The 61,002-nt window shown below is 32.9% G+C and overlaps 1 protein-coding gene across 1 annotated transcript; it reads left to right on the plus strand.

Annotated features, from left to right (window-relative positions):
* Positions 1–22,584: 22,584 nt before the first annotated feature.
* Positions 22,585–58,638, plus strand: LOC134246841 (uncharacterized; the record flags this gene model as incomplete). The annotated part of the gene is made up of 41 exons (XM_062729187.1): positions 22,585–22,625; positions 22,721–22,770; positions 26,985–27,281; positions 27,548–27,672; positions 27,784–27,911; positions 28,038–28,262; positions 28,486–28,530; positions 28,679–28,765; positions 29,069–29,165; positions 29,377–29,483; positions 30,224–30,381; positions 30,689–30,835; positions 30,992–31,137; positions 31,337–31,569; positions 31,789–32,007; positions 32,215–32,302; positions 32,416–32,526; positions 33,720–33,797; positions 35,300–35,459; positions 36,490–36,647; positions 36,985–37,091; positions 37,276–37,375; positions 37,853–37,981; positions 38,276–38,428; positions 38,718–38,882; positions 41,823–41,919; positions 43,245–43,409; positions 44,106–44,186; positions 44,897–44,950; positions 47,514–47,525; positions 48,361–48,941; positions 49,108–49,304; positions 49,429–49,551; positions 49,679–49,829; positions 53,937–54,075; positions 54,397–54,610; positions 54,719–54,839; positions 55,007–55,204; positions 55,479–55,674; positions 56,289–56,384; positions 58,498–58,638. Coding segments are annotated over exons 2-41 (5,845 nt in total), but the record flags the coding sequence as incomplete, so codon positions are not given.
* Positions 58,639–61,002: the final 2,364 nt, after the last annotated feature.

A 61,002-nucleotide genomic window follows, 5' to 3' on the forward strand; every position in this document is an offset into this window, starting at 1 on the left:
TCTTAGCCTTTAATATTAAGATAGATTTATCAGTGGTTAATTGATGCCATGTGCAAGGTTTGTATAATGGGGCACTGGATATCAGATTTCTTCCCGAAGCTCTGTAGTGACCGGCCTTTTCCAGTTTAAGTTTGAATATTGGACAAGAGCACTTTGACCTAGCTGGTAGTGAGTTTAGATGGATGGACTATTCTTCAAGGAATATATAGGTTTTTAGTGTTTTTGAAGCTGACAAAACTGTATATTGATGGTCAAAGCAGAAATAGATAACTTATTTCTTGGAAGATGATTATTTTTGACTGTTTTCATGTTTCAAACATTTGCCCAATTGGGAATTTCAAACGTACGTTACAGCAGAAGAAATACAACACATTCATTTTCCATACACTGAAAGGACCCTATTCTTTTTGAGTGGTAAGTATAAATATGTACATAATTTTTATTAATTTCAGTAACAGAAAAATGTTGTTTCCCAGGATTGAGTGCCCATTAATCATACTGATGCAATAATCTATAAACCAATCTTGTTAATGAAAATTTGTCAGACTGATGGACTCTTTTGTAAATTCTTATTGATTAACATCAATTATAATAAATTTTTGTAAATATTTTCTTGCATTTCCTTTTATTTTTAGAGTACTCCTTGATTACATTGTCACATATGGACATGATTGAGCACAAAAATGAGCTCGGGAAGATATAAATTTTCAAAGATGGAGCAAGACTACCACAATTCAGATCAAATTGGGATTTTAATTGATAAAAATTTCCAAGAATTCTAAAACCAAATATGTGAAAAAAAAAAATGAACAAGTGACCTCTATTTTGTGACTGACTCTGCAACTAAGAAGATGGATTTTTAAAGTGCTTAATATTCCTTGCATATGGATATCAATTAAGGACCCACATAAATTTTTCATTTTTCAATTATGGAAAAATGTGTTAAAATGGATATTAAATGGTTAAACCAAAAACCATTTATTTTTCATTTTTCATCTCATTTGCATAAATGGTTTTGGAATGGTTAATTTGCATGTTACAGGGCCCCAAAAAATGGTGTTTGAATGGTGTTTGAATGGAGTTTGAATGGAGATAAAATGAAAAATGGTTTTTAAATGATCATCCTTTCTGTTGAGAATTCTTGAAAGATTTGACGAAATAAAATGGTTTCTGAATGGTCTTTAAATGGTCAGAAAAGAAATGGCTTTTAAATGGTATCTAAATGGATTTCATTTTGATAAGGGCTATTAAAACTAACGAAAATTGTAACATGTGGCAAACAAGAGGCCTCTTGGTAACATTTCTTTTTTAGTTATTTGTGTAAATCAACAGCTCATATACAGACTGCTGAGAAACAAGAAATTGTCGTTAGTACTTGCAATGTTCAAAATCAAAAGCATCACAACAAACTTAGGATGATCTTAGGACAAGCTTTATGTTGTCCTAAAGTTATAGGAAAAACTTAGGCAAGATCCTAAATCTAGGAAAGCTTCAAGAAACTGACTTTAGACTAGGACATTTCGGAAATCCTAAGACGCTCTTAGGACACACTGTAGTCCTAAGATAGCTTTGTGAATTAACATGCCTGCTGAATTGTACAGTTAATGGAAATAAATAACATTTTACAAAAAGTATAATAATTTATCAAGAATACTAGTTTGGTTAGGTGTAATAAGGGTTAAAAAATAATTGACCTTGACAATCGAATAGATTTCTTCATTGTATATTAATACATGAAGGAGGCAATAAATTAGTATTTTATTCATATAGTGTTAATTTTGATCGGGATCAGTTTGATTTTGATGGGGTTAGGTCCAAATCTTTAAAAAATTAATTTCTCTAAAATTTTGCATTTTCATTTCAATTTCTTTTTAAAATATGATTGACAAACATGTTCTCAATTGTGAATAGTGTTGTGGTGTTTTTAAACATAGGTTTAGAAAATATTCACAAATAATATGTGTTTTTTATTTTCATAAATATTAATTTTTTTTATAAAAAGTCTATTTTAAGCCTTTCTTTTACATGTATACCTGTATAATATTTTTTTTTAATTTTCTTTGAAAAATGCAAAAAAATTCATGTAAAATAACTAAAATGCATGTACTTTGATATTCACTGCAAATATAAACTGTAGCAGACAGACCGACAGACATGTAATCTATATATAGCTACCCTTATTACTTTTATCACACACCTACTATAAATTTCACTTGATCAACATACAAAGGTGTTAGGTTAATTAAATAAACCTTCTTTGACTTCCTGGCATCAAAGGATGACACCTGAGTAGTCTATTGTTTAAATTGCTTATTTGATAAGTTCTGCCTATGGCTATTTTCACATTGAGTAATTCCTTACAATTAGTTAATAATATATAGTTGAGAATAGAGAGAGTTAAGAGGGATCTAGAGTGACAGAGCTAGTGAGCTGATGTGTTAAGAACCATGTAGGAAATGAGACTAAGAAACCTTTAAGATTTTATTTCTATTTAGGCCAACTTTATCTAAATTTTAGTTAGGACTTGGACTTGCATCTCTATGTGTTTATGTTGTTGGAATTCATTATTACCTTAATAAACTGTCATTGTTACCCTACAAGTTTGGACTTATGTGTTTCCTAACATTCCCCAAACCCTTGAGCTAAATTCCCCAAATGAACTGCACCGCCAAATTATGTCTAAGACAGACCAGCGTGCGGTCACATACATGTGAATGTACATGTGACTAAGAAGGGCAAGGGGGTGGGGCATTACCTGTACCTATTATGTACATTCTCCCACAGTTACCAGTTAAGCTCTGTCAACATCTGATCAGTTCAGTCAGCAGTTATTGTCAAATAATATACATACGTATCATGCAGTGCAGTGCAAAGGTGTTAGTATAAGAATCTGAATTTTAAAACTATATATCAATTACCATTACAATAAGGAGAAGGCAAATGTTTTCAATTTACATGTACATGTACGTCTATATAGAGTAGATAATAATACAAAACAGACAGACAGACGAACGTATAAACAGACATCCAAATCGCTATAGCTTTATTTAAGCGGGGGATATAAAATTCTTAACTATATACTGGTTAGGTAAAAAAAGTGCTGTATGGTAGACTTTCTTACTGCAATCACTGGTGGAATAATTCCGATTGAATCATCACAGAGTCAATGCATGCATACAGAAGTCACAATATAAAATCACAGTTCACCTTGTTGATCACTATTGTACTTATAGGCTTAAGTCAGCCAGCACAAAACTCTCACTGTTGACAGTTAAAACATAGTGTTAGCTCTCACAAGGAGGAAAGTAGAGGTTGACCATCATTCATCAGCTAACTGCTTCATCCTGTGTAGGCACTATCCGTCATTAACAACCAAGTTGAACCAACTAGAGGGCCAAATGTAGTAATGGTCTTATGTGAAGAAAATATCACACATGCATAATCATGGGTCCAAATTATTCATTTAATATTGCAGTGTTGATATGGCCTTTAGACAGGATTCAGATGTAGCTAGTGGCCACAACAGCCCTATAATAGGAATAAACAAGTATTAAGCATAAACGAGATGACTGTTTGTGAAACAACTGATGCTCTCACTTGATGGTAGATAATAGTGAGGGTTCATGTTTCTCAGATGCAAGTCAAACTCCAAAGGTCAAGGTCAAAAGATTAAGAACCCTCTCTACACTGCACACTAAAGAGTTCTGATTCTATGGTATTTTTTTGCAGTTAGAGTGATCTGCCCTTAGATCTAAATTCTTAAAATTAGAAATTCACAGTTTATTACACAGTTTTAAATCAATTCAGGTATTCTTAACATTTTAAAAGGCCGAGATAAATTAATTGAACATGTTATTTACATGTATTTTCTCTTTGGAAGTAAACAACAGTGATTTTTATTCACTGATACTGTGTTGTGTTTGAGTATTTTTCCTGGGGGTAAATGCCACCCCGTACGAAATTTAAGTCACGTATTTTTAAAAAAATCCAGGCGTATTTTAATCTAAAAATCCTTGTGGAAATCTCTATTGAAATGAATATATAAAACCAGGCGTATAATGTAAAATACAGGCGTACATGAGGCGTAATCCTCCCGTATTTTTGGCCGAAATATGCAAATGAGTACGCCTGGAAATTCAAAATACGTCTGGAAATTTTAAAAATAGAATTACGCCTAGATTTCAAGCATACCCTTAAAAATACGCCTGCAAAATAAATACGCCCGTATAAAAGAATACGCCCGTGCAAAAAAATACGCCTGTACAAAAAATACGCCTGCTTTAAATAGATTTGAATTAAATATTAATTATAAATACAGCAATGGGAGCTACAACTATAGCATGAATATAAATGTACAATCAACTTTAGTACAAAGATTTTTGACTAGACATATGCTAAAAAAGATTAGACAAATTAAGCTAAGCATACATCACTTTTATTTTCTTAATATTTTTCAGTGAGATAAAATGTGAATGAGATTCATTAGTAAAGGATTGTCATTAAAATTTAAAAAATCATAATCTTACATTTACTTTTTCAAAGCACAGTTACATGTTAGAAATTAACCGTTTCACAGCATTTTAACATCCAAGGCTGAGTTTTATAGTAAACAGTTGAAACATTCCAATAATCACAGTGAATCACAGTTTTGAGAATCATGCCGAGTACTCCTGCCATTCTTTTTACTCCTAAATTGGCATAAAAGATGCAAATCACGAGCAATTCTGTCATTCACGTTTCACATCACATTTCCCAATCACATTTTCATAGATTGAAATATTCACAAAAAGAAGTTTGAATGCTTTATAACTGGCATTGCAAACGGTCATCTTCTTCCTGATGCAATCTTCCAATGGCTACAGTTCACTGGCATTATTGCATTTATGGAGAGCTATGCTGCTGGTCAACTCTTAATATTGCAAGATCTTTTCTCCTCCTCTTATGACCATTTCATCATTTAATCAATTTTCCAACTGTGATAAGGATTTAGATGTAAATCATATTCTGGAAAAAGAATAATTTATGTAATTCAAAATACTACTGACCCAATTTTCAATCATTAACATCTGGCTCTGCAAATCAAAAGCAAATGCAGCTGTCTTTTATTTTCATAGATAAAAAGTTTCAATGTTAAGCTATGTTTTCAAAATATTTACCTCTTCTACACCATCTGTGCTTTGTTGTGGCTTTCTCTAATCTCATTGTTCTTGGCATGACCTGCCTGGTGGTTTAAAATTGGCGCAAATACTTGGATGCAGATGCTGTTATTTACAACCCCCTAGTTAGCTAAACTCTTTTATGATTTCTGGAAGATCTACTCAGTACAATTTGTAATTTTGAAGAAAAATGCTGTTTTGTTTACAGCTAGAACATAAAAATAAAATTCCATCAATGTATAAACAAGGTGTATTCATTATATGAATTAAAAAGATACTAGGGTGGGAAATAGAACTGCTGTACACAAACCGGATATAAATTGATAAGCCGTTCTTAGGTTTACAACATCACAGATAAGTCGTTCCTAAACATGCTCAACACATCTGTAAGTAATTAGCACAATCCCAGCAGGTTAGGCTAGGGAAATGAAAGTTGATGGTAATGTAACAGAGTATCTAAATATACCAAATATAAATCATTTTATAAGAAAAACATTTAATTGTAATAACATGTATGTTTATAGCCTGACTAAACAATTAATCATGAAGTTCAATGAATATACTATCAACTTTACAGTTATAGAAATCATTTGTGTTAAGAAAAATAATATCAATTTTTTTTTAAAAAAATGGGAATGACAAAATTTTAGGTCCATGGGATAATGTTCAAAAAAAAAAGTTCTAAAAGAAAAAATCAGTTTAATTTATGAAAAATAATTGCTTTGATATTTAATACAACAAACTAAATGCAATATTGTTAAATGTATACAATCATGCAATACTTTGGGTTTTTTTTGGTTAAGTTATATAATATAATAAAAATGTTTCTTATGCAACTCAATACTTAAAAAAAAAGAGAATGAGTTGACTAAGTTTTTTTGGCTAAATTGAAAAATCCACCCGAATTTTAAAAAATACGCCTTTTGAAATTTTCTAAGTTTTAATTTCCTTGTGCCAAAGAGACTAAGTAGAAAATACGCCCGGATTTAGAATTTACGCCTGGAAAAAAGGAGACGTATTTCTGGCAAAAATACGTGTACGCCTGAAAATGAACCGTATTTTTAAGAGTACGTCTCTTGTACGCCAGGATTTGCAAAAAATCCAGGCGTAATACGTCTCTGAATTTCGTACGGGCACGCACCATATGTTTAAAATCATATAAATAAACTCAATACTAACACCTTTATTGAATATATTTTTCTCAATATCCAAAAAACATTTTGTAATGGTGTAGAGAGGGTCCTAATTTGTTGATATCCAAAAGATTTTTTATGAGTCTTGTCACTTAGAACACACCTGTGAAATATGAAAGCCCTATAAGTGTTAACTGTTCAAAAGTTATGTCCAAGGTTAAAGTTTTCAAAACTCAGGGTCAAATTCTTAGGTCAAAGTCAAAAAATATCTATACCCATTGTAGGTTTAGTCAAATATTAATACACATGTTACCCTAGCACAACTCAGGGCTTGATATTCCTCAAATCCAGGTCAATGTAAAAGAACCCTCTCCCAATTGAACATTAACTCTTTTTCCCAAAATTTTAGTGACTTTTTCTGTGCTTTTTTTTCATACAAAAAACTTGAATTTTAAGAATTTAAGGATTTATTAATATGTGAATAGGGAACAAGCCTTCAAAGTAAAGCTTTTTTTTTAACCGTAAAACTTAATATATATATATATATACAAGGTAAATGCCATAGACCCGATTATGCACCCACTCAAAGGTTATGGACATGCGAAAGGTTAATTTTTTGGCATACAAAAGGCAGATGGACAGGACAAAAACTATATAACCCCAAATCTTTGATTACGAAGGCACAAAAACGGGAACTAATTTAAAGTGAACGTCCCTTATATGAACATGATGAATACTAGCTAGATATAGTCACATGAACTGTACTTTTTTCAATTCATTTTAAGGTTTTACTTACCTTGACTGGACCTGTCTGTTCCTTCCCAAATTTGTTCACATGCTGGAAGAAGTCAGTCACCTTTGACAACTAAAATAGACCATAAAGAAATTAAAAGAGTCAAACGAAATTTGCTCCAGATTAAAAGAAAAACAAGATGTGTTTGTTAAACACTGATGCCCCTGTATGGCAGCTTTAAAAGCTAAGGTTAAAGTTTCTCAAATGCACATCAAACTCCAAGACCAAAAGGTCAAAATTGTTGGTATCAAGAGTAAGGTCTTTTCACAAGGAAAACAACTGGTCCTGTGAAATACATGTATGAAAGCTAATCGCTATAGTATCTACAGTTTAAATCTTATGGCCAAGGTTAAAGTTTTTTATAGTTGCAGAACTGTAGCTCTCCAAAAAAATATATTGACAGACTGAAGAGCTTCAGTGCCATCCATTGAAATATGGACAAATAAATCGAGAATTCACAGCACATTTTTTTGTGCGCAATAAATATATATTAAATTAATGTATATTTATTGTGCACCAAAAAGTGTGCTGTTTCTCAATTTATTTGTCCATGTTTTCCAGTTTGTCATCTTAACCCTTTGTGTGCGGGAACCCAATATATTGGGTCTGACGTCACAAACGCTACCGTGCGGGAACCCAATATATTGGGTCTGAGTGTGGAATTAGCGCTTCGTAACATAAAACGTTGTATAAAACGTATAAATGAGTTGTGAATTACTAAGAATCTATCAATATGCATTATAAAACCATAATACATTGAAAAATAGGTAATTAAGATGTGAAAATATGCGAATTATTTTTGAAATTGTGATTTAAAGTGAAGGTGTTGGCGTTTATTACGAAGAAAGTCAGTCCGCTATTTTTGGAAACGGGGAAAAAACGCGCATGTAATAAATATCTACTAACTAGCTCTAACATAATGAAAAATAAAGAAATAAATCCCCAGAATAGTCAAATATTAATAATTCTAATAAATTTGAGCTAGTAGACATAAAATTACATAGAAATTGTCGATATTTTAGCAGAAAAACTTTGGTTAACTTGACTTGACCTTAACCTTGCGAAGTTCTTCCTGTTAAAACGAAAGTAGGGTGCACATGCTACAGAACTTCAGTCTGAAGCATATCGAGAGCTTATATGGTCTGCAAAGTTTTATATTTTGGACATACGGCAGTTATTATTTGTTTATTTGGTGTTTTGTAAGTAGACATACAATACATCGTCTAAATGAAAACAATAATGCGCGAGATTGAACCTGGCAAGTCACAGACGTTTTTCTGTGCACGTTGTTTACATACGTAAATCAAGCTTTGCTTTGAAATAAAGGTTAACAAAAAATAATTTGAAGCATTGTGTTAATTAAAAGCATTTGTTTTTTTTTTTTACAATAAATAAACAAATAAATAAGTAAAAATTTTTTTTTTTAAATCTAAAGACCCATTTCAAAAATGTTGAAAGATAAAAAAGGTTCCATCTAATAAAAGTAATAAATGTGGAGGACCTTGAACATTGTAGAAAATATTCCAATGAGTTATTGCATTAACAAGTGAGTGAAAAAGAGATATATACGAGAATATATATCCATCAGCATATTTTTGTGATCAAGCAAAATTAATTCATGATACACGTATTCGAAATATATACACAATATGAATTTTATAATTGACAACCATTGAGTCAATTAAGTGGCCCTAATTACACCTAAAAATTCTGGTTTAAAGCTGCTTGATGTTCCATCTATTTGGGAAAACTTTCAAATATTTTTTTATAACAGTATATGATAAATTGTAAAATTTTTAGCACAATTAAAAATTAAAAATAAACTTGATTTTTTTCTATAAAGTGTCTTCAAATGTAAGCTAGTTATCAGAAAAGATGCATTGATGCATTTGATCATGTGCATATACATGAAAATGGTAAAAAGTGATGAAAAAATTTTGAAATGCTGATTTTCCCTGAAATGACTGTCATTTGTGTAAACTGTGGTATTTGTTTTATTTCAGTAAGTAATAAAATACCATTTTATTTCCTTGATGAGGGTTATATAGACTCTCAATAATTTCAAAACGTAAATATGTTCCAGGATCTTTGGTATCTTAGAGTTAGATTTCTTCAAGGCATTTACATACTCTAGTTTGCATGGGACCTAATTAGTAAGTGAAAATTATTGGTACTACATGTATCAGAATTTTTTTTAAACCAAGTTTAAGAACATGTATCAGGGAGAAATTTACTTTTTCTTTAAAATGGACTTTTGCCAGAATAAAGCATGTGGATTAAATTGCACATTTCCTCCACTTTTTATTTTTATTTTATTAAAAACCAAAAACAGTGAGACTGCCCCAACCTATACATGCACACACAAAATTATAAAATTCACTGGTTAAATAAAAGGTATCTCTACAGTTTAAAATTAAGATGAATTGTCATTTGTGTAGGCATAAGAAGGAGATCAGAGTCTATAGAATGAGTAATTTGTAAATTGTATGGACTTGCATGTACATCTGTTCAATAAATTACAATAAAGACTGGGTAATACAGCAAAACTCGTTTAGTACGAACACGAATGTTGCGAATTTACAGATATAGCGAAGTCAATTTGGATACCCAGCTAAATAAATTTAATTGATTTCTTATACAGTTATAACTAATTACAGATATAGTGAAGTAATTTCATAGGTCCCAGTGACTTCGTTATAACTGAGTTTTACTGTAGGAATTGTACTTCTCAACCTCAAAAGTACACACTGTACAAGTTTTCACCTATTAGTATGTAATATGTCCTCTAGTTTACAAATTTATAAGGCCCAAGAAGCTTCTACATTCCATCCCTTCTAGATATGTAACAGTAAATGAATACAGAAAAAGGCTAAGATTTGCTGTGAGAATTTTTTTTAATGATGGTCAAAATTTTTTTTCTTCAAAAATGCAAATTCCTGTACAATTACTTATCAACAAAGATTACATTTTGGTCTCCAAAGATATGTTTATTTTTAAATATGAAAATATGAATAGTTACTAAGAATACAAAGAAATCCCATAGTGGAAATAAAATATAAATTTCATTACTGTATACAGGGTTATTTTCGCCCCGTGTTATTTTCACCCTTTTGAACTTGTGAACAATTTTGCCCTGTTTTAAATTCACCCAGTCATAGTTCTGTTTAGGAAATTATGAGGTGTAATTTGAATTCACCCAATCAAGGAGAGGGTGAAAGGGTCAAAAATAAAACGGGGGCGAAAATTTCCCTGTATACAGTATTAGGAATAATATTTTTTGTTGAAGTAAAAATTCAGGCACATTTAAAACTTGTGTAATAGGAAAGGAGAAAATGTATGGTATAAACTATGGTTGGACCAGGAATTGAACACAGGAACCCTGCTTCACTAGTCAGGTGCTCTACCGAATGAGCAACCCAGGTTGATACCCATAGCACAACCATTACATATCCCTCCTTAAAGTTATCTTTATCCTTTATACACAACCCAAATTCTTATTAGCCACTGACAGGACTTTCAATTGCAAATCCAGAGTGGTCAATAGCATCAAATATGTAACAAGGAAGGAGAAAATGCACGGCTGGACCATGAATCTAAGAAGGGGCCTCACCGGTCAGATGCTCTACTGACTGAGCTTACTTGGCCTATATCCATGACCCATACCATTAGACTTGCATAAACTTAAAAGTATTTCATAATATATTGATTGATATTATGGTACATATCTGTCAACCATCATTAACTAAAATCAATTGAAAAAAATCAAAACTTTTATTCACCAGTGACCACATTGAACGAAGTCATTTTTGAAAACATTATAAATGACTGTTAATTAAAGGTGCTTAAATTTCTAAAATTTAAAGTACTAGTTTTCCTGCTGGCAATTATTGTTGCCAGCCAGGAATAAAACTTCTAAAATAAATGCCACATTTCTTACAGAGTGAGAAGTACTGTGGGAGGAAAGTTGATGAATATGTAAACTTTACAAATAACATGGAGAAATGCATTTTCTTCAATAAAAGCAAAATAAAAAAAAAAAAGATTTGAGAATTACTAGAGTATATTTAGGGCTGTTAGATACCAGTCATTAGAAAATAAGACCTCTATAACTTAGTGTAAATGTTATTTTATTATTTTTTTTATTTATTTAACATATTGACTGCTTTAATTTGAAAATGAATACTAGTAACAGCAATTAGTTCATTGTTGTGCCAATTTGCTCCAAGATTTCCCAACCTCGAAAACTGCATATTCTTTGAGGATCATACTTTCTTATATGATTGCCCATATTTCTTAAAATAATCACTGGTTTTATATTTACAGGCTACTTGAATCTTCAATTTATACTCTTTTTAGTTAAAATCTGAAAAAAAAATCCATTAACTTGAATCAAAATTCACTTAAACCTATATGAATATATCCCTTACTCAGATAAGTATACAATGACTTTTCACAACATAACGGTATATATATATATATATATATAACACTGACTTTATCATTGAGTTATTGTTTAAATTAATTTTTTTTTGCATAATATTAAACTAAAATTGAATTTTTAAAGCGATTGATTTATTTTTTTTCATCAAAGTGCAATATTTTCTCTGAAAAATATAGTTAAAATGCTAAAAAGTCATTTAAAAATAATTTTTTTTGAAAATTTGGTTTCCATGGCAACATAAAATTTTAGATTTTTTAAAAAAAATAGTAAATATTAAAAAACACAACATTTGCTATATATTTGCCAAATTTCAAGTAAATTGGTTATCAACAATTTTAGATATTTGCATTTTAGTACACCATTGTGATAATTTTGTTGATATTACAAAACAACTCAGTCCTGAGGTTACAGCGCACGTAAAACAAGTCAGCACACAAAGGGTTAAAATATTACTAACTGTGTGATTCTAGGCTAACAATTATTCTTTCACTGTTTCCACAACAAAACATTCTTTATAATTGTTGTTAATAGCCCTCCTAGCCCTGAAATTAAGATGATCAAAAAAATTAGTCTATCTATACTGTCATTTTTGTTTCAAGATAATTCGGTTTAACGCACTTCGTGCATATGTCAAATCAGAGGTAAGAATTTGCAAAAATTATTCAGAACCAAGCGCAATTTTTTTAGTGCAATATACCGGCATGCAGTTTTTTCAATGGGTGGCACTGTAGCTATGCGGGTGGGTCTGTCAATATATTTTATTGGAGAGCTACAGTTCTGCAACTAAGTTTTTTACAAAGTCAGGCAAAACTTTAAGGTCAAGGTCAAAATTTTTAATACCTGTTGAAAGGTCTAATCAATATGAATACTTTATGTGAAGTATGAAAGCCCAAGCACTACTTGTTCATAAGATACTGTATTACCAAGGTTAAAGTTTGGTTTTTTTTTTTTTGGTTAAAGTGGGTCAAAATCTATGGACAAGATCAAGAGGTCAAATTTGTGGTACACAAAGAAGGTCATGTCACTAGGAATACATGTCACCTGTGAGCTAAGAAAGCCATATAGCCCCATCCAATAAAAAATTATAGGTATTTATAAAGATATTTTGGATGAACAGACAGATGGACAGACAGAACAAAAACTATGTACCACTGGATCTTGATTACAGTGGCATAATAATTAACGATAAACTTACAAGGTAATATGCATGGCTCTTGCTGTCTCCTTTCATTTTGTATTGATTTACAAGTTATTTCCCTTGATTTCATAAAAGTATGTATTAAAACATTAACTTTGAAAATTAATATTTTAAACATATATAATATTAGGCCGGAATTAAAAATATCTTTGTTTCCCCTAACCCGACCCTAAATTTTCAAGTTGGGTCGGTAGGTAGGTAAACAATTTTATTTTCTGACAGCAGCTTTGAAAATACATTCTAAAATTTAACAGAAAATTAACTTTAAATCTAAATTACGAGCAATGAGGAAATGTTTAAATGTCGTCCTAACAAATCTCGAAGGGATTAAAAGCAAAGAAACAACCAATCTTCAAGGGCCCTATTAAAGAAAAATACACTGGACGTCTCAGGAAGGTGAATCATGATTTCAAAACTATTTGGAAAGTACGAAAGCCCAGAAGGCTCATTCGAGATTCAATTTTCGAAATACGAGATTCGAAATTCGAGTTTCGAAATTCAAGATCTAAACTAACCAATCAAAAGCGGGTTCAACATTTGATTACTCCCCTTTGTTATGTTTTTACTATCAAGAAAAATAATATAAAGGGCACATTAGTGCAGTGAGACTTGGCTGCTGAATCGAACTGTAGCGTTATAAGGTTTCGCAAGTATATTTAGGTCTTTGGTCATAACGGTATGGTCAGAGACTAAAATTTAAAACCATAACGCTATAGTTCTGCATCTAATTAAGACTCATGTACTATTGATAATTACGATAAAATAAAGGCCACATTTATTTTAATTCATATTGCCAATCTGTATTGTATATATATTTCTCAATTAATTCAAGAAATCAAAGCCTTAGATGAAGATAAGTAATTAAATCCTTAATTTTTAGGCATTTTCTCTATCGGGAAAACGAACGCGATTTTTGTTTTTCAATACTACGTCGCCTTTCAAGTTTTACAAAGTGACATTTTCAGTGTGTTTGGAAAAATAAGCAGGTGGGGTGGGTATTGGTGAAGTTATTGTTAATCTTTAGACACTTGACATTTATTTATAACTTTATTTATGTGTCATCAACCCCGGAAACAGAGTACACAATACAGAAATGTATATACTCCTGATATATGTATTCTGTTTTATTTTTAAGAAGCCATAATATAAATTGAAGTATATCTTGCCGATCAAAAATCCAATGATTATTTAAATTTCCTTTTAATATATATAATACTCTTTCTTGCATTGTAATTTAATCAAATGACTCATTTGTTATAAATATTTTAAACGATTTCTTGATAGTAAAATCATAATAAAGGGGAGTAATCAAATGTTGAACCCGCTTTTGATTGGTTAATCTCGATCTTGAATCTCGAAACTTGAATTTCGAATCTCGAATTTCGAATTTCGTATTTTGAATTTCGAATCTCGTATTTCGAAAATTGAATCTCGAATTAGCCTTCTGGGCTTTCGTAGGAAAGGGTATGATACTTCACAATATTTAACTGAACCAAACCGAATCTACAAATGATAAAAATGCTATATACAAAGTCATAGTCACGAAGTTTAACCACTAAATAAAGGCATGAAGAAAGGACATCTGAATTATATTCATCAGTATGAATATGCAGACATATTTCCAACAACTCCTATGGTTCCATAATGGCATATAGTAAACATAGGAACATGGATGAACTGGTTATTAGATCAAAGCTCAAATTAAATAAAATTCAGTGAAATTGAATGATGTGTTCACTAGGTGGGCCCCTCATCTACTCATGGGGCGGGCCTTACCATGTATTACGTGTCTTAAATTCAAAGACATGTTTGTTTGTTTGTTGTTTATTGTCCCTTTCGAAAATTTATTCACTCACATGGAGACGCCAAGAAACACTCTTAATTAGTCGTGGTAAATTTTATTATCGAATTGTTCAAGAGTGAAGAATCCCAATATTAGCTAAGGGGACGATCATTTGATTCTGAGGGGGAGGGGGGGGGGGGCTGGCAGATTTTGGAAATAAATAATCTGTCCCTGAAAATGTTGAAAATAAATAATCTGTCCTTCTCTGCAAAGAAAATAAATAATCTGACCTTGACTTATGATATTTAAATATTGTGAAAACACCTTTTTATTTCCGTGTAATTTAACCTCAGAATCTTCAATTCAGTATTTTTTTTGGCTCGCTTCGCTCGCCATTTTAGAACCAAATATTTAAAATCAGATTACCAGACTGGATACTTGTAGTCAGCTGATCAACATGACAATGTGCACTCAGTAGTTGTGATGAATCACTTTAAATACAAGCAAATTCTTAAACTCCACAAAAGATAAATTTTCTTGTCAAAGAATTATACTTCCCGATAAATTAATACAAAGTATACAGTGGCGGATTTAAGGAAGGCATACATGTGTATGACCCTCCCCTAAAATTTCAAAGTATGATATGAATTATATTAATATTGCCATACTTTAGTACAATACCAATATTTTGTGCCTAGTTTTACTCTTAAAATACACGTGAAAAACCCAAGAGCTTCAGGGGGCTTCGCCCCCTGGGCCCCCTTCATTCAAAGTATGATATCACTAGTATTAATTATGTCATACTTTGGAACATAACTAACCAATTCCTAAATAATTGTGCCTGGTTTTACTCTTAAAATACACAAAAACCCACGAGCTTCAGGGGTCTTCGCCCCCTGAACCCCCTTCATTCAAAGTATGATATGACCAACATTAATAATGTCATACTTTGCTACATAATAACCAATACCACTATAATTGTACCTGTTTTACTCTTAAAATACCCGAAAACCCAAGAGCTTCTGGGGAATTTCCCTCCCTTGGCCTCCACCAGTGCTTCGCCCAGACCCACTGGGGGCCTTAAGGCGGCCCTAGACCTCTTGTCTGAACGAAGTTATACACGCCCCCCATCCTGAATCCGCCTATGGTATATAAATGATTAGTCTTTTAGAATCAATCGATCAAGGTGCCGTAAGACAAAGAAGAAAATAAATAATCTGTCCTCGATAATCTTGAAAATAAATAATCTGTCCTTGACAGGCATGAAAATAAATAATCCGTCTCAAAAAAAATTTGCCAGCCCCCCCCCCCCCCTTCAGAATCAAATGGTCGTCCCCTAAAAGCATAAGATTGGGAGGTCGCCATTGTTTTATGAAGAGCTTATGCCCTGTAATCACATCTGGACGTCATTTTGTTTCCAACAAATGCTTGAAAATCACAGTAGAACAATGTCGGCCGTTCTGATAAAAACTGATTTTTTTGAAATAGACCCTTTTCCTGTGACATATTTTGTCTAGGAGTTATTCCCCTTATCCGCCATATTGTAGGGCAACATTCTGAGATCCCTTCATTATTCAGCCAAGTTCAATTTGTTATACTGGTTACTGAGGTAAAGATAATGCTATTATTCTTATGAAAATACGTTTGTTAAAGCCTCTATTAATTCATGATTATAAGATTGTGAATATTTCCCCCCATATATTTCTTGCATGCATGTTTAAAATTGGTTGCTCAAAGAGGTTAGGGAAATAACTCCTAGTCAAAATATGTCACAGGAAAAGGGTCTATTGTATCTTATTAAACTTGGTTAACAATAAAAAAAATATTTAAATCATCTTATTAAAAAAATCTTTTCAGTCGGCGCAATTTAATTGGGTCGGTCGCGTTAGGGGAAACAAAGGTATTTTTATTTTGGCCTTACTAATACTAGGATATACATTTCCATGGAACTGTTTCACATTACATTTATATATGATAAAAACATTATACTTCGCATGATTATCTAATAATCACATGTATCACTGGCGGATTTAGAGGGGGCAGCCCCTCCCCCCTTCTTTGTGTCCAAATTTCATATGTATAAGATTTTATAAATCTGTAGCTGTACGCCCCTACCCCGACCGCAAACTGCCCCCCCCCCTTTCAAGATTTTTTGCTCCGTCACTGTGTTTATCTGTTTATGGAGCGAGGCAAACTAGCTGGTATACTATACATACATACAATCATACATATACATACATACCAATAACGTACCTGTCTGGATGGTTCTAATATGGCAGATTTCAAAATAGATACAGTAAGCTTAACGAATACACTAATTAGAGCTTTCCTCAAATTAAAGAAACCTGTCTTTTTGATGAACAAAGACAGTTCACCAATTGCGGGAAAAATTCTACAGTAAGCCTATTGGTTCTTCAAAACCACATGACATGTGTCACATGTCTGAATTTGGCCATATATGTAAAATAGCCACAGGCATTTTACATGTATCACCGATTGAAAGAGTAATGATAATTCAATAGCACAAGAGAATAGGGCATTACAGGAATGTGTATCCAATTGTGTTTCAACTCAAATCAATGGCGGATTTAGAGGGGGGCAAGTCCCCCACCCCGTTTTTGTGTCCAAAATCAGTATACACAAAATTTAATATAAATTATTTTTTGGTGTGACTGTGCGCCCCTCCTCTGACCTCAATCCCCCCTCACAAGATTCATGGATCCGCCACTGATATAGAATAGAATATTACCAAAAGGGCCTATTGGACACAGTCATATACACTGTACATAGGCGTTGGAACCGGGGGGGCTAGGGGAGGCTTAGCCTCCCCCCTTTTTTTCCAAATATAAACTTAGTATATGGACATTGAACATTGCATCGTAAGTTTAGCCCCCCACTTTCCACAGATACGTCGCAGTATAGGTTGGTACTGAAGTTCGACACCCCCCCCCCCCCCCCCCCCAACGAAATTGGATTTTCGTGTTTTTGGAAATGGACATTTCTTTTTTTTTTTTTTTGTTTGTCAGGGTTTTTTTTTAGGTATATATATATTTTTTTTACACTTAGCCCCCCCCCCCCACTTTAAATTTGCTTCCGACGCCAATGCTGTAACATGTATAATTATTACAGATATTAACATGATAAAGTAATAGACAGCTGCAGAATACAACATATGATGAAGAGTAATTCTTCCATTAAGTACAAGTATATATACTGGTGGCATTTCTAAGTTTCATATGTAGACGTGCACGATGGGTTGTTGTGCAAATATGTGCATTATTATTTATTAATAATATAGGACATGTAAACAATGATGATCAGTTGGAATAATCATAAAAACAAGAAATACAATATTCCTTTCATATCATTTCTTATTCATAAATATATTTAAAAACAGTCTGCTACATACTTGTTTATTGAATTTAGATAGCGTTAACACATTTTAAAATGTAAGCTCCCAAGTGACAAACATATATAGGATTTCTAATTTTTTTTTCAAAATATGACGAAAACATGCCACAGCTTATTATGTTTTTCTTACAGGGATCATTAATTGTTGTCAATACAGTAATATTATTCTTTTTTTCAGTACTTTTTAAGAAATTAGTTAGAATAGAATATGCGTTTTTTTTTTTTTTGTTTTTTTTTTTTTTTGTTTTGGTTTTTTGGTTTTTTTTTTTTTTTTTTTTTTTTTGTAATTTAACAAAATTAAATGTACACTACCTGAGAATGTTTCCACGTAAATTCCATCTTTCCTGGCACAGTGGTTCTTGAGAAGAAGATTTTAAAATAATTAATCATATCACCAAATTTTCACTATTTCTAAATTAACTCCCCATGAATAAGGGCGTGGCCTTTCATTTGAACAAATTTTAATCCCCTTCACCAAGGATCTTTTAATTTAATTGTGGCAAGTGTATTTAAAATTGGACCAGTATTTGGTTCTGAAGAAGAGGTTGAAATGCAAAAAGTTTACAGGCAGACGGATGGACAGCTAGACAGATGGACCACAGACAAAGTGCGATCAGAAAAGCTCACTAGAGCTTTCAGCACCGTGGCGGTGAGCTAAAAACTGAATTTAAAAACGCGTACTAGTACATTAATATATTTATACTTTTGAAAGGGGCGAGAGAACTTATTGAACTGACTTTTCAACTTATATTTCACTTAATTATATTAATTTAACACATATTTTTCACATGTACAATTTCTAAAATTTGCCTAAGAGAACGCTATAATATCTACAGTTTTTTTTTTTTTTTTTAATGATAATAACTTAATTTATCGGTTAATGTCATGCGTAAAATACACTGTATGTTTTTCTTTTCTCTTTTTTTTTTTATAAATATTATAATAATCTATTGACATTTTTTCCACAATCTAAATATTCGCTTATTCAGTTATTGAACATTCTGACATTAAAAAAGTTTGTAACGCAAAAATTGCGGGAAATTTTTCCGTAGTGTAGCAGGTGCGTGATCACGTGACACAAGTTTCCCTGACGAAGAATGACGATTCGGTTGTTTACAACATGGCGGATGCCATAGGCGGCAAACCCCAAACTCTGTATTATTAATCGCAGAATTCTTGATTGTTAAGGGTGTAATTTTTCTCTAGGTAAGTAATAATCAATTCGTTATTTTATGTTTAATAATTCAATATTTCTTCCCGTCCATTGCTTTCTTAACATACGTTTAGCATCTATTATGTTCGAATTTCCTCTAAACACATGATCAAGATTCTTGGTGTATTGTAGATATTGAAAAGAGGATGAATATTGAAAATATAATTATTGCGAACTGTTGACGATATGAGAAATTGTATTGAAACTATCACTCTTATTTATTGCAAATGCAGTTGTTTTGATAACGCTTTGAAAGGCATGTACTTTCATTTTTAGTTGTACATCAGATTTAATTTTTCTCTCGTGACATAGGTCTCTTTTCTCTTTTTAAACAAGATTTAAATTAACATTTAGTTATATTGGGTTTTGATCATGTTGAAGTATAATGGTTTTGTGCTCGTATAGATTTGTACCAGATTGATATGGGTAAGTTTCCTAATGTAAAAAATTTTGAAAATTTTATATATAGTTGTTTTCTTAACTTTACATTTCATGTATCAGGACTTTGTTAAAAAACAAAAACAAAATGTCACAATTTAATGACCGACACATTGTTGGCTTGTTCTAATAGAAGGAAGCAATATGGTTTGAAACTAATGGCATTATGCTTGTCAGAAATATCATTTCCTATTCTTAGAAAGATATTATACACCTTTTTTTGTATCGAAGTGCAAGTTTAACTCTAGTATGGATAAAAAGGGTTATTTTGTTCAAGAAGAAGCCATTATATTTACATAAATAAGCAACTGTTGCAACATATGTCATTCTATCACGGTGGCATTGTTAGATTCCTTAGATTTCTATTCATAGATTTCTTTAAAATCTTTTTAAAGATCATAATTTTATTTTCAAAATTTTAGATATTCAGAATTAAGTGGACCATAAAAAGTAATGTATTTCCTTCCTGAGAAAAAAATCTCTTTCACAAGATGAGTTTTATTTCATATAATTTACCTCATGTTTTAAAGTAAAATAACCAACTGAAATTACATGTGAAACAAACAAGAATACATAGAAAAAATTGAACCAAATTTTTACTTTATCCATGTACTTTTTAACAAAAATAGAGAGGGTGAGTAGTTCATTTAGGACTGTTGATTGTGGTGTAAATTTGAATCGATTATAGATGGTTTGATAGCCATCTCCCCCATGTAATGTGTGAGTGTATGTAGAATTACCTTTCCACAGGTCATATTTCTTTTGGTTTCCAAGAAGTTGTTGACTACAGTCTTATGCTTATGATGAATTATTGATGCCTTTCCTAATTAAAGTCCAGCAGAGCTATAGTATCTGATGTTCCTTTTCTTTTAGTCTTATCATGAATTAAGATTTGACAACCATTTTCACATGAAAACTTCAAAATAAAAAAAAATCTGCTTGTAAGGTTAAAAATCTCTTTCATGACATCAAAGCCTATAAAATAGTATAATCCTGATTAGATATAAGATGAGCCATATAAAATGCCAGTGTTGTATAATAACAGTGCTGTAAGCCATTGTCGATGAATTATTAAGTATTGTGTAGTGTAACTTCATGGCTACCTTTCCCCAGTGTTGCTCAGTTTGGAAAATCAATGAATTTTATTGCCGTTTAATTTCCATGGTTATGATATTTGTTTTAGTCTCAAGGACCAGATGCTTGACCTAACTATTTTATTGCTCCGTATAAAGTCAGACTTACATATTTTACTGATTCTGAAGTGTTAAGACTTTTTCTCTGTACTATAGCTAAAATTCGGATCCGAAAAGTTCATGGATCAGTTTCCCAGCTTCCTTACGTATCAGTTTTGTTATGACAATTCATGACATTATATAACAATGTAAACATGTATAAGAGATTTTGGAATGTACTAGTGTGCCTTAAATGAGTACATGCAATCTTGAATTTTATGAGTCACAATACTTGGAATAATACACTGTTGTAAGTATTGGTTATTATATAAATAAATTGCTTTTAAAGGTGTGCTTCTCATTTCAAATTTGTTAATTTTACTTTTACTGATTACTACTTTTGCATATGATATGTCTTTACTCCATCATTTTATATATTGAATTAATTTGAATAGAATGTGATATCTAACAGTAAATAAATTGTGTATTAATTTAAAAGCGAAGGAATTTAATCAATATCCTAATGATCGAAATTTCATTAGAACTGTGCAGTAATCCCCTTTATAAGAGAACTTTGATTGATGACAGTAATGTTTTCCATCATACAGGTATTTTGTGTTTTAACATATTTGACTCAATCTCTACAACTGAGTCTGTCATTGAAGGGGTTGCTACTGGGTGATTGTTTATGCAGCGTAAAGTTTTAAATCTTTGTTTACTGGGTAGGTTCTGATATAAGTATAAAATGTCGATCTTATCTGAGGGGGTATTTAAGGGAAGATAAGTTTGGGGAGAGGAATAGAATCACAGAGCTTTAGGTGATTTGGGTTGGTATTTTAAATTGCTTAAAACTTTGGCCCAAGTGTTTAAAATTTGTTAAATGTGTAGCCATTTTCAATGTGCCTTTTTTAAGGGGGAGGGGTATGATAAAAAAAATAAGATTTTGAAAATGTCTTTATTACATTACAATTCCAGCTAGTTTATAAAAGTATAGCATTTTTGTAGTACACTGTAATTAATACAGTCCTTTTTTGTAATATTTTGAAGGAATTACATTTTGAAAATGTTCATGCATCATCCGAAGCCTTAATACATAAACAGCTTTGGTAATTTAAGTTTAAGAACATGACATATACAGTGTAAAAAGGAGTAAACATTGTCTTCACCATGTGATATATCCAAGTTAATCAATACAAGAGGACATTATGGTAGTTGATACCCCTTCACTGTTTTACAACCTCCAGGAGAAATCATATAAAACACCTTGGTGAAGGAATTTGGAGTACCTGGGTTATTCAGAACTGTTTTTATGAAGCATCAAATGTGTATATTTCAAGTTTATATTGAATCTTAAAAGTGACAAAATCGTATACATAGCATGTACATGTTGTATTATAGCTGACTGACTTTAAGCAACTTTTTAGTTTATATCTTTTATCCTGTATATTTTATGGAGTCATTAAAAAAGTCATTATATTCTCAGAAAATTCATTCTTGATAACTGGTAAAAGCTTAAACCAGAAGCAATATATGCACTGGTACACAGGTAGCCATTGTTTTGAGTCATAATACCTGTACAGAAATTTACCTGGGTAATATAATTTAAACCCAAACAAGGACAGGATTTTGTGTTAATAATCTCCCAGCTTGTTTGACTAGATATCTAGCCATTGATACATCAATCCAAAACTTGTCGCTATATCAAACACACTTTCAAACGGGTATAGATCTGCAGTGCAAAGATTTCTCGGTCATGTAGGTATAGGTGGAAGCTAGGACTCTTACGTGAAAGTTCCGATTTAAAATTTCTGTTTTAATTTCCTATCTCGAGCTACAATTTGATAGGGTTTCTAATGGCAGCAGCTTGCTTGTGTACTATCAATAAAGGTGAATGAATATTAGTCATACTAATTAACACCCAAAATATTTTAAAATATGGAGGAATTTTTTTAAATTCTTAAATATTTGTTGGAATTTAACAGGTTTTTAAGTGTCTGGAATATAAATATACAAACTATGGAAACTGTTCAAGGTAAATATGTGTAAATGTTTTTGTATAGAATTATAATATATATATATACGTGTAATAAGCTAACTAAATAGAAAGTAGATTGTTGTGTTATATAAGGAAATTAAACCATTAATTAAGTGTGATGAGTGACATGTATGTTCGTAGTCTAATTTAGGGGAACAGTCACATTTTGCTAAACTCATTTTGCTAAATATGCCTTTTCATAGACTTTTCAGATATTTATATTGGCTAGTAAAACTTGTTATACATGTACCCCCCTCAAATAAAGTTTGGAAACAGCTTTTCTGTTTGTGCAAAAGTGTCCGATCCATATCTTTCTTATGGAGGCCAGAATATTAAAATCTGTTACTTCATACAAAGATTGCTCATGACCTAACTGTGTGTCATGACCTAAGCACAAGGTCATTTGGCATGTTCAAGGTCACTGAAAGAAAAATTTCATATATCTTGTCTGGTCCATAATATGTTCTTAATATATATAAACTTGTGAGTTTCCATTTTAGGCAAAGATTGCTTATGACCTGAGGGTTTGTCATGACCTAGAGTAAAATATATTTGTGCAAGTTCAAGGTCATGCATTAAAAGAAAAAGTGCATAATTTGTGTCTGGTCCATATCTTTCTTATGGATAAGCTTGTTGGGTTTATTATTATCTGAGGGTGTGATATGACCTTGACACTAGGTCATTTGTGCAAGTTCAAGGTAAGTGAAAGAAATAGTTCATCAATTCATGTCTGGACCATATTCTTTCTTATGGATAAACACTGGGTTCAAGGTGACTAAAGGAAAAAGTTCATAATTCATGTTTCATCAAATCTTCCTTATGCAAAAGATTGGAATCTACTACTTCACACAAAGATTGCTTATGACCTGAGGGTGTGATATGACCTTTATCCAAGGTCATTTCTGCAAGTTAAAGGTCACTGAAAGAAAAGTTTATTAACTCATACCTGGTATATATCTTTCAAATGGATAAACACAATGAATCCTAGATGAATCCCATTATACACAAAGATTACTTGAGACCTGAGGGTGTGTCATGACTTTGACCCAAGGTCATTCCTGCACTCTCAAGGTCACTAAAAGAAAAAGTTTATAATTTGTGTTCAGCCTGTATCATCAATATTGATGTTTTTTAGGCTATGTCTTAGTTTCATTTATTAAAAATATGTAATGATCAATTACCAGTAAATTTTCACTTTAAATGCTTAAACAAATTTTGAACACAAATACTAGTATTAGTGACTTGGCACCTTCTCTGAAAAAACTAGTGTGTGTGTGTGTGGGGGGGGGGGGGGGGTATTTGTCTCTTTTGGACTGTGAGTTCTGGTTTAAAGCCGCTTCATCCGAAACAGGCACATATTATCTTAAAAAATAAAAGTATGTCATTACATAAATAATATATAAAAATTAATCATAAGATTGATTTAATAGTTTATTACAACAATCCTTACATGGAAAACAGAGACCAAAAACCTTGTTGACAAACAGCAGTTCCTGACGGGAAGTTAAGATCTGTTTTGAAGTCACCTTTGAAAAAAATACTTTTATCGGCTATATCTAGTTATGAAGAGAATTCAAACCCGAGTATTTTTTTCCATTAATAGAATCCTAAGTCATGATATATCTTTTAAAAATTAAGAAATTTAAATTGAATATAATCCATAGTAATTTTTATATTAATATGCATATTTACAGAATAAAGGAAAATCAGATATTTTTAAAGATTTTTTAAAAAGGGAGTTTAGTAACGAGGGCTAGAATATTGCCCATGTACACTTTGTTGTGGAAAAAATGCTCGGGTTTGTTCTTCATGAGTTACACATGTAAGCGATAAATTTAATTTTTTGAAGGTGATTTCACGCAAGGTCAACAAATGTCAACAAAGGATTATTTTTTGTGTGACCTAACAAAAATTTATTTTTTTTAACTTTTGAATTTTGATATCTTTAAAAAGAAAAAGACTTTGGGGATATGATTTGACAAAAGTTGAAATAATTTATGGACAATTATTTTTCAAAAAGAAAAACGAATCTATATTTTTAGCAATTAGAATTGGACCAAGCGGCTTTAAAATATACAAAATATACTGAAATGACCATCTAGAAATTCAGGACGAGGGAGGGATGATGCAAAGAATACAATAATGTAAGGGTTCAAATTTAGGGAAGTAGGATTGGAACACGAGAAGGAGCAATGATACACTGTATTTTTGATGTTTGAAGAATAAATTTACATACTGTAGAAGTACATTTTTCCGCATGGTATTAATTTACGCTATGTACGCGGTCACAAATTTTCCACGGAGTTTTGTCCAAGCGTACTTAATGTAAATGTAAGGCATGTAGTAACAGTCTAAGAAATCTGTGTAATTTTCTACCCATGGATCAAACAGAAATTGAGATTCCGCGGAATTATGACCCAGTGAAAAAAGTACCTCTACAGTATTCAGTAAAATACCAATATTTTGCTTTTAATATAATAGCACCCTGTTTACTTAGAGCATTATATTTAACTATATAAATCTTGTAGTTTTTAAGAACAACACTATTACAAATAATTAAATGTCTTTCAAATTATTATATATTAACTGGTGCATTTTAAAAAGACAATAAATCTAACCATGTCATTCATCAAAATGTCATGCTATTATTTGTTTAGTATAAGTATGCACTTAGCTGGATTATTTCACAGATAGTGCAAGAAAGTATTATTTAATTAATAAAGTAGATGCCATTTAACATATAGCAAAATTTGGCGGTTTGATTGATAGCAGCTTCATCTTTTCAAGATATCGATATAAGTTACCATTGTTACAATATTGATTTAAGGCTGTGTAGCTGCCTGCTCTCTTTGTAATGCATAATCAGTTAATTGGTAGTTTTAAAGTGCACATTAAAATTGAAATCGCATAGATTGCAATTTTTTTCTCAGTATGTCTGCTTAGAGAAAACTAGTCTAATAGTTGGGTTACCAAGAGGTGTGCTTGTTTTGTGGATATTTTGCTTTATCTACATTTTAGGTATTTATTTCTTGATAACAGAAAACACTTCAAGTGTATATTATTTATCTCATTGTGTACCCAAAATTAAGATGTTTACTCTCACTTCAGTGAAATCCTTTGATATCCACTAAACAATTGTTTGGCTGAAAGTTAAATTTCTCTCTCTTTTTCTCTCATCCACAACGTAAATCATACCTATATCTTCACAACAATATTTATTTTCTACACTGAATGAAGTAACAAAAAGCTGCATCTTATTTTTATTGTATACATCTATTACACATGAAATTTGAGATAATGTGATTGAATAATATACATGTATCAAACTGCAATGTGTATGTACTACATGAAATTAAGTTTGAATGAAAATCCTTTGAACCCAAATTACCCAATGTATTAAAAAAAATTCTCTTTTGATTCTGATATGGCCTAGAAAAAAAATATGTTCGTTTCCGCTTTCCCGACCGACCCTAATTTATAGTGCCGACCCTAAATATTTTTTTAATGCTTTTGTCCCATGATGAGCAAGATATCAACTAGGGAATTATAGCCTCCAACTTTGCAAGCTTTTCAAGACAGAAAGAAGTTTGGGTGTGACCTTTCTATTATAAGTTAAGTCACAGTAATGCTTGAAAACACCATTTCTTTTGTCATTAATGTTACTTCTATACACGTTTTGATTAAAGAAGCAAAAAAATTTTTTTCAAAAAAAAAAAAAATTGCCTACCTACCTACCCTATATTTTTTCAGCCTGAAAGCGGAAACAAACATTTTTTTTTTTATAGGCCGATTTAAATAATCTACTGATGATATCTGGTATTCAGTTAGGACAAAACTCACTCTGTAAAACGTCAAGTTCATGCAAACAAATTCTACATAACAAGTAGGTAGTACTCTGCTTTTATCAGTAAACATTTTGCTGGGTTTATGACAAGTTATAGTTACAGCGGTAGAAGTTTCAAAATGAAAATAATGATTTTTATGAACATTTAGTTCTTTCTGAGAAGAAGTACATGTAGTGCAATTCTTTTCCCTAAATAAATGATTGCAAATAATATTAAAAATTTTAAAAATTGGCAAGGAAAGCAAATCATCTATTAAGTTAGAGAAGTTCTATAATATAATTTTAATCAAATGTCCTATAATTTAATCAAAATTAGATTTATGAGTAAGAGATAATTAAGAATGGTAATTGTTTCTTTATTTTGTAGAAGAACCAGAGGAGACCCCTCCAACAAAAGTTGAAGCCGGGACCAGTCCCTTAGAACAAGAGGAGGAGGCTACTACAACAAAAGCTGAAGTAGGGACCAACCCCCCAGACCAGGAAGAGGAACGTCCTGAGAGAGTTGACACAGGGACTGACCCCCTGGATCAAGAAGAGGAGGGTCCTTCCCAAGCAACCATGGAGGAGCCGGCGAGCAAAACAACGGACCTCAGTCAAAGAGGTTCCCGAAATCTGGCACAGATGGATGGGGAGGAGGTGGATACCAGTAAAATGAAATATGTCGGTTAGTTTATTGGGGTTTATTTGTTTGTCGGCATCCTTTTATTTCCCAAAATATTATTTGCCTTCTCAAAGTATTGTAGAGATAAAAATTATCTGTTGGATTATCTTTTTAAAGCTGTTACAATGTAGAAAGTTAAAAACAGGATTACAGTTTTATTTAAGCATGAACGGAAATGAAGTTTTCACAGTAAACGTTAAAAGGTAAAATTGAGACATGCTGCTCTTCTATCTTAAATCAAACATGTTTGATTTTTATTTCAACAATAGAGGGAGTTCAGTGTGCTAGAGTGGATGTCATGGATACAGGGTTCACAGTGCCAGAGGTCATCATTATGGAAGGTCAAGGTGTTTTGTTTGAAAAGGGAGGCAGAAAGACCCTGGAGATTGTCCAGGTTATAAATATTTCCAAGTTATTTGGTTTACTTTAATTTTTGGTCCTCTGAAGTTTCCCAATAAAGACTTTGCTGTTACTGAATAAGTCTTTGATTGATTTGGTTACTTAGGTGATCCATGATGGTGACAACCTGAGACCTGTGATTGGTGGATTTGGTTCCAAAGATGCCAAGGTCAAGGACAAACAAGACAACTATATTCAGCAATTCAATTTAGAAGGAGAATATAAATTTGCAGTGTAAGTTTGAAGATAAAAGTCATATTGTGATGAAAATTCATCTTAGTGGCATTTTGAGTAGAGTTGAGGGAGTCATTCAGAGTACAACTTAATTTTTATGTTTTCAGACATTCTTTTCTGTTTTAGGTCTAAGATACGCTGTACCCCCCTGACTGTGATTGTAAGACGACGTCTGCCATTGAGGGCGGGCGTGACAGATGACGGTTTTAACCCCCAAATTATTGCCGTTGACCAGGGGGACACAGTTGAGTGGTCGTGGAAGGACTGTACCGTGCCTCACTCTGTACAAGAAGTAAATTATCTGTTTGACAAAGGGGTGTTTGTCAAAACTCAATGGCCTGATGGGGCAAGGTAGGTGTTTTATGTCTAAAAAAGAATCTCTAAAGAATATACAGAATTATTTAAACAGCAAAGTACCAGGTTTGGATTTTTTGCTGTAAAAACTAATATACAGAATTATTTAAACAGCAAAGTACCAGGTTTGGATTTTTTAAAGTTTGCTTTGTTATTAAACTAATTTGTTGGGACTTATTTATAGTACTATGTAAGTTCATGTTATGTTATATTTTTCCAGCAATGTTGTAAGAACAATCACAGGAAACTTCTCCAAAAAATTTCCGTGAGTATGATTTGCATAACTACGATATAATCAATATTAGTTATAGTAATTGATTGCTTATGGTGTATTTGGAATAGGAGAAATAAATGCATTTAAAAAAAATACAAGAAAAAGAAACTGAAAACTTGTGTGCTTTTCTTTTTATCAGGCGTCCAGGAATATATTTTTTCCAGACAGAAAGTTCTGAACTTCACAAGCAACATTTCTGTGTGGTCAGAGTCAGGCAAAGTATCAGGTAATTAAATGTAGAATTACCTATTGAAAAAAATTACTGCATAATCATTTTTTTGTGGTGCCGAATTTTCTTGGTTTTGAGGAAAATAATTTGTGAGCTTTTTCAAACTAAGAAAACAGCAAAAATTGAGTGAACATGGAAATAATTGTTAATATGTACATGTAGTAACAAAAGCACAAGTCACAGAACCTTTTAAGAAATTCAGTTTTAATCTCGTAGATTATGCCATCTAAAACAATGTTCATGATAGTTCTTTAAAATTTCATTGAATTCTTTGTTAATACATTTGATAACCCACCACAGGGAGTATAAGGTGGAGATATCAGACCGAGCCTTCCATCCCCCCGTGTTACTGATAGAGACCGGGGACAGGGTCTGGTGGTACTGGGACAAATTCAAGGTAGATTTTAAATTTTACTAAATACATAAAATAATAAAATTAATTGTAAAAAAAAAATGTTTCTCATTCCGTATTAATCGTAAAAAAAAAATATAAGTAGTCAAAGTTCAGATTTCAAAAAATTTTCATTTTCAATTTGTAAAGAGACCACCAAATCAAAATTTCAGACACAATGTCAATAATTTTTTATTTTTATCAATTTTTTTCGCAGTGCAAGAAACACCACTGTGTATACCAGATAGAGGCACCGACCTTAAACCAGGATGATGAGGAACCGTATCAACCGGTTCAGAACGGCTTCAGGTGGAGTCAACCAAGGTAGGGGAAATACTTAAACTTATTCAGTCAACCAAGGTAGAAAAAATACTGTAAATTTATATAGTCAACCAAGGTAGGGGAAATACTGTAAACTTACTTAGTCAACCAAAGTAGGGGGAAAATACTGTAAACATACTCAATCATCCAAGGTAGGGGAAATACTGTAAACATACTTAGTCATCCAAGGTAGGGGAAATGCTGTAAACATACTTAGTCATCCAAGGTAGGGGAAAATACTGTAAACATACTTAGTCAACCAAGAAAGGGGAAATACTGTAAACATACTAGATCAACCAAGGTTAGGGAAATACTGTAAACATACTTAGTCATCCAAGGTGTGGGAAATACTGTATGCATTTTTAGTCAACCAGGGTAGGAGAAGTACAGTAAATATGCATAATCAACCACTGGTAGGCAGAATATTGTAAACATTCTAAGTCAACCAAGGAAGGGGGAATACTGTTACCATAATTAGTCAACCCAGGAAAATTACTGTAAACATACTTGTTCAAACATTGGAGGGGAAATACTGTAAATGTACTCAGTCAACCAAGGTAGGGGAAATACTGTATATAAACACATAAATCCAAAGGATTATAAGTTTCTTGAAAAAAAAATGCTTGAAAAAAAGAGAGGTGTCTAACATTATATCTCCAGAATGTTGTCATTAATATTGAAGAAATGACTCATCATGCAATATATGTGAGTTAATAAATGAACTGTTTTGAACTATTTACCAGTAAGCAGGGTCTGCTGTCCCACGTGTTTACAGAGCCTGGTGTGTTCTATTACTCTGATCAGAACTTCCAGGAAGCAGCGGAGTACATTGGTACTGTGATCGTCAAACCCAAACCAAAGGAACACAGGGTAATGATCAAAGAAGATGGGTTTGAACCAGGTAAGGCCACAGTAAATTTAAAGTGCAGCTCAATTCAAATAAAAATTAAGGATAGGAACTGTGAAATCACAAATTTTCATGTGGTATAATTTTCGTTGTTTACGTGGCATGAAGAGAACCACAAATTCATATCCCTTATGAAAATTATGAACTGTTTTATAATTCCTTTCTTTTAACCAAGAAATCAAAATCCCATTGAACTAATAATTTTTCCAGAAACCACAAAAATTTGATCCGAAGGTAAAAAGTGATTTTACATTATAAAATCTTCCATCATATTATTTTTTATGCCTTTTAATTTGAACAGATGTTGTAAGAATCAGAACAGGGGAGAGAATCTGGTTTTGGTGGAACCCCATTCTGTTTTCTAAGAAAAATGTCCCTGTTTTACTGAGGGAGGTAGAAAAATGTCTGAATCCAGCAACGAAGCGACCCTCCACTCCAGAGGATGAATGTAAGTCAACAAGATGATCTTAAATACTGTAGAAAAAAGTTCACAAGCTCCAAAGGTTTTAAATATCCAACTATTTATGTTGGCATATTTCGTACTGCAGTCTTTAATGCATAATATAGATCAACATTCTATTTATTGGTATCTTTTTATTTACAGCTAAATACCAGCACCCAGATGAAGAGACTGTTAAACTGATCACAGATGTGGGATTTGCGACAGTATTTTATTCCACAACAGGAGTGTATCAGTACAGGGTACGGAACTCGACGGTGTGTTCGGTGATCGTCAGCCCAGGAGAAAAGGTTAGTGTCGTATAGAGTTTTTTCCCTTATAAAGGGCCAATGCATTATTGCAGCTTTCATTATATGTAAAAAAAAAAATCAATATCTTTAAAAATTGATTAACAAAAATATTCAAGAAAAAAATTTTTGGGGTCATTTAGATACGTCTTTGATTTTTCTTTTATTTTAAGCATAAATATTTTCCTGTTCTTATTCTTAGAATCACACGATTCACCTGACAGACAGTGGACCGGAACAGAAGGTCATCATGTCGGTCCGACCCAATGACCGGGTCTGGTGGGTCTGGCAGAGCACTAAGAAGCAGCACAATGTCATACAGGTGTCCCATCAGGGCGACCCTATCCCCGGGGGGTTCTGCAGTGGCATGCCTCGCGACTCACCCTCAGCATTCGTACATACTTTCGAATTTCCAGGAGTGTTTTACTATAAAAGGTGAGAAAAGATCGCTTTATATGTTAGGTTGTAGGTACAAATGTAATTGTTTTTTTTTTTTAGAATTGCTACTTTTTTGTCAAAAAAAATCATTAAATCTATATAAATTGATGGTAGAACAGTATATAGATTTATACATTTCATCCTCTTAGTTAGAAAGTGTCCACATATGAAATATTCAAATATCGATTTAACAAAAGAAAATTTTACTTTCTGTAGTCAAAGTTTACCAAAGATATTTGGAGCCGTGGTGGTGACTACACAGCCAGTGGTTCACGAGGTGGAGGTGGGGCCCATTATACGTCCTGACCCCATCTCTGTCAAAGTTCACGACATCGTATGCTGGATCTTCAGCAAACCACAGAAAGAGAACGTGCTCGAAATCACCCACCCTGACCAAGTTACACCTGACCTGCAGTGTGAGGAAGTCAGCCCAAGGTCAGATTTCACCATTTCTCTTCTTTCTTCTGTTTCTCTTGCCATTTCTCTAACAATGGGTCTGTCTGAAGTTTTAAGTTGACTCTAATTTGTCTGTCTTGGGTCTACAAAATAAATGTTAATCTATAAAATGGCTTTACAACATTATGGCGAAAACTGTCATGAAATTCATTATAAAGATGTAAAGATTGATTCATTTATTTTTAGGTCTTGTTTGAGCAAAGCTATTGACAAAACAGGAGTGATGCATTTCTACAGCAAATCCTTCAACAAACAAAAGAAAAATATAGAAAATGTAAGTATTACCATTAATTTTGCCAATTACACATAAATTACAGTAATAATTGCATATATTTTTCCATTGGAACATGGGTGAGATCAGTAAAAGTTTAATTTTTGCTTGTTTAGTACCTGGAGGATGTGAGGTTCAGCAGTGTCATCAGTGATGAGCGTTATGACAACACAGTCATCAAAGTGGACAAGGAAGGGTTCCATCCACATTTTGTTTATGTACAGAAGGTAGGGGAAGACTCTATAATAATGTTTAAATGGTGTATGGTTTTGTTTTTGATCAAAATTGACATACAGTAAAAGATTTGTTAAATATAAGTCCTGATAATGTGAAATTCTAGTTCCTTATATATACCAAAGTTCTTTATATCAGCATACAAATTGCTATGATATTAGAGATAGGGAGAAGACATTGCTTCTTTATAACTAAAAAAAATCCTTTTAACAGAGTAAAGTGAATTTTATTGTATGGGAACTGACATTTTAACAGTCAGTAACTGGCTTCAATTTGTCCTTCAAAGTGTTTTAGTCTTTTTAAAGGATAGCTTTCATCAGACAACAATTTCAGCTAAACAGTGAGGATGAAGTACAGTAAAACCCATAAAGTGAAACATGCTTACAATGAATTGTTGCTCACTGTGCAATGTTTTCCGTCCTTGGGGCTTTGAAACATATTGTTATACCCTTATAAATATCCTTCTATATAATTATTGCTAATAAAAAGTCCAACAAAAGAAATGTTTATTACATCAGTCTAACAATTTCACTATTGACCGGTCTTACATAAGAATTGTTAGACCGCAACGTCACTCGTCTGTTACGTCACAATTAATAATCATCGTTCAATATCAGCGACGCGAAAATAGCCGAAGTTAAGAGCTATTAAGAGTTGTTGCTAACAGCAAGGTAAGGTAGAAGGGAAGAGTATGTTTTGTGATAAGTATTTTTTGTGATATAATAGATTTATAATTGATTTTGTTCTTTCTCGCTTGATGTTTTATATATACTGAAGAAGCCATAATTTTCCATATAAAATAATTGATAGTCTAGCATGTTTTGATAAAATTGATCAATCTTAAGTGAGCAGTGAAGGGTATAACAAAACAGTTATAGACTGGGATTCGGGCAACATATGATTTGTTGGACCTGAAGATGAAAATGTTGCCCTTGGCCTCCGGCCTCGGGCAACATTTTCACCTTCAGGTCCAACAAATCATATGTTGCCCTCATACCCAGTCAATAACTGTATATTGTTAACTTAATAGATATAATAAATTACATTTAAATATAACTAAACACAATTTTCTGTTCTTGGGAACGGTCTAAAAAATCAATCTGTTTTACTGTGCACTTGCATGTAGATAAATTATGTAAATTTCAGTTGGGCTTGCAAGTAGATATATTAATTTTTTTTTTTTCAGGGAGAGAGTGTTAGGTGGACTTGGATTAACACAGATGAAGAACACAACATTATCCATGTCACTTCACCAGACAGCAAGGTAATATAAGCCAGAGTTGAATTTTCATTACATTGAATAATTATACTTGATTATTTTTAGTTATTAAATAATAGCAAACTTATGTTTCACGTGTTATTACATAAAAAGTTTTATTTCAGCAAGTTTATGCTGTCAGATTCGATATAAATCTGCATGAAAACAATTTTAGTAGCTAGAATATATTAACCATTGTTTTCATTATCCTTTTAATCAAGGACCGTTTTGGCAGAATGAATCCACAAGTGAGTCTGTCTGTAATAATATATTCCTGGATGTACTATCATATTTCTACCACTACTCTTCCAATAGGAACCTGAACCTGAAATTAAATGTCAAGTAGTATTATCATTCATCAGAGAAGGTTATGGACCTGTTCTTGAAGGGCAAATTTTGTTTTCTTGAGAATGTGTATCTTAACTTAGTAAATTTGAAATTTCCTTTAGACTGATTTATTTAACATTAAACAAAATTTTAGCCTGTGTATTTGTTACATGTATATATCCTTTAAAAGTATCTGTATTTAAATTGTCAAATTATTTCACTTTAAAAAAGATAATTTACTTCAACTTCAACTTCAACTTCAATGGGTTTACTCGCGAAAATCCATATGGACATTTTTCAGCGAGGACTATAATATACATGCGTGCAGTGGAATGTCCAAATGTAAAAAAGGTTACTCCTTAACATGAATATACATTGTACAGGTCACTGTTGGTATATTCAAGTGTGCAGGGTAGGTGTTCAACAAAAGTTGGAGGTTCTGTACAAAATTTATGTGAGTATACGTTTTTGTTCGTGTATTACCCATTTTATACGATATAAATAATTTTTTATCCCAGTTTCCTAAATTATTTTTAAATGATCTAACTAGTGTAGTATGGATATAGTTAATATTTCTGAACTCTTTCACTGTCTTTTTGTACACATACTATTTTGTAAATTTCCAAAGTCTGTCCTAGTACTGATTCAAGAAGGGGTTTACTTCCATTAACAATCATGTACATCTCATCTTTTACCTACCATTTTCTCTTTTTTTCCCAATGAGAGGAATTATGAGTTATGGTACTTTTCCTTAATACTAGTGGGACTTATCAGAGGCAAAACTTAGAAAATCAATTCAGCACTTCATCAATTGACTTTAGGAGTTTAAATCATTAATTTTCATGTTTTTATGTCAAACAATGGACACTGTTTTCGAACTACAGCAAATATTTCAAATTCATCTACAGCATTTATGGTGCCTTTCCAGGATTATTTGTATATTTCATTAACTGATGATTTTTGGCCAACAGGAACCCCTAAATGTAGTTGGTGGTGTAAAATCATTTAACAGTGGCAAGCAGGTAAAAAACAACAGCTTCCTCTACACATTTGACGAGCTCGGAAGTTTCACCGTGGCTTCCCAGGGTGCACCTGGATATTCCTGTACGGTTCACGTCATAACATCAGGTAAAAAATTGATTTGAAAATTATTTTTAATTTCTTTCATATTGTCTCAATAGGTTCCAATCAAGGAAAAAATTGTCACTGGAATCCGAGGTTTTCGTAGTGGCGTGTTGGAGAAAAATCGAGAGTTTTTACACACATTTGATAGGATCGGACAGTACTTTATTATGTCTGAGGGGGCCCCTGATGAAATCTGTACTGTTTTTGTAGTTGATGGTAAGAGAGGTGTGGAATTTTGCATACTCAGGAGCTTTTAATGGCTAACATGCATCTATAGAGTAATGCCAAAGTGCTGGAACATTGCCATAAAGGAAATAGGCAGTGTGGTGTGCTTTTAATTTGCAGTTTTTATGGAAATTAAAGTTAAAAAATATGTGGAACTTGTTTTATTAGCATGCATGGTAACTTTTAATATATATATTTAAGAGTGTCTGATATTGGTGCATTGAATTAACTGATGGCAGAGTGTAATAATGTTTGAAGTGGGTTTTTATGTTATTTATGAAAATATTTAAAGCGAAAGGATTAAGTCTAGAAGTTGCTTACTTTGTTCTGCATGTTCTATAGGATAGTAGAAATTTTAGGGCAATGTATGTGTCAAAGCTTATGAAAAATGTAATTTGTAAAAGCTCCTTCCAATAAAGTAAAATTTCTCTAAATTTTGTAACATTCAAATGGCATGTGCTATCTGAACTTTTGCCATAGGATGTGAAAAAAAAAATATAAGCTTCTCTGAAACTGTTGGACTACTTAGATAAATGTTTTTGCCATGAACATGATAAATGGAGGGGCAAAAATATGGTAAAAAATACGCATTTTGATAATAGAAAAATATAATAAATAAAATTAATTCACTGTTGTACACAGTGGGTAAACTGTTTTCCAGAAAAGTAACTTAAAAGAAATATTTTAAAAAAAAATTTGTCTTGGTCATTTTTTTTATAAAAACTAAATCAGAAAAGATATGATTTGCATATTTTAAAAACAATTAATTTCTTGAAATTTCGGTGTTCTTTAACTGCATTTTTTGCCTTCCCAGATGAATGGGTCCTGTCGGGGTATCATTTTGAATTCCTGTTAACACTTTAAGTGTTTTGTGGGGGTATGGTGTATTATTCCCATTGGGTCAGCTGTAGTTTGGAAAAGACAAAGAAATTATAATACATGTATCCATTGCCATATATCATAGTAAATAGAAGACTGATATAATTTGTGTGCTGCATTAAATCTTTTTCACCCTTTTCAGCTGATCATGTAAAGGAGCCCTCCATAGCTCCAAACTCCTTGAATGGAGGCACTGTCGATCAATTCAGCAAAATAGAACTGACCTGTGAAACACTCGGATCCAAAATTTTCTACACCACTGATGGATCCCCACCTGAACTTCACATTGAATCGGCAAAGGTAAGAAATGCTTAAATTTCTTATCAGCCAATCAATATGGAGGTCAAAGATTAATGGTTAAAAAGTCATTTTTAAATTAATTGTTATCATTTGCAAAATATTGATTTTTAAATCGATCATGATATAGATTTTCTAACAAGGGAAATTTAAGTGATAGGTGATATATTATACAGCAATCAATGACTAAAGAACTCTCCAGGAAAGAAGATAGATTTGCTTAGCAATGGCAGACATGAAGATTTGTCCTTAAGATTTATAATCCATACAAATCTAGGCCCTGAAAGATAAAATTTCCAATGTTTTCTGTTGCATAAAATCTTGTGTGTTTTTTCTCTAGCTATACAACCCAGAGAAAGGTGTCATTCTAAAGAAACATGGTCTGTGTTTTATAAGAGCTATGGCAGTAAAGGAAGGACTTCTCAATAGCTCCATTTTTACCTCAAAGTAAGTAACCTGGGCTTAGGCAAAGCATGTATTTTTTATTTTTAACTATACTGCTCAGTTTAACAATGGGATCCAAAATGTCGATATTTTGAATACCATTTACCTTTCGTTTACTGGCCATTTACCTTTCATTTACTGGACAGGTAACTTTCACAAGTGTACCATTTTGTTATATTTATTGTAGGCGATACTGGGTTTTGGCCAAAGAGGGCACAATGGAGGAAAGTTCCTCAGAAACGGAGACGTCTACCGACCAGAAGGAGGAGAAGAGACAGACTCCACAGGTAAAACAATGATTTGTGTATAATCATGGGTGGTAATCCCAAGCTTTTTATAAAGAAGAAAAAACAATATTTGATTTATGCCAGTTTTTGTTATACTGTATAATAGACACAGAACGATCAATTTCAGATTCCCCATAGTTCTGCAATACACACATCAATGTTTTTTTCTTCTTATTAACTTTTCGGTTTCAGTTTAATTGAAACGGAAAAGTTAAGTATAAAGTTTAGAATATAGGAGGAAAAGTTACTTACCGTATATACTCGCCTGTAAGTCGGTCTGCCTAAAATGAAAAGTTATATTTCAGATGCATATAATACCATTATTTTTATAGCTCGCCTATAAGTCGGACACAGAGTTTAGGACCAGTTATCAACTCCAAAAAAAACGACTTATAGGCGAGTATATACGGTAAACTAAAGATAACATAAAAAAACATCAAAAAGTTTTGATGGTTCTCTCCCCTTTATTTTCAATAGAAAAATGATAACTGGGACTGGTGGAGTTGTGCCCCAACCATTAAGGCCTGCTTTACTGACCCCGGGGTCATGGAGGTGTTCTGGGAGGAACCAAATGCTGTCCAGAAGAAACTCATCAAAGGTTACCAGGTAAAATGGCCATTCTTTGTTTTTATTTCATTTTAATGTATTTCAGATGAAGTTTTACATAGTTTAACTAGTTTGGAGGACATTTTTAATTAGTTATATTGTACACTTTTCTTTTGACCAGCTTTGCAAGTACATGCATTCAAATTAATTTCCTTCTTCCTCTGAAATTAACTGTACCACAAAAATTTTATAAAGATGCTAATGATTTCATTATCTTTAAAAAATTCACAAATATAATTAAGATTTTGAAAAAATTGAGATTTAATTGAGATTGTTATTTGTGTTTTTGATCAGATTTTCCTGAATGGTGTGAGGTACTGTGAAATGTTCCCGCCCAATAACAATAGCCTTAACATCACTGGACTGGCAGGAAATCGGATCTACGAAGTTTACGTAGAGGTCTATTCCTTGGACAAAAAACTCAACCCTCAGACCTCAAACAAACTGGTGAGTTGTTAGTTTGTCAAAAATTCAGCTACTCAAAGTCTTAAACTACCACAAACTTCTAAATTACACCATGAAGGGATATAAAAATTGAAACGCAGGCTAAGTTTATTGATAGTTGTTGAAATATGACTTTGACATACTGTTTATCAATGAATATATCCATACAAAGCCCAGGTAATATTCAGTTTACTTAGCATACTTTCATGACCTCTGCCCCTTCTATGAATTCTGTAAGTGTAAAATCTAACTTGAATATTGATATTGTGTCATTTCTATTTTATAATACCAGACAATGAAGGTGCCTCTTATGACAAAGGAGGGAGGACCAGTGATCTCCCTTGAGCGGGCTAACAAGCAGGATGCCCTGGTGGTGGTGTGGATGTCTATAGACACCACCGAGTACCCCATCAAGGGCTACCTCGTCTTCCTCAATGACCAGCAGTGTGGCGCCATGGTCAGTCTCACTTATTTACTTTTTTTTTTTGAAATCTGTATAGAATGAAGTGAAGGAAATTTTAGTCAGAGACAGAAACATGTGTTGATGCTGATGATTTTTGTTTGGTTTGAATTGGTTGCCTTAGACTACTATTGCAGCCATGTTAAAAGAGAGGGAGAAATAGAATGAGGTGTTGAATTGGATATTTGTTAGAATATAAGTGTATTTGGTTACATCAAAGTTCATGGTAGGGGTCCAGTTTTTCTCAAAATAATGTTTATGTTAATTCTAAATTTTTATGAATTCAGTAGGAATATCAAGATCCAATCACTTTCTGATCATTTATATTTTCATTTCATGATTATACTTCCTTGCTATAAGTTGGTCTTTTTTTCAAGTTTAACTTATAATAAGTCTGGAGGTTTAAAGAATTAGATAATTTGATTGAAAGGATTTAAATGCACCCAACTGTTTTTCGAAAAGAATGCGTTATATGTATCATTTTCAATTAACAAATCTGCATACCCCCTTTCTTTAAAGGGGGGTATTTTCAGAGAATTTTTTTAATGTTAGAAATAAAACTGAAAGCTAACTTTTCTACATATACAAGCATGAAGTTAATAACCAACAGGTACATCAGAAAATTTTTGAACAGGTTGAGGAAAGATTTAAATAAGTACAACATTATACATGTCATTGAAATATTTAAATCCCTTGACATGGTTTAGTGAATAATCCATTTGGATCTTGAATAGCCTTTACATTTGATTAGAGGCTGATATTATTAGCTACATGACTTTAAATGTCTGGTGTATGTTGTTTAATCTGACCTGTGGTTACTACACAGAGAGAGGTATACATGTAATAAGTACATTTTATTGTACAGTTCATCAGAGTTTGGAAAAAAAACTTCTTTTGTGAATGTAAATGAAGGTCTATTAATGTCTTTGGATTTTGCTTGGATAAGAACATCTCTGATTTCAGGTAAAATTTTGATTTAGGGGCTGCAGACTCAGTTCTCCTGACAATTAAGACCCATCTTTAGATTCATTGATGATATATTTATATATATTACATGTAATTGTAAATTTTTATGAATTCAGTAGCAATGTCTGTCGTCTGTCCACTTTCTGATGCAATTAATATTTTTATTACAGAGGGACATTATACATTAGAATCTACTACTCCACAATAAGATTGCTCATAACCTAAGGGTGTGTCATGACCTTGACCCAAGGTCATTTGGGGAAGTTCAAGGTCACTGGAAGAAAAATTTCATAATTCGTACATCCAGTCCATATCTTTATTATGGATAAACTATATAACATTCTCATTTCACACAAAGATTGCCCATGACCCAAGGGTGTGTCATGACCTTGACCCAAGGTCATTTGGGGAAGTTCAAGGTCATGAGAAAAATTTCAAAATTCATGTTTGACATATATATTATGGATAAACCAGCAGGTATTTCATCAAAGATTGCCCATGACCCAAGTGTGTCATGAAAGATTGACCCAAGGTCATTTGGGGAACATTATACAGGTCATTGAAATATTTAAATCCCTTGACATGGTTTAGTGAATAATCCATTATGGATAAACTTGGTAGGGCCTTTCACATAAAGATTGCCCATGACCCAAGGGTGTGTCATGACCTTGACCCAAGGTCATTTAAATGTTCAAGGTCACTGGTAGAAAAATTTAATAACTGACCTGTGGTTATCTTACAAAGAGAGAGGTAGGTTTTCATTTCACACAAAGACATTTTGGGTGTGTCATGTTCAAGGTCATTTGGGGAAGTTCAAGGTCACTGGAAGAAAAATTTCTAATTTGTGAATGTAAATGAAGGTCTTATTGATAAACTTGGTAGGTTTTATTTTATAAAAGATTGCCTGATGACCCAAGGGTGTGTTTGATTTGACCCAAGGTCATTTGGGAAGTTCAAGTTCACTGGAAGAAAAATTTTATAAGATTCATTGCAAAAACTTATGATATATTCTAGTTACATTTATTCTCTGCATACTCATTTAAAAATGTAGCATTAAGTTTTAAAAATAGATATATTGAATAAGTAGCACCCCTTATATTTGAGCATTAATTTTTTAATTATACATTTGTATTTAGTTGGTGTGCACATGTTAAGCTTTCTTACTGCAGGAAAAACTATCTGATCAATAAAAATTGACTTAATATATTATATATTTTCAACTTTGATTGTTTAAACAGCTTACTGTTAATTATATGTATTAAAATTGCCAAAAAAAAAAAAAAAAAAAAAAAAAAAACACATTAAATTTTAATACTCATTATTAAAAAAAATGGACCTTGTTAAAAAAATTATTGAAAAAAAATAATATATCCTTATAAGATAAGCTTTGAGTTAAATTATTGAAATTGTTGGGGAAAAAAGAATGAGCAGGTATCTATTTATTGAGATGATATATTTCTCCCCTATGTATTGTATCAAACATGTAGAACAAAGCTGGCAGGCTAATATATAGCCCCTCAGTCACCTGGTTATTTATACTTCCACCAAACAATTGATTTAAATATTTTGCAGAATACTCAGACACCATTTAATATATGTTTGAAAAAGATTTTTACAAAGAATTTGTTTATTTTCACATACCCAATATTTAAACAGTGTTTCAAGCTTCCAAAAGCCTTTATTGATCATAGGAACAGCTTCCCATTATTCAAAGTCTGTTTTAAATTTCTTTCTTCTAAAACAAGCTCAATATATTTTTTAAATATCACTCTCTGGAGAGGAAATTAATTATTGGCCAGTAATTAGGTATTCCCAACACCTCAGGTGTGCATTTATTTGTTTTATTTATTGTTACAGCAGAAAGAAGAACTTGCTCAATTATTCATGATGACATTATCAACTTTCATCCGTGATCTTTAGTACTCTTGACTCTATTGGGGTTTCCTATAGCAACCTTGTTATATTTTGTAGCTTGTGCCTGATCCAGACAAGAACCGATGTAAGGTTTTCATTGGTGGATGTGAACTGAATAAGGAACACAAGATCTATGTTGTTGCTCTCCCAAAAGGTAGGTGTCAATAAATGATGTGGACTTAATTTTAAGTGTTTGCTTTGCAGGGATTGATTTTTATATTCACACTCTAGTCCATTCTTGTGATTAGATTTTTTTTTTTTAACATACATCTTTGTGTTTCATATTTGACAAATACAATAGAGAGACCAAGAAAAATACTTATAGGGATTAAAAGACTAATTGGAAACACTTACTTTAACTACAGTGGTTAGATGCATTATTATCGTGAGGTGTCAAAGAATACAATTAGATCTATCCACAATTTCAAACTGTATTTCAACATCTATGATTGATTTCTTTAATAAATTGACAACAAATATACATCACCCACTAGCTGTGGTGTATATGCTAAATTCACTGTAGTATTTTAGTTGGTGCTATATAGTTTTGTTTTTTTGTGACAATCTAATTTTGTCATTGATATATTTGTCAGATGGTACAAATGGTGAGTTTTAATTGAACACAGCTGAGCTTCTTGTCTAGTTTCTGAGTTCTGTCTTTTCATATTTGCTTCAGTGGCTAAATACCAAGCCTAGAAAACAGGACCCTGTTCAATTGATAAATTAAAATTGTATTTTTATAGGGTTGACTTTCTTCATTTATTTCTCAAACCTTATTCCTTTATCACATCATGTCTGTAGTATGTAAGCACATGCAGTTAAAAACTTTTAGTTAAGTTAAGTCAGTGAAGTGGTGCTTAAGGTGAAAAAAAGTTCAATTGATAGCTATTTAATTATTGTACAATGTGCATAAATGTATTTATTTACTTTATGTACATTTATTTACTTTTAGAGGAAAGTATTTAGATGAAGATTTAATAACCTGCACTAGTGACTCTTAGAGGAAACAAACTGCCATTTTCAGCATCCACATTTTTAAATGCATTAGATGTACATGTATACATGTATATATTAAGTACTATGTACTATTCAGCATCTAGTTGCTTTTTTAGAATCTCTTTCAAGAATCATTTTTAGTATGCTATCTTTATGGAAAAGGATTAATGGCATTTATTTTGGCAGGTTTTTTTTTTCAACTTGGCACTAGAAGATGCCTGTTAGATTAGATTTAATTAACTTTTTTTCAGAATGTAGATATTGACAAATATATACTTAAATTAAGTACTTTGAAGTCTTAATTGGTATCAGGGCTGCATGATGTACGTTACTTATGCTTGAGATATACTAAAGAGTTTATGAAAAGAACATAAATATCCAACAACTAGTTCATCTCGAGTTATGAATATTACAACTGAAATGTTAAAAAAAAAAAAAGTCAAAGTTTTTCTTCTGTAACTCTTTCCATTATTTGTTTGTCAGACAATGTGGAGGATGGGCGTATGTCCAACGTGATTGAGGTGGTCCTCCCGCTCGATACGTCACAGATCGTCCTCCCAGACGAAGACGAGAGACTAGACCAGGAGGAACTCTACCAGGAGTACATCTCCATACAGGAAGGAAGTGGTTATCTGGCGGCCATGGATGGTAGGAACTTCCTGTTAATTAACCTTTGACCTAGCCATAGATGTTGTTTGGTGGTGTTTTGTGTTTTCATTTTTGCTGTTTTGATTTATTTGTAGTGTTGATTTTGGAGCTTTTTTTGTAGTGATGTATTGTAGACAGCCATTGATTCAGTTAAAGACTTAATTAATAGATTTTTTTAAACTAGAAATGATATGTGTTTAAGATATAAATATTCAGAGATAGTTTTTTTTTTTTTTGCATTTGTTTCATTTATATAGACCATGCACTTTTTTGTTAATATGATTTCATTCTCTAGTTATCCATTGGCAAGTGTTTCCTCAAATATATGTCTGCATGATCACCAGCTCAAACTTATTCTTTGAGTTCAAAATTTAAATACCATAAAATTAAAAGAAAAACTGAAAAAGTTCTTTTGAAAACTCTCAGTCCTTTAATTTTAAATCTGTAATAATCTAAACATCAATGAATAATATATATGTTCGAGTCAGAAGAAAATTCTGTTAACAAATATGTCTGCTTCCTTAATGCTCACTTTTATTTACCCTGTTAATATGCTGTTAAATGTTTCATTCTGATGATTACGCCCATATATTGAGGACACCCTTAAATACATTTATTTGATGTTGTGTGTTTGACATGCTTTATGTATTTTTTTTTTTTTGCTTGAGCTTTTGGTATTCCACCTCATTTCTTCAGCAAAGCGTCATCACATTGAAACTAACAACATACCACCTCTCACCACCAGCTACCAGTATACCAGTAAAAAACCAGCATCTGGTAAATATGTCAGGTTAAAAATTAAAAGTCACTGTCAGTTCTGGCGGTCTTGTCAATCATTTACCTTTCTGGAGAAAGTTGAAATAAACTGATTAATTGTCATCATGAAAAAATCTAAATTTCAAAAGTCATATTTTCTGTAAATCAATGTTGAATGCGTAATTTTTATGTCATTTCTACCGGGATTCTTTGTGATTAAGTCGAAGCCTATAATCAGCTTTATTATGGAGAATTTTGTATCCAAAAATGACTCTCATAAGAAAAGATTCCTGATGAAGTAGAATAATTGATTTGATGCTTAGATTGATCATGTTCTCAAAGTTGTCCAATCCATTGTCCTACCCATTGTGAATTTACCCCAATTCAGAGAATTCATCAATAATTTGACCATGCAAGTAATATTACACATTGTACACTCAACACAGAAAATGAATGCTATTGGTCTCATCAAATGTGAATAGAATGCCTAGTGTGTAGACTTGTCATAAACATGTTAATGTAATTGTGGAAGCACAATGTCATTTTATGTAGTCAATTTGTCAGTAACTTTTGTAACATTTACTTGGAATTTCCCTTATTCATTGCAAACTGATAAATTTGATTAGTGTAAAATAGCCATAGTTGATTTGCCCTGATTAACATAAGTTAAAACTTCTTGTAAGTGAAAGCTAGCATTTATGAGATGACAAAGTTTTTTTTTTCTGTTTCAGACAAAAGATCAGGTGCCCCTGCTGTGGTAGAAGTTGAAGATCCAAGATACAGAGGTAAAAAGCAGTTAAATTATCAAACATCTTCTCTGAAACTATGGCATCTTTCATTATGCATCTGAAAATACCGTTCTTTTTTCAAAACTTTATCAAAGTAATGCTAAATCTTCTATATTTTCAATCTTTCTTGATCTTCATTCATGCATCTTTAATTCATGGAACATTAAAAAAACTAATAGGAGTGAAACCACTGAAAAAGAAAACAGCTTTGCAATCAAAGACTCCAGACTTAACTTCCTCAAATGCATCCCACAATGCATCACATCCAATGTCTGCCTCTGATCCATATCAGAATTTATCCACTCTTCCGGATGGCTTGATTCCACATGGATATGCCACTCCAGCTCTGGAACAATCCAGGCCCCAGTCTCTTGTTCCATCACTGGCTGACAGAATCTCTGATCGCCAACGGCAAAGAAGCATTGAACTTGTAAATGAAGTTTTGAATTCTCAAGTGAATAGTCAAGCCAACAGTGAATATTTTGGTGGAGACCCATACTCTAGGAACATAAGCAGACGATCTTCCCAAAAGAGCTTTTTCCAACAGCAGGTTAACGCTCCCAGTGTAGCTGAACAGTATTTAGAGATGAACCCCATGATACAAAGAAGGCTATCTCTTAGTTCTCACAGACAGGGATTGGACCAGCATGTTATGCCACCACCTTCCCAATCAATGCATCAAATGGCTGTTCTACAAGCCCCACCACAACTTAATGTAGAGGAACCTCAGATGCGTCACCACATTTCTTTGAGATCAGCAGGAACTATTGCAAAACTGGGTTCTCCTCAGCCTCAGCCTGTGAATCTCCAACTGCAGAAGCACAAGTACCCAATAACATTCAAAATGGTGGCAAAAGCTGTGAAAAATTTCATCACTCAGCAGAATATTGTCATGACAGCTATAGCTCCAGGAAGGGTGAAGAAAAGGTTCAGATTTGACTGGCCAAGGTTCAGAACCTGGATCAACGTAACCAAGCCATTTGAGAAGGAGAAAGATGCAGGAGTGATGTATCAGCTTCAGGCACCAACACCATCCAATGCACCCCATGAAAATGAGAGAGCAACTTCAGAATTTGCCTTCAATCAACAACAAGCTGATCGAGAAAGACAACTCAACTTTATGAGACAACAGCTTGACCCAGATCTTTATCCTGAACATACTGGTGGGCAATACAGAGCACAAATGCAGGAATATTATTCTCATGAACCTCCAAGAAGCTTCAGAAGTTCAAGGTATGGGAATTACTTAGATGTAGGTAGACAAACAAGGTCTGCCTATCATGAAAGATCCTTTGATCATGCCAGCCCTGACAATAGTAGAAGGAGTCCAAGGTTTGAGTTTTATGGACCAGAGGAAAGGCACTCCCCTTATAGGAGAGAAAGTAGGTCAAGGTCACATTCCCATTCTCATGAGAGGAGGCAGGAAATGGGGCCCCATGATGACTGGTTTGAGTATCAAGGCAGAGGAAGGCCTGACCCACAGAGAAGTGCCAGAGACTATGACAGTGGATTTGAAAGAAATTCTCATGAAGAGAGACACTCCAGGGACCATGGATTCTATGAGAGTGAGTCAGACTATGATGAAGAGTATGAGGATTACAATGTCTCTTCTGATCAGTATGAGAGTCCTCCATACTATGCACAGGAGAGCAGAAGATACAGGGAACAGCCAAATCATAGAAGAGGTGGCCCTGGGGGTCCTCCACCAAGACACAGCAGACGCCTACCAAGATCTGGGAAAGACAATGTAAGAAGTCCCAGGAAAAGAAGTCCAGAGGATAAACAGAAGGAAAAAATAAAATCAAGAGGTTTTGAAACAGATTTTGGGATCTATGGTGGACCAGGATCCAAGCCCCCACCATTAACTCTGAAGGAGTACAATGAGACACAAAGGAAGCCCAAGAGAAAGAAGAGGAAGAGACCAAAGAGGCACTCAGCTCTGTATAACATGTTGGACCAGGATGAAGAGTATCCCTCAGAACTCCCCCCAGCTCTCAGAACTCTGGCCACCTACGGGAAGATGTTTCATGGACAGCTGCTGCAGGATGCCATTCAGATGGACCATGAAGGTAGAGGAAGATGTCTGCATGGATGACAAATTCACACTGATGAGAATGAATCACTGTAGAGCAGAATTAGGCACTCCTTTTGCAGAGAGTTATACTGCATGACCACTGACAATGCTACATGATCACATTTATAAGAATGGCTATTCACTTAATTGATTTTCATGATTTTTGAATTTGTCCTAGCCAAAAATTCCTTTTTGTTTGGAATGAGTATCATTACTATGCATAATTACCTTTAATATTGCAGCTGGCTTCTTTTCTTTTTTGACATTTTGATACGATGCTTGTATATTGTTTTCTTTAGTCTACCAAATTCAAAACATTTTGTTTATGTAAAGTCATCAGATCAATTTTTTTTAAATTCAGTTAATATTTCAGATTAATTTTGTAATTGCTAATAGATTTCTTTTAGCATTGTTTTTACTCTTCACCCAATAATTTGAATATCATTTGAAAATCTACATATTCTCTGATTTTGAATTTGATTTCAGAATACTCGGATGGTAAGTTAGGGAACCAGTTTCGATTGTGACTGTCACAGAACCAGTTTACTAACATTTTTTTCCTCGCTCTCGTGTTGGATTTCATGTTGGTGTTCTCCTCATGGTGTAAAGACATAAAAAAAGATCATCAATTAGCTTAAAAAAAAAAAAATTAAAAAAGACACTGGCTTGAGGTCTTCATCTCTAAATTTTGACGAAAATGCACATTCTTTGTTGGGACAGTGAATTTTTATCAGGCTTCACTGACTGTAATTGAATTCACATTAACCTAGAACTTAACTTTGCCATGATTACAAAAATCCATTCATCCTTCAAATAATTCTTCAATTTTTGTACCTATATCCTGGAGATTTTGCCAAATATTCCAATCTACATTTTCCAATATGTATATACATGTATATATGTATATATACATGCATACACTATATTCTTAAACAATATATTTCCATATTAGACTGATATAAGCAACAGACACATTAATAATTTATTTTTTCATGAAATATTCCTGCTTGATTAATTGTCCTCCTTATTTACAAAGACCATACCCTATAAAACTCACCTTTCACATCCTTTTGATGTTTTAAAATGTTTATATCTTTAAAAGAACACTTGTAGAAGTTTTGAATTTTTCACAATTTGATTTTCATAATGCTTGTATATGTCGAACGTTGTTTTTTGACATTTGTCACAAGTTTAAAAACTTTGGATACAATACAGAGGTCTTGATTTTTCAAGTTGTCATGAACTGATATTTTGATAATTAAATTTATTCATCTTGAAGTATGATCTTCATAAAAAGTTTTTATTTCTTCTAATGTATTTAATTCTCTTGCAGATCAGAGCATGATGACGGATGATAACTATGAGAAAGGAACACAAACACCAAGAGGAAAATCTCGAGTGAAAAATCTCAGAGACAGCTATGGCTCAGGTGATTTCTCAGAGGAGCGAGCTCAATCTCGACGAGCACAGATATCTGACTCAGAGAGTGAGACTGAGTCTGAGACAGGCTCATCAGAAACCGAAAGTGAAACTGAAAGTGAAACCGCCTCAGAAGGGACAAGGTTATCTAATGATGGAAGTGTTATGGTGGTCAGCATGAAAGATGCAAAGTACGCGCCAAAGGTCACGAGAGAGGTCGTGCAGCAGAGCAGACCCAGGAGCAGCTACATCATGAGAGATGATAAAACTGACACCGGGACACAGTCGGACATCACCCCCAGACCTCCTTCTGCCAGGCGGTATCGAGATACACACAGCGCTCGCTCAGATCTGAGTACACCAAGGTTAGCTCGGCGGGCACTCATTGAAGTAGAAGAGACAGCGTCTGTGGATTTGAATGAAGACCACATGATGAAGAGTGTTGTTGTGTCCAAGGAAAGAGGAAGCAGGCGCCGCCAAGTGGAGGAAGGGGAGGTAAATGATGAAAATTGAAAATTTACACTGATGTAAATTTTTTCCTTTGAAGTAAAGCTAATGCATGGAAATTTTAGCTTAGTATTAGAAATATGATATTGGTATGTTTAAAGGAAACTGAAATGTTTGAATTAAATCTTTAAAAAAAAAACTTTGTTATTTGCAGCCTGTATATAACCCTGCCAATGATGCACAAGTGGGCGTACCTGCTCCAACTATCAAGGTATCCAGTATGGGCAAATCTGGGCTGATTGTGGAATGGTACATTGACAATCGTATGGACTCGCAGTATGAAGTCCAGCAGTATATAATCAACATTGTGGGCCGAGACTTCAGTGCTAAGGATATCAACAGTCATATCAGGTTCTGAACTCGCTTTTACCAAATTTCAGATAGAACTGTGAATTTTTTTTTTTTAAGTAGGTACATGTTTTATGATACCGGTAAATAAGGATTTTAAGTTAATGTTGTAAATTTTCCTTTTCAGTTTTGAGTGTAACCTTGTGGATAACAGAGGTCACAGTGTCAGAGGGACGCAGCATTGCTGGACTGTGGACGGAAACAAACGTAAAATCAACATCCGGGGTCTGTACCCGGACAACACATACAGGTAGGGGCTGAAGATTAAAGCTAAATATACATGTATAGCATTTATATAACCTCAAGACAACTAAAAGTGCTGTGTTGTCTGCAGTTTTTATTTAAATATATATATAATTATTGACATATTTGTTCAGGGTGTTTGTGGTGGCCAATTATGGTTTCCGTGATGATGAGGAGGAACAGAAGCCTATAGAAGTCCAGGCCACATCTCCTGTGATTTACTACACAACAATAGGGCCCCCTCTCCCTCCATTTGTTAGGGTTCTTAATGTCGGGCTGTATCAGGTACAGGCTGCAATCCATGATTGTATAGATATAAGTCACAAAATGTGATCACTGTATATCTTGTGATAGAAAATCATGTAAAGACGTAAAGTAATTTTGTGCAGCTATTTGATAATGAAATGTGTTCACTGTATATGATTGCGCCCATGACAAAAGGGTCCTTATGGCATATTTGCTAAAACAGAGAAATAACGTCATAAAGATGTGAAGTTGTGTGATATTTTTATTTTTTTTTGACGTTTGACACATCCAGAGTTTTTATCGCTGTTTCAAACATGTAGAATTTATTTTCATTTATAAATTAATTTAATCAATATCTGAATCTCCTAATCCACTGATTTTAGATATAAATAAAAACATTTAGAACTGGTTTCTTAACAAACATAATTAAATACGTCTCTATAATACCAATAGTTTTCCTACATGCGTAATTAAATGTATAGAAGCTGTAGACAAGGTGTTTTCTGATTGCATATTGAATCTTTATACTCTATATAAATTTTATTTACATATTTATACCATTTTTAGAATATATTTTAGACAGGGTATATCGTAAAAAATATTGCAAAGGAAAATTGTCTTCCTACTTCTTTGAGATCCGCTCCAGCACTCTCAAATATACATCGCGATCGCGTCGATCACATCATGCACATGTAAACATTGATTCATCGGTACATACGGCTTAAACTGTTGTTAAATTGTTTGTACAAATGTTGAAACTAAACATACATCTTCACCGTTTTTTACAAATCTAGCAAGAATGTGTAAAAACGATAGTCAAGATTATGTCTATTTTCTATAAATAAAAATAGGAGAGATAACCCTGATGTCAACAATCGATGTAACAGGGGTACCAGACAGGGACATTCATTATTTTAATTGCGTACTTTTTCACATTTCAGCTGCATGTTCGCATGAAGGATTATAAAAGAGATATTTTATGACCAAATAAAAAAACTTGTAATCGTCATCATAATTATGAATTTTTAAATAAAGGTATATTGTTGTACTTTGGGAATAAGATTAATGTAGAAAAAGGAAAAACAAAGAAGAAGAAGAAGAAAAAAAAGGAAAACTGCAAAATTGAACAGACTTTTATTTTTTTTTTTCAAATCTCTAATATCTATAGTTTTTTTTTGCATGAAATAATTTCATGACGAATTTTATTTTTTAAAAAATAATAAACATGTAAAGCGTCTACCTTATAATCATGATTAAATAAATTAAACTTTAAAAATGTTGTTTTGTCTTATATTCTTGTTGCAGAAAGACATTTCAATGTAGAGAAATTAAAACAAGCAAAAACATCCAAATGAATTTTTATAGCTATTTATTTTCAAGATCTCCAAGTTTAATATACATGTAACTCTTTGGTAATTAGGTTTTTTTTTCATACGGAGTTCAAATGTTTTAAGCATTATCTGCAAATTAATTCTTTTAGCCATGCCGAACTTTGTCTTTCATAAAAGCTCGATCAGCATTGAATGTCTCTTAACAGATCAATTATCATGCTAAAAACTCAATCATCACTGAACTTATAATCTCATTGCAGTTATCAGTGTGGAATAATATATTTTTTAACCTGCCATCAAAATATAGATAAATATTATCAAATATGATCAAAAATTATTTATTTGTTTTGGTTGATAAAAAAATCTTTATAAGTTCAGGGTCGGGTTTTATTTTTATACATGTACATGTAAAGGCTAACAGAAAATAAATTTCAATGCTGAAAATACATGACATAAAACCGCAACAATATGCTTGCATTTTGTTTTATTTTGGCTGCAGTGCAGGGGATGGGGTGGGGGTGTCCTTATATATTTCCATAACATTTAGGCTTTACAAGGCTTAGCATATCCAAGCACCAGGCACGTAGCATCGTTTTTGAAAGTTGGGGGGGGGGAGGGCAGCCAGAGAATTTTTTTTACTTCCCTGAAAAAGTTGACAAACAAAAATAAAAGGTTAAAGTTGCACAAAGTCGAAAATCCTATTTTGGGGGGGGGGGGGGGAGGTGGGGGCTAGAGGCCAACTTTTTTCAGTACCAATCGTTATACTACATTTTCCGTACACCACTAATAGTGGGGGGGGGCAAACCAGACTTTCAATTATCAATTCCTATAGTATAAGTATAAGGTTGGGGAAAAAAATGAAGGACCAGGCTCCCCTCCCCCCTGGGCACGGGACCAGAATGGAATTCATACTTTTTAAAACTCACTTTATAGAATAAAATTAGAAAACAACATTAGAAAGAAAGGGATTCTTTTTAATTAGGTCATAAATAATATCATCATTTTCTAAGATGTCTACATCCCTAAAAAAATCTGACATTTCAAAGTTCAGCCAGTTCACAGACAATTGCCAGGAAACATATTATACAAAACAGTCATATTCAACTGACTGTATATTTAGGCATAAACAATTACATGTTATTAATCTTAAGCTCACCCCTACCCCAACAAAAGCTATACATATAAACCGTAAATGGCATCTCAAATTTAATTCTATGGGTGTGCTTCTAAAACCATCTATTTCATAAAATAAAACCAGATTTTTTTAATTTTAGGGTATCATTATATGCATGATTAACAATACTGAATTCATAGAAATTTAGTTCCAGGCTAATAGTGTTTATGATAGCTGTGCGATTTTAAAAATGGCAATGGTCAGAATTAAAGGTATAAATATAAAATTAAGGTATTAGGCAGCATTTTTTCAAACCTAAATAAAAAAAAGTGAATCTGCAAGTTGTAGGGTTAATGGTACTGGGTGCACCTAAAACTTTTGAAGTAAAAAAAATATTTTTTAAATTCATTTTAACTCGTGTTCACAAGAAGTGTAAGTTTTTGCCATTTAGATTTTTTACCCCCCCCCTCTTCACCAACATACACATAATCCTACAAATGTTAATCCTGGGTTTATCTATTGTGTAAATGATTGCGGATTATAACTCATTCATTTGTTTTTAAAACTTTCCACATTTTGATTGGTTAATATTAAAATATTTTTTACTGCTAGACTGAAAAATATTTTGTGTAGCCTTTATATTTTCAAAAAAGCAGTGTCATTATTGACCCAATGCAGACAGACAACCTTATATATGCAGTGAATCAACCGAATTTACTTTTTTATTTACTGTCTATTGTGTATCGTAATTACATGTTACATGTACCACACTTCACAATTTTTCTGTCTTTGTATAAAATTTAGAAAGAAAGAACGATCAAAAAAATTTTCACTTCTCAGTAGCATTTAGGTAGCGTAATGTAATTTTTAAAAAAAAAATTATTTTCATATATATGGTAACTAAAGATATATCGTTTATGCTGAAATCTTGACCTATCGACAGCAATGTTTAAATTAAAATAATTTTCAAATGAATTCTACAGGCTTATCAAATGACTCTTGCATGGATTACCAGTAAATATTTTGTTTGAGAAAATAATTGTTTCAACAAAAAAAAATGAATGAATGTTGCCTGCTGTTCAGGTTTCCCCCTGGTGTCATAGAAAAGTGAAATGTAAAACAAACACTCACTTATAATACAATACACCACTGATGAATCCATTATATATATAAAACTATCAAATAATTATTAATAATTAAAAGAGACAATGAGATAAAATTAATGTGCATGGAAAAATATCAAATATTATACAACTATTAATCACCGTAGTAAAATTACAGAAGAAAATCATATAACGTTCACTCTGAAAACGTTTGACGTTGTTGAAAAACATGACGTCATTATTACCCTGTTAAAGTATATTTAATAAAAATGAAGAAAAAACCTACTTAGAGTAGACGTAGGGCCATAAAAATTCATATTTGACAACTTCTAACCTTACTCTATCAGAATCCGTGAAAAACTCGAAATGCATAAAAAATGCCATAAGGACCCTTTTCACATGGGCACAATCATATCTGGTGTGAAAAAAATCATTTGAAGTTTTGTGAAATTTTTTTTTTATTTATCAAGTAGCATAAAATTCATATGATGATACAGTTTTCTTGAAATTATGAGGAGAAAAAAACTGGATTAGAATTCATGGAAAATTTATAGGAAAATTTGAGAAACTCATAATTGATACTTCTTTTTCTGTATAGACGACAGTGCAGTGGGACCCTCCTAGACTACAGAGTGGGCTGGAGTTACTGGGGTATAAAATCTATGTGGATAACAAGGTCCTACGAGGTCTGCAGAGGAAAGACACTCGACAATTGGTCATTAATGACCTGGTGCCAGGTAAGAGTTATCTCCCTTAAAAAGCAATCTTGTGTATTATCTGTTGTTAAGACTGAAAATTTGATCTGGTTTTGAATAATATCTGCCCTAGTTTACACTTTTTCTGCTTTAATCAAAAGAATCTAATATATTTCAGCAAATTGAAAAATTAAATAAGATACATTAATAATTAGAAATGAAGACTATCGAAAATTTTAAAACTAATTGGTAGTTACCTGTTTAGAGAATTATCAACCCAATATTCAGCACATTTATTGCCTTTGACAAATTCTTTACAAAGATATGCATATTTTACTTTCAATTTCTGGTTTTGTTATTTAGGAAAGACAATAGCTGTATCGGTGGTGGCAGTCCTGAGACAGAGTGGTATAGAGAGTGAACCCTCCCGACAGATACACATCACCTGTCCTAAGAGACCCCCTCCCCCTCACGTCAGTCAGCAGCCCCTTCACAAACACGGCAGTGTGTTAGTGGCCTGGGACAAACCGGGAGGGGTCAGGAGAGCTGTGGCCCAGGAGGGAATCACCAGTTACAGGTACCACAAAATCTCCAGAGAATACTTGTTGTTGTACTTGGATTTTTACCATCCTAAAAGTTTATGAGTAACACAAGGAGTTTTAAACATGTGTTTTGTGCCTTGTAGAATATATGTCAATGATAAGTACTTTGGGAAGATAGATGCCTCCCCCAAAATGGATCGTCAAGGTTACCAGTATGTGATCACTGGCCTTAACCCCGAGGAAAGCTATGATGTCAAGGTCAAGGTATGGAGTATAGAATTAATTATGTTGTCAAATAATGTATCTATAAATTTCAAGGCATTAAGTATTTTTTGTATGTGATACAAAATAACTGTTTAGAGGGGATATTTTTAGCATGATGCTAAATTTTTTTTTTGATGAATTCTTATTTTATTCCCTAATTTTCACAGAGTATGGCTGGACAGAAGCATGTAGACCCTGACCAGAACCACATTTTCTGTATCAGTGAGAGTGCCTTCTCTAACACCATCCCTGTCCAGGCACCCGCGGCCCCCAAATCTCCCGAGCTCAGACTGGAGAGCATGACCCCACAGGGAATCAGGGTCACATGGCTTGCACCACAACAGTACGGCGAGGCTGAAATTTCTGTGAGTCAATGAATATCTCTAAGACAAACTCTACAATAGCTGATCTTAAAAATTCTTAAGTATATTAAATGGAATTCTACCTAAAATGCAAAGATATGTGTGCAATAATATCCTTGTTTAATCTAACATGTATGCATATGAGTTATTTCCCTTTAACTGATAATATGTAGGAAATTTAACCTCAGATAATATTTATATCATCTGTAGAAAATAACATAAACAATCACAAGAAATTTTGAAGCCAAAATCTTAACTTTTTTAATTACAATGACAGGGTTACCGTCTACTGAAGAATGGTAAACTGTACGGACATGTGATGGGCCCCGACGTTAACGCTGTAGATATTACGGGGATCTCCCTGGGTGACAAGGTCGTCCTTCAGCTGGTAGCCTTAACAAATCATCCAGTAGGAAAACTCGAGCGAGCCCTCCTGGAGCTTGAGAGGGATGAATCATCACCACGACAACAAGGTAAAAAATATTCCTGCTCCCTGTTTCTCTTTTATTTTCTTTTTTTTTTTTCATTTAAAAAAGAAGTGTGTGAAAGTGTAGATAACATGTCATTTTGTTGCATTAATTTTTTTGGTTGATTGCTCTTGAAATGTTTATGAATACTTGTGTTTCTTACTTTTAATCCTTAATTCACTTTGAAACTATCAAGAAGACATAATGGATGGCTTTTACACTTTTCTTGAATGGTAGTGAATTTTTTCAGAAGCATGTCAGAAAATCTAGTGTGCTTTTCAATTTCTTAGCCTTAAATTATTTTTTTACACAGCATATCAGGGTGTGCATAAAAATAGGGGCTGGAGAATTGCCCTGCCTATGAATTATGATAGAATTAATCCCTAAAATATGCTGGAATTGCCTCTTCAAGCCCCACTAGGGGAGGAACCTAAAACACATCTACTGTTAAATTGCCCCATTCTATCTCAATTCTTATGTACCGGTACAACCCTGGCATATGTACTGTGTTCTTTTGCTCATTTCAACTCAATGTGTAGACTATACATTATGCCTTTGATTCTAGAACTCCACATCTTTTGTCATGTTCACCATTATAGTTTGTGTTGATTTTGCACTAGCACAACTCACTGGTACTGATCAGAAAGTGTTCACTCTGACGGAGGGAGTGAAAACTAAGGGCTGGACTAAAACAGAGTCTACTAACAAACTGGAGGGTAACTAACTGATCCTTACTAATTCTTAACTCGTCAGATGCTTCAAGCAACTTGGTAGAATACTGAAGCTATAAAAAGTAACTAACTAGATATAGCTTTAATTAAAGCTCTTTGTATGCTTTTAGCTACCGTAGGCTGGTAGATTGAAGCTATCGTATACATAGTTTAGTCTGTAAAAGAGCTTTATAGCTCTTGTTTTTTTTTTTATATGTAAGACTCCAAAGTGCGATGGTGACACAAAGGTCCGATGGCCTCGCCAAACTCCGATGGTTTGCATCAAACCCTGATGGCTTGCTGTCTTTAATGCATGTACATTTGCGCAGTTTTGAGGTTTGGCGCAGTAGTATTATGTCATCATAAACGTTAATTGTTTTCTGCACCATCGGACTTTGGCTTGTCAAACATCGGGGTTTGGTGCAGACCATCGGACTTTGGAGTCCCATTGCACTTTGGAGTCCTACATATATATAGTGTGACTATTAATAAAATTTACTATGACTATATTTACTCCGTAACTGAATACTAACTTGTTATGCTTAATGTGCTTAAAGCTACTTAGTAGATTGAAGCTAAAGGATAATTTAATAGATCCTACCAACTCTTTACTAATTTTATGCTTAAAGCTACATAGTAGATTGAAGCTAGCTAGCGGTTAACTAACTAGATGCTATATTTTTGCTTAAAGCTCATTTTATGCGTAGAGGTACTTAATAGATTGAAGCTCATGCAGGTATAAATATCCAGATCCTAACTAATGACCAGTACTTTGTATGCAGAAAGCTGTATCTAGCTAATAGATTGAAGCTATACTGATTGTTAGGAAATGTGTTTAAAAAAATCAAACATTGCCACATTAAACATTGATCAATGTTGAATATTTAAATTAGTGCTGGAAGAAAAAATGAGTTATTCCCCTTTTTACCTATACAATGTCAAGAAAAATGTAATTGATATTACTATCAAAAACTTTGAATAGTATTGTTTAAAGTTTATTCATAATAAGTACAATAAAGGGAATGAAGATTCACATGGTATCCTCATTTGTAACATTACTGAGAAGAAAATGAGGCATCTGAATAAAGTAACCTCCTGGCTGGGACATAAAATTTTGACACTTTTGGCCTGAAAATTTTAACTAAAGATTATATTACCGTAGATCTGGAAATTTTTACGTCGATTTTATTTTGCGAATTTGGGTGAAAATGCTGTTGATTAATTTTAACGTTTCAAAATTTTGCGAATGTCCACGCTTTTGTTTACATTTTCTTACTGGTAATTAATTTTTAAGAAAAATATTTTTGCGAATGCAATGAACTCGCAAATTTGCTAAAAATTTATATACAGCAAAAATTTCTAGATTTATGGTATATGCCTAAGTTGTAAAAGTTAACCTTAATTGCTCTAATATTTATATAGGTATACCTTTTAAAGCATAATCATTGCTTTAAAAAAATGTTGACTTCTTGAATATTGTAAACTATAATAGTTTTATTTCTTGAAGAAAAATTTCTTGAAAGAAAATAAAAAAAAAATTGTTGATATTTGGCATTTTCAAAGATAATGATCTGTTATGTGCAATGTTTTTGTTATTTATGACAATGTCTAGATTCACTGATTGACATTCAATACTTCACACATAGACATAGAAACTACGAAGGGCTTATTGTCACCGATTTAAAACAATAAGCAGTTTTTACACATCACTAACTTCAAATGCTTCTTTCACTATTAACTGATCATAATAAAATTCAGTGCCATTAATAGAGTAATTTGATCACTGTCATTCCAATTTTCAATATGCTCTCCAAGCATTGTATTTGTAACATATTAACTGATTTACATGCTTCTTTCACACATACCACCCTCTTAGAAAGCCATGATTAATTTTTTTTTCTCTTTGCATGAAACTAAATTTCCTTGTATATACTGTATTAGCTTACTAACTGATTTTCCAGCTAGTTCATTTCTAATAAAATGTTCACCATTTAAATTTCTCTATAGGAATTTCTGTAGATTAATTTTTCCTTGTTATAAAATCTAATCCTTATTTCATACTTTTTACCAAAAACATTTTTTTTCAAAAACTCACTTTTCCATTTTATTACTTTAACAGATATGTTGCTGGGAGAGAAATATGCGGGTTGTCGACCAGGTCCTAAGCTGACCGTTCACTACACAGGTCTGGTCAAGGCTCCAGATGATGTGTGGCTGGAACAGGTGACTGGTCACTCAGCACTCGTGGTCTGGAAAAAAGGTAGGCTAGCTAGTACACTTGTACTGTCAACTTGATTGTAAAGTTTCATCTACAAGAATGTAAAACAGTGCAAATTAAATAAACCTCTGTTTTGACTTCTGATTTAGCTAGTACTGAAATACACTAACATTTTCCACACGTTCATGTTTCAAAATCTGCCAAATAAGCACATCTAGTTTTCTCAATAAACATGATGGGGTATAAGTGAGAGAATCTCACTCCAAATGAAAAGGAACTCAGCAGTCAGCTGAATATTTTCTAAATTTTCAAGAAAAAAAATTTTACTAGGTGTTTTAAAGGTGACATACAGTCAAACCTGTTTTAAGAGGCCACTTGTGGGAGAATGACAAATTGGCCACATAAGACAGGTGGCCACTTATTCCAGGTTTCAAACAAAGGACTAAAAAATTGTGATCACAGTTGTTTATTAATTTTCAAACGTATCCAAACCACAATTTCGACACATTAAAAAAAGGAAGTTTTAAGTCATTTGAGATCCCTTTTGTTACATTTCATTTTCATCAATTTAGGAAAGAAATCTATTACAATTGTTTTTTATTGCTGTTGTTGTTTCGTGTTGGTAATTTTAACAGTTTCACAGCTATCAAATTTACATCACACGAACTCATGAAATGTCTAAAAAAAGATAGCATTTCCCTGATGCTGTGAAAGCTTTTTGGTTTTTCTTGATATGCTTTATAAAAACATAGTAGGGTTATAACCCGAGACTGACCACTTGACTTAATAACCTCAGGCGAAATTGTAAAATTTTTATAATGTATTGAGTTTATAACATGAACGTATTCAACAGCTGTTCAACAACTTACTTTTGTATATTAATAAAGAACAAAAAAGAAAAAAAAAACATTTGTAAACAATAAATTATTTAATCATATTAATTAAATCATTAAATCCTGACAGAATTCAAATTACACCTGCAATTATCGGTAATTACTCATTATCAGCTGTTCATATTTGGCTTCTCGATGATACGAGGTCACGTGCCAGACGGAAGTCATGTGACTTAACAGACAAAATGGCCGCTAAAAACAGGCATGTTGAGCGCACGGGACCTAAAAACACTGGCCACTGGCCGCGTTAGACAGGTGGCCGCTTAAATGAGTTAAAATATAGTGAAAAAATGAACGGGCGGGATTGAAACTGGCCGCTCATGACGAGTGGCCGCTGATTAAGGGTGGCCGTAACAGCAGGTGTGACTGTATTAGATAGTCATTATTGTAGGAAGATGGTCAAAATAACATGCATTCAAAATGGGAGGAACCCTACAAGCCCTTATTATGAATCAGTCTTACAGCTCTAAGATGACATAAATACCACTTCTTACCCTGAAACGAACTTAATTAAAGCTTGTGCTTTAATTGTCAATAAAGCCATAAATCATCTCTTAAGTGACATAAATATTGAAATGATTGGAAATGTACACAGACCGTGAATTTCACAGATAATACATATGAAAGCCTGTTTATTGATTTGACATATCCATGCAAGAATAAAGAATGTTTAAATCAAAGTTGCATAATGCCTGGTTAAAGTATGATTTTGAATTTCATTAAATTAGGGGCCATTTTCCCATCTCTTCCTCCCATATTTCAATAATAAAAGAGACATTTATGAACACATAAGCCCAACAGCTCATAATTATATTGGCATATTGAAGGTTGTTAAGACTAGAATTTTATGTTGGCATTAAACTAAAATAGCTCTGCAGCCTTTAGGTACAAACTTTCCATATATGGCATCAAAATGGTTGCAATTTATTTCAATGTTACTAAAATCACCCTCTTGAAAGGGTTGGATTAACAGAGCCACAAGGGTTAGATAAAATTTAGAAGATCGTTACGTCCCAAGCCATCGGTAACATAACTACAGTACAAGATCTGATAGAAGCCGTGTACTCGAGCTAAAAACAATAGCTAGCACGAGGGTCCTCTCATCGCAGCGCGAAATATATGCCCTTTAAAAATCATGGTCTGCTAGACTCTTGAGCGAATGGGAGATCATCTAGAGATTCAGGTTGACTATAAAATACTTCTGTGGTTTATCAGATCTTCAATCTTATCCGGTGATGATCATGAGGCTTTTTTGTATGGTCGTCTGTCAGTTGTAAAAATTATTGGAGATGCATGCAATGTCATTCTACAATTTGTATTTAAATGTGTAACTTTTAGAAGTATGGAGCACTAAAAAGATTAAGAGAAATAATGTCTCAAAATTATAAAATTAAATGGAACTTGAATAATGGTCTACTTTAAAATTATGTTAATCAAATTAATGATAATTTTTCAATTTTGTGTATTTTTGAATTTTTCTTCTTTTTTTTTGGTACATAGATCTATTCTTTAT

The sequence above is a fragment of the Saccostrea cucullata genome, unplaced genomic scaffold (genome assembly GCF_032062105.1).
Source record: "Saccostrea cucullata isolate Sc308-1 unplaced genomic scaffold, CSIRO_AGI_Scuc_v1 ctg3027, whole genome shotgun sequence".
Classification (NCBI taxonomy): Eukaryota; Metazoa; Mollusca; class Bivalvia; order Ostreida; family Ostreidae; genus Saccostrea; species Saccostrea cuccullata.